This window comes from Micropterus dolomieu, linkage group LG21 (assembly GCF_021292245.1).
Source record: "Micropterus dolomieu isolate WLL.071019.BEF.003 ecotype Adirondacks linkage group LG21, ASM2129224v1, whole genome shotgun sequence".
Classification (NCBI taxonomy): Eukaryota; Metazoa; Chordata; class Actinopteri; order Centrarchiformes; family Centrarchidae; genus Micropterus; species Micropterus dolomieu.
This window is the reverse complement of record NC_060170.1, coordinates 22,990,998-23,061,838: the sequence shown is the minus strand read 5'-3', so window position 1 is coordinate 23,061,838 and position 70,841 is coordinate 22,990,998. Positions and strand designations below refer to the sequence as shown.

Below are 70,841 nucleotides of genomic sequence, written 5' to 3'. Positions count from 1 at the left end.
TCTTCTATCCACTGTAACCCTAAAATAATAGCAACCATTTCTGCTGTATATACAGCTAATTTATCATTAATTCTTTTACATATAACTACATCAGACTCAGGTATGTATGCTCCTGATCCTACATGTTCAGTCCCTGAATCTTTTGATCCGTCAGTAAATAGTGGCATATAATAATTCCTCTTCACATAATCTTGAACCAAATATCCAATATTATCCACATTACTTTCACTCCATTCTTTCTTCTTCTCTAGAAGCTTCAAGTCCACATTGGGCACAGGAAATATCCACGGAGGAACATTTCCCCATATAGTAATTGGTCCATATTCTATGTTATTTAATCCGTATTCTTCTGCTACTGCATTAATATTCCAGCCAAATCCTTTACCTTTCAGTTGTTGTGTATATTCCCAACAGTCACACAGAACCTTTGTTGCAGGTTGTTCCTCCTCAGATCCTTTTAACTTGACCCAATATGCTAAAGACAACTTAGAACGTCTCAAATATAATGGCAATTCATCAGCTTCTACCAGCAGTGCATTAGTAAGGGTTGTTTTCACTGCACCTATACTGAGTCTTAGAGCTCTGAACTGTATTCTGTCTAGTTTTTCTAAAATACTCTTGGCTGCTGCTCCATATACCATACATCCATAATCAATACACGATCGTATTAAGGCCCTATAAATATCTAGTAGTGATTGTTTATCTGCTCCCCACTGGTAACCAGAAACTGACCTCATGAGATTCAGAACCTTTTTACATTTTGTTTCAACCTGTTTAACATGATTCCTCCATACACATTTCTCATCAAACCACAATCCTAGATACTTGAACTCTTTTACTCTTTCCATATTTTGTCCATACAATTTAAGCTGTGTGTCATTAATATTTCTCTTTCTGGTAAAGAACATATAGCATGACTTTACAACTGACATCTTAAATCCCCAATCATATGACCATCTTTCAACTTTTAATATAGCACTCTGGATGCTATTAGTCACACGTCTAATGTTTTTCCCTCTTTTCCATATAGCCCCATCATCTGCATAAAGTGATGACCCAATATCTCTATCAACATTTACAAAAATGTAATTTATCATGATGTTAAACAAAATAGGGCTTATAGCGCTCCCTTGAGGAATACCATTTTCAATTTCAAAATCCTCCGACACAGCATCTCCAACTTTAACACAGAAAGTTCGGTTAGACAGGAAGTCTAAAACCCAGTTGTATAGTCTTCCGCCAATACCCATTTCATGCATTTTTATCAGTAGTCCTTCTCTCCACATTGAATCATAAGCTTTCTCAATATCAAAATATACTATTGCCGTGACCTCTTTCATACTAACCGCCTTTTCTGCCTCATTGCTAACTTTAACTAAAGCGTCTACCGTAGATCTTCCTTTACGAAATCCACTTTGGTATTTGTTAAGCAGTCCTCTTTGCTCTAAATAATATGACAATCTACAGACAATTATCTTTTCCATCCATTTACACAAGTGCGATGTTAAGGCTATAGGTCTGTAGTTTCCTGCATTAGTTGTGTCTTTACCAGGTTTACCAAAAGGTAGTCAGAGCACTTTGTCAACTATCAGGCATTACACCTTCTCTCCATATCTTATTGAACAGTTCCCTCTAGGACCATTTTTAACTCACGTAATGAGAAGTCCATGTCAAGTGCCGATTCATCACAATCTTTTTTCTTAGTTACATCACTATTTGTTTTTAAAATAATCCTTTTTCCGTTGTTTGTGTATTTCATCTAAATGACTCCCACTATGTACACTTGCAAACTTCTTACCTAGTAGCTCAGCTTTCTCCTTATTTGTAATTGCCAGGTGTTCTCCATCTATCAGCACTGGGATTTTAACTGATTTTCTTTTCCCACTCATCTTTTTGATCATTGCCCAAATGTCACCCAATTTAACTTCTCTACCAATGGAGGATCAGAATTGCCTCCATGCATTCTTCTTGGATGACTTAATTATTTTCCGTGCCATAGCCCTCTTTCTTTGATAGTCAATCAGATTGTCTTGGCTCAAATGCTTTCTTAAATTTCTGAATCCATGATTTCTGTCTTTTATAGCATTTTTACATTCATTGTTCCACCATGGAACTATTTTCTTTTTCTCATTCACTGTGCTCTTAGGGATGCAGGTTGTTGCAGCATTAATAATCATGGAAGTCACTGCTGCTGCGCAGCTATTTACATCACCTTTCCATCGATATTCTTTCAGAATACTCAGTACAAAGTTCTCTGAATTTTTCCCAGTTAGTTTTATGAAAACACCATTTCTCTATTACATAACCTTCCTGAACATACATATCAAAGTTCATGGGACACAATATTGGAAAGTGATCACTCCTTATGTTGCTATCATTCTTTACATTCCATTCACATAAATTACTCATATTTACTGAGACTAAAGTAAGATCTATACAAGAAATTGAATTTCTTGTAACATTAACCCTGGTACCTCTTCCATCATTAAGGCAAGAAATTGATTTTTCCTCGATTAGTTCTTCAACTACTTCTCCATTAGTGTCTGTATGGTCACTTCCCCACTTCCCCAGAGTATTGTGAGCATTAAAGTCTCCACAACATATTTCTCTTCTATCAACACTTTCTGATATCTCATGGAATGTTTGCATTGATAATTTCTTGCACGGATTATAAAAATTGACTACTTTGATATTTCCTCTGGGACTACACATTTCTACTACTACACATTCATACTCATTTGGAACAGTTACCCTTCTATATGCTAAAGTATCCTTAATAAATGTGACACATCCTCCACCTTGTTTTCCAATTCTGTCACATCTAACTGAGTTGTAGGCTGGTAGGACAAAATCCAAATGTGGTCTTAACCAAGTTTCTTGTATAACATCAGGTCTAACTTCCAGATCAGTTACAACCTTCTTGAACTCTTGTCCATTTGCAATTAAACTTCTGGCATTCCAGTGGAGGATATGAAATACCATATTGAGGCTAACCACCTTGAGACACTCCATCATAATTAGTCGGGTTCAACATCTCATGAATCAGTTCAGCTGTAACTTCCATGATCCCCAGTATCTCTATGGCTGCTTCTACAATTGTCTTGATTCTATCACTTTTTTTCTTCTGCTGTACTGCCACATTTACAGTCTTACAGATGAAAGCAACAAAGTTGGTTTTACCCACAATCAGTGTATCTTCATTAATATCCTTTATCCATGGATTTATTTCTGTTTGCCTCTGACTTGGTGTTGGAGATGAAACCTCAATTACTTGTCTGTTCTCAGACTCTTGGTCTCTATTTACTACTTGTGTAACACTGGATCTGAATAGTTCACTTTCCTTCACTTTTTTTGCTGCATCAGCATAAGATACCTGATTAGTTACTTTATATTTCTGTACCTCTCTAGCTTGCCTTTGAACAGGGCATCCTCCAAAAGCAGCGCTATGCTCACCGCCGCAATTACAACATTTCACTTTTGTATCCTGGCCACATTTTCCATATTCATGTTCACCTCCACACCTAGCACATCTTTGTTTTCCTTTACATTGTCCAGCAGTGTGTCCCATTCTTTGACACTTGCTGGGATAAACTCTCTTGCATCATAACTCAGATGTCCCATTCTTACTCTCTTTGGCATAACTTTTTCAAACTCCAGGACTACTGACAGGCTATCAGTTTTCACCCCTTTTCTTTGTGTTTGCAGTCTTGTGGCTTTCACCACTTTCCCTCCTTTCACTTCCTGAATTATCTCCTCCATTGTCATTGCCAAAGGAACATCATAAATAACACCTCTAAGCTTTGCTGCATTCCCGGGGATATGAGTACTGATCCTTTCCCCATTAAGTGTTTCTGCTCTGAGAAACCTTTCTCTTTGCAGTTGGTCTGTAGCAAAGACCAGCAGCCTCCTATTACTCAAATATTTGGCAAACTTGATCTTACCCATTTCTTTCTCAATTGCTTTTGTTAGTTTTAGTGGGTGAAAATGCCCCCCTTCTTTTTTGAATGTTATCATCACTTTCCATTCAGTTTGTTCATCCTCCTTTCTCACATTTATCATTGTAGACTTCACTTTTTTGGACATGTCGCCCACCTCCACATCATAGATTGAAAATCCAGAACTATCGCACCTTCCTTTCCTCTTATTATTTACATCCTGCCATGGCATACTATCACTATCTCCATCTGTACTTTTACCCATGATAATTACATTCACAGCACAGTTGTTGCTTAATTCGCCAAATACCAACTCTCGTTCTCAGTAGCACGCTCAAACCCAATTCCGACCTTCTCCCCCAGATCCAGCCTACAGGACTTAACAGATTTAATACTGGTGAGTGCTGCCCAGCTATCTGATGCAATGACCACCTTGCCTTCATTATTTTCTTCTACCCACTGCAACGTTATCAAAATGTCTATAAGCTCAACTGACAGATGATCTGGGGTTCTCTTTTTAATGCCTATTTTCTATGCTGGGATGTACACGGCACTACAAAAAAAAATGTACATGGCACTAGTCACATCTTCTTCTCTGTGTTTTGGCGAATTATAGCAAAGGTGCATTCCCGCCACCTACTGGACATACTGCCGGTAGATTTTCATAAAAAACTACCACATTCATACTGCAAAACATTGACTGCCTGTCTTTTGAAATGTTAATATATGACTATGAGTTCTTATAATTCATAGGTTTATGAACAGATAATGAATTGCCAACCATTTTGATAACGGCTTGATTGTTTAAGTCAATTGTCAAAACATTCCACATGTTCCCTGGATCCAGCTTCTCAAATGCGAGAATGTACTCTTTGTGTTTGTTCTATATGATAGTAAACTGAATATTTTTGGCTTTAGGACTGTTGGTCAGGCAAAACAGGCAATAAATCTGAAGACGTTACTATAGACTTCTGGTACCTGGGCATTTTCCCTTATTTTCCAGTGGTGAAAGTATTCAGATTAAAAAGTAAGAGCATTCATACCACACTATCAAAATACTCCATTGCAAGCAAACGTTATGCATTCAAAACCAAGCTAAAGCAAAAGCACAGAAAGCTGATGTAAAATTATTTATTCTGCAGATTTCTATTAGGCTACTTACTATTTTTGCTGTCGTAGCTTGTCACAGTGGAGCTACTTTTTTTTACTATTCTAAACAATATATTGTCCGGTGGTTTCAAACTTAGGGGTCAGTGGGTCTCAAGATAAATCTGAGGGGTGGTTAGATGATTGATGAATTGATGAATAAAAAAAAGTTCTGCTCACAGTCACCGGTTCTGCTACACAAATCTGTATTAATATTATTATTATTATTTTGAAATGTCTCTAATATTTGCTTTTTGTAAAAACATTTGATAGGTTGACATGTTAAGGTTATTTAATTTAAAGATACTCTGTAATAAGATAACAACGTGAAATGATTATTTAGATCTGATTTGGTTGTTGTGAATATGATATTATGATGCTCATGGATAAATATCACATCCATTGTAGTAAGTGGAGATATTCTAAGCCTTCCTTTTCATGGTTCGTGGACGATTTTAAAATGTTTTTTCCTCACTAAAAAAGTAAAGTCTGGTTAAACTGCAAGAAAGATGTGCAGATATATATCCAGGCAATTGCTGTTTTAATAAATGCCCCCCTGTATGCTGCGCCTAAATGAGGTTTTCTTGTTTTCCGTTTTTGCTTAATGTCTGATCGCTGAAGGTCTTGTGATTTCCTTATTTTTATTAAATCTCTTTTTTACTTTATTGTTCGGTTATTAATTTATAGGCTACCCCTAGCTATATGTACGTCTGTATCCCTTATATGTTACATATCCTTTACAGTGTTACGGTTCTTGTTACATGTTGCTTAGAAATCACTTTTCTACTAACAGAAGTCAGAAAGTCCAAGACTTTCAGCATGCCTGACCTTCGGAAAGAAAAGAAAAAAACCGCTCCAGCGAGAGGGCGTATATCTCGCGAGATGTTGTGGTTCTTGCGTAGAGTTCTCCAGCAGCCAGCTCCGTTCAGTCGTCTCACACAGGCACACTAAAATGGCGTCGGCTCCGGGTGAGTGCAGAAATGGGATGTTTTGTACTGATTTTGAAGAAATTGTGTTGCCTAATTTAAATGTTTTAGTGGTAGGAATTGGTTTAAAAGAGATTACGTCGGCACTATCCGTGTTTTTGGTTTGTATCGTTTCAAAGGTCATTTTCCGTTAGCTAGCACTAAATCAGGCCGAGGCCTAGTCACGTTAGCTTCTCTAACGCTGTCGTAGTGGTAAAATCCGCCGGGTGGTTTTTTTGTTTTTTTGTATTTCTGCCTACAGAGATTGATAATGGACGCCAGATTACCAGTTTTGCCAAGTAATTGTTTGAATACACGTGCCGATAATTCCTACCTACCGTAGTTAGTTTTGAAACATTGTTGTGTTTAATGAATGGTGCCCTAACGACCGGGCTGTAACGTGCTGCTAGCATTAGCAGCGCTGCTGGCGCGCAAACAATGTTTTGTTCGCTCAGTCCTCAGCTAACCACCTCGTAACCTTCTTTTCTTTAGCAGATTACAGCTCCTACAGTCAGACCAGTGCTCAACAGGGGTAAGAGTATTCACCAAACTTACTAAAATAACTTAATGAAGTTTTTTGTGCGTACGAAAGTTCATGACCTCAATTCAATGTTGACGGTAACTGTTGATAAAAAGAACGTAAGATACTTCATTTAACTTGGCAAATGTTTGAATCACATTGTTTAATATATGCGACACATGGAAGCTAAAACAAACCCATCTGTGTTTTTATAGGTATGCCTCTTATGCAGCCCAGCCCTCACAAAGTTATGGACAGTCTGCACAGGTGAGACTTAACATGGCGCGGTAACGTTGGTTACTGCGCCAAGCCGTGGGAAAACACAGGGCCTATTGCTTTGTGCCGGGCCAGTGATTTATTAAGGCTCTATACGCTGCTATTAAAGCCCCTTGAGACTGAATTGTCTGTGAAACTTCACTGATAATGTATAAGTCGGAATATGTTAATTATACAGTCGGGAAACACAAATTGTACTTTAAACATTTTCAATGAGGGTAAGGAACCCACTACTGGAAATCTTTTGATGTTGGTGTTATTAAGACAGTTCAGTACATACAGGTAACATCTAATAAAGCACAAAATAAATTATTTTGACGTTGGTGTTAAATCTACTTGGCAGCTAAAGCATGCTCTCGTTTTTCAGCAGAGTTATGGTCAACAAAATTATGGCTCATATGCCCAACCTGCTGCTGCAGACGGAAGTTACACGCAGACAACACCTGCAGCTGGCAGCTACCCCCAGCAGCAACAACAGTATGGATCCTCCTATGCTCAGCCTGCAGCAGGTCAGTTATTAAAATAGGAGCATTTTACTAATTTTGACATAGTTCTGCATGAAATGGGCTGGGATGGACAAATTTGTTGCCCACGTTCGGGTGTTTTGTTTTTTTTCAAAGTCCAGACAACAACAAAAAAAATCATTAAGTCATATTTATAAGCCTTTCAGTCTGTTTTGGCAAATCAGGTTTCAAACAGTCGTGTACTTGCGACATGTCTGTTAATTATAGTGTATGTTGGCAATGATGCTTGAAAATGTATTCTGACCTGTTCACTGGTAAGTGACTATGGACATGGATTCTAAAGATTGCAATTCAGTATTTAGCTTAAACAATATTTTATTTTGCTATTGATCTGTTTCACACAGCTGGCTATCCTGCTGCCCAGTCTACCACTCATAGCTACTCCCAGTCAACCCAGGGTTATGGAGCCAGTGGTTATGACAGTACTCCTGCTGCTGCTGCTCCAGCTGCCTCCCAGTCTTATGGCTCTCAGCCAGGGTATACTGCCCAGTCTGCCTACCCTGGTTATGGTCAGCAGGCTGCTCCCACTGCACCACAGAGGTATGTTGCCCTCTGCTAGGAAACAAACAGGTGAATTCCATGAACGTATTTATTTATTAACTTAATGAGCTGTCTTGCTTTGTCTCTTAGTTATAATGCTAACAGCCAGCCGGCTAGTTACAATCAAAGCAGCTACTCGCAACCAGCAACATATGCCCAACAACAACCTGGCTACCAAGCCCAGCAGGCGAGCTATGGCCAACAGCAGGGGTACCAGCAGCCGGCCCAGCAGCAACAACAGGCTCCCCCTGCTTACCCTCCTCAGGCTGCTGGTTCCTATGGGCAGGCTTCAACCAACCAGTACAGCCAGCAAGGTGGACCTCCCAGTTACAACCAGTCCAACCATTACAGTAAGCTTTTCACCTTACCTAACTGCTGCTTTTTCCCGTCACTGATGCAGGGAAGTTTAATATACTTTGACTGTATGTTTTGATTGGTTGATGTTTTGTGATCCTCTTTTTAGATAATTACAGACAGGATGGCCAGGGTGGAGGTTCTGGTTATTCTGGCTCTGATTCTGCAAGGTACCCTGGGGCAGGGGAGAGCAGGGGTCCTGGCAGGGACGGCTTTGATCGAGGTGGAATGATGCACCGAGGGCGTGGAGGCATGGGCCGCGGCATGGGGTAAGTGTCTTTCCTTAGTACTTAACCTCATGTATTTTGACTCTACAGGTGCAGCGGCCGCTTGGCAGGGCTAAGACAAGTCCCCATTAGAAATGGGGAATAATTCAAAGTAATATACAGCAGTTACAGTTTATGAAACTGTATTTTCTTATCATTGCCTACGGCCCATGATGGCAAAAATTATAGCTTTTCTCATCCAGTTTCTCTCAGCCCTGCCTCTCATTTGGCCAAAGGTAAGAGATTTTGATCCGATACCTGTGCGTAAACATTTAGGTTTTAGCAGCTTATATCCTAGAACATCACTTGATTATAAACATTTTAGGATAACTGAATAGTTGCATATTTCATGATAGGTCAGGGACTATGATAGAATCCTATTGCAAGAATATCTTAGGACATACCAAAACTATAATGGGTTTCCTTGAGGAAGGTTCAAACACTCACTATCGAAGCATCCTTTTTAAATCAGTTTCTCACTGTGGTGCATCATTCCCTGTAGGGTTTACAGACTTACAGTTGTTACAATAATGCAATTAGATGTTGCCCCCTAACCCCCCAGTATTTTGATCCTGGAGTCCTTAACTAAAATTGCGTGTCCTGCAAGACCATACAACAAAACAATATTTTAATATAGGCTGGCCTCGTGCAGTACATTCTGTTTTTCACATACACATTTATGCGTAATAAGTGCAATATTTGGGTCCATTTCCTCTTCATGTGGTATTTTCCTCTCCCTTTTTGAAAATTACAAAAACATTCACTGGTATTTTCAGTTTGTGGTTTGTTTTTGCAAGGCTGTCACTGACAAGAAGTATTTGTGCATTTGATTGTCCTGGCAAAGTACTATCAAACACAAAATGGCCCCAGAAAAATAGATCTCAGTAAAAAATTGCATTGACTACAGAGGAAAAAGACAATGCGCAATTTTTTTTCCCCCCCCTCAGTTTTCTGCAGGTAGCTCCAGCATTGGTCGTAAAAGATCTGAATTTATCACTTGCATCTGTTGTACTAAAAGAAGCCAGGTCTCCTAACTGGGTTTTTGTGGTCAATATCCATTCAAGTTAAAATTCATCAGTAAAAACTAAACTTGTGGTCAAAACATATTCAGAGCAAATTTGATAGAAGCTACACTTAATTTTGAACCCACTCACTAGTTTTCTGGTGTCTAAAATCCTTGACAGAGTTAAAAGGGGTAAAACTGGTCTAGTGTTTTGAAGCCGTGGGAAAACACAGGGCTTAATAAGACTGTACACAGGCATACTATATCTGTTCACTGGAACAGCGTTTTAGGTGGTGGTGTGATCCAGTCTAATCTCAGCCTGGCTCCAAAAACTTCATTTTCTTTTAAATTCTATGTTTAATATAGTTGTGTGTCCCTCATCACAGTGAAATTGGAACTGAATTGAGCTGGTCTTGACACATTTAATCTGCTACCCTCCTTGAAATGGCAGATCCAGATTGGGCTTTTGATCAGTTTGTTCCCTGTACATTGTGTACTGTTCTCTGTACCCGGAAAAGGTTTGACCCCATCCCCAAATTAAATTAACTGACTTTAGCGCCCCTGAAGTGAAAGGGTTACTAAAATAAAAGCCCGGGGTATTAAGGTGAGCAGAGGTTGTACTGTGCATTTTTGTTTTATGTCAGTTATCACTGATGTAAAAGATGAGAACATTTTTGAATCAGTGTATTTGGTTTCTCAAATACTACAGAGGCACTCCAATATATAAATCTTGATAGCATGAAAGGTTTTCATTTTTAGGATTTGGTTTTGGTAAAGAGCTTTTTTTTTTTTTTTTCCCTTCCTTTTTCCTCCTCAAACTCTAATGGTCTGTTTTGGGTCAGAAATGGCAGAAGAATCAGCTGTTATTTCAGGTGTTTGACAGTTTTCCTTGTACACCAGTGTAAACCTCTTTCTATTTATTTTTTATTTAAAGTAGGTCTGCATAACTTGTTTGTTCTGGTGTTTGGTGACACACACACACACACACACACACACACAGGGCATTTCGGTGAATTTTATACAATACAGGACTCTCTAATCAAGCAACTCTGCAATATTACCTTTGTAGTGGTAAATAAGAATGCATAAAATCAAATAGGAATACACCCTGAATACATTTAGACTCAGATGTAGCATAGATGTGGTAAGTTAAAATTTAATTTTAGCTTTGCACAGGTACATTGTGTGTTCTGGGGGAGGTGGGGGGGGGTTACACATGTCATTTTGAAATGTTTGAAGTTGTTTTTGTGGTTTTGGAATACAAATGTTTGTTCACATTCTTTTGAGCACTTTTTAACATGCTTTGTCACATTTATACCGTACAGGTAACAGTGAGAGCCATTTAAAACCATCTTTTCTCTAAAAGGTATCTGTACTCAGTACAGAGCCGCCAACTTAAGCAGCAGGAGGGAGCTTAAACAAAGATTCGGGGGTCTGCCTTTTTTTCAAGAACTGAGGATGGTGGTGTTTATAAGCATGATGGGTATTTTAATTGACCAAGTGTTTGTTTATAATTTAACTTAACTGGTAAACACTGTAAAGTCAATTTTTTTTTTTTTCTTTGTTTTTTTTCTTTTTACGATGTATAATTGTAGTTTTTTATTTGTGTTACTACCTGGTGAATGTGATCACCTGACTATTTTTACACTTGATTCAGCTGTAACTTTTGTTAGAACTAATGTTATTGGGGTTTCTGGGTAAAACTATCAATGCATCTAAAGTCTCTTCTACCTGTGTACAAATGTGTGGGTTTTGTCACATTTTAAAAGGCAGTCAATGTGTTAGTCATTCATATTTTTTGCACAAATGTATCCACTACTGAAAACTGTCACTGAAGTTGTACTCAGCTAAGGAATGGCACATAGTTAATACTCTGATCCCCTCGATTAGATTGTGTAATTATAGTTTTGGGGAGTTTGTAGTTGCTGTTCGGCTAGTTGGAATGTTTTGATTACTCCCTCAATCAAGCCACTTTGCTCGAGCCATGGAAGTGGCTGTAAAAGGGAAATCGCCTTCATATCTCCATTTATTCCCCCATAGCAGCGCTGGAGAGAGAGGTGGCTTCAGTAAGCCTGGTGGTAAGTTAACGAGTATTACACTGGTTAGTCCTTTCAAAGCCTTAAACTTAAACAAATTAGCTTCGAATATTGATGTGTCTTACATTGTGGTATGCAAAATTTATTTACATGAACACATCTGAAAATATTGGGAACTTTTTTTCATTGCCTGAGACCATATTCTCTGGGGTACTTGGTATAATTCAGTCTCTGCTTATGGTTTTACAAGGAGTTTTTAACAGGTTAATGACAAAATTCCACTCAAATGTGTGTTACGGCGTTAAACAATTCTGAATGCTGAATTCATGTTTGGTTTTTTGAGGATTTCTTACTGGTCTTAGAGGCTTTAACACAATTATTTGCCTAAGGGTCTGAGGTGTTCTATTTTCAATTCAATATATCACTCGTGGGAATTGTGGTGTACCATAAGGTGCCATTTTCAACTTCCCCAATATGGCTGACAGCGATTTATAAAGGAGTGTCTGGATTATCTGTTGTAGTACTCCTCAGGTGTTGTACACTGAACTTCAGTTGCACACACTGACTTTTCTCAATCTGTCTCTCTCCCTCCTCGGCTGATTGACTACAGGACCTATGGGCGGTGACGAGCGTGAAATGGGTGAGTAGTGTCACACTAGACCCTTTAATAGTCCTTCACATTGGTGGTTCATCTACAGAATACTTTTCGTAGAAATATTGTATTTTTACTGAATATTTACAGCTTTTATGTACTTGTTTCAGGACGTCCTGAGGAGCAGGATGACTCTGAGAACAGCACGATCTACATCACAGGGTTGACTGAGAAGGCTAACCTGGAGGAGATGGCTGAATTCTTTAAACATGTTGGCCCAATCAGGGTAAGAATAGCGCTTCACTCTACAGGTTCGTGTACGCGGGACTGATGTGAAAACTAAACGCCGTTCATTCTCTTGTGTGTCCAGATTAACCGCCGACTTGGCCAACCTGCCATTAACATATACACAGACAAGGACTCTGGGAAGCCCAAGGGAGATGCCACCCTGTCCTATGAGGAGCCAATCTGTGCCAAAGCAGCTGTGGAGCATTTTGATGGTACAATTTATTGACTGTGCCCCCCAGACCTCAACAGAATCGCAGAAATAAATGCATGAATCTAAATGCATCTGTTGAAATTCATCCCAATGAATGTAACTTGTGAATGGATGTTATATTTGTCTTTATTTTTAATTGTAGGAAAGGAGTTCCAAGGCCGAAGGCTTAAGGTATCCATGGCACGCCGCAAGCCCATGATGGGTGGAATGAGAGGTGGCATGCCTATGCGAGATGGCATGATGGGTCGTGGAGGTAAATGTCAGCAGTATTAATTAGACTGTTTAATGGCATGTTCACACTATTCTTCACTGTCAGGTGCTTATGTGAGTTGAAACCCTCCCCATGCTTTTGGCTCCGCACAAAAAACTTGACTAAAAAGTTGAAATATTGGCTGCCCGGCCTCTCGCTTAAGATGACTGTTGCTAGACACAGCTGAAAATGTGTGAATACAATCATGTGATTTCAAGTGCTATGATTTCCTTGTCTCATCAGGTATGATGGGCCGTGGAGGAGACCGTGGCGGGTTTGGTCCAAGAGGTGGTCCACGCGGTATGGGCAGAGGTGGACCCACAGGAGGCAACATGCAGCAGAGAGCTGGCGACTGGGAGTGTCCTAACCCGTATGTTTTACTTAATAGTGCCGTTTGTTCTTGGATGCCTTTTTGTTGTATCAAAGATTAGTTTAATTTATTTAATGTTGTTTGTTCCCAGTGGTTGTGGCAACCAGAACTTTGCCTGGAGGATGGAGTGTAACCAGTGCAAAGCCCCCAAACCAGAAGGGTTAGGTGGTGGCCCTCCCTTTCCCCCCGGAGGTGACCGTGGCAGAGGTGGAATGGGAATGCGTGGAGGTAGAGGTATGGACCGTGGTGGGCCGGCGGGAGCTGGAGGCCCAGGTGGCCCTGGAGGTTTCCGTGGAGGCTGGGGAGGCGACCGCGGTGGATTCAGAGGGCGTGGTGGAATGGATAGGGGAGGTTTCCGGGGGGCTGGACGTGGAGGACCACCCATGGACCGAATGGGTGGCAGAGGTGGAAGAGGAATGGGCCCACCAGGTGGCAAGATGGACATGAGGTATGATTCCTCTTAACCAAATAGATGTGTGTTTGAAAGTCATTGATAAAAGTAAATAGTGTGTCACTTAGTACTTTTCTCTTCTGCTCTTTTTAGGGACCATCGCCAGGAGCGCAGAGAGCGACCCTACTGAAGGAGAACTTGACTGTTCCTCTTGTGGAATTTTTTTTTAGACAACAATTTTTAATTTATGATTCCATACTTCAGTGGTTATAGAACTGCTTTCAAACATCCTGTGCAGTGTCAATTCGTGTATTTTTTTTTTGTTTTTTTTTTTGTTTTTTTTATTTACCCTCGTTTATGCTACATCTTGTATTTTGCATGTTTTTGTTTATTTGTTTTTTAAATATGCAGATTAGGTTTGACGTTGTATTGTAAAATGCGTCCCCCCCCCCCCCCCCCCCCCCCCCCCCCCCCCCCCCCCCCCATTCGTTAACATACTTGCTTCCCCTTTCCCATAATGACAATTGTAATGAAGACAAATTTGGGAAATAAAATTTTACTGATTTGATGTTTGAGTTTGAGAGCTTTACTCAACTTTACAAAATGAAGTCATACAAGAAATATATAACGGATAATGGTCTCTTTGCAGTTGTTTGGGGGGGGGGGTATTTTTTGGTCTATTTGTGTCCAGTGGCAGGCAGCATGTGTGATTATGTTGCTGTTCAAGACATATCTGGTAGGTGGTTCTTAAAGGATATAGTCATTACGTGTACAGGTAGTATCAAAGTCAAATGGAATTTAAAAAAAATAAAACTTGTTAACCAAAGTTAAGTGAGTAATGAGTTTGAGTGTTTGATCATGCTAAAGCAGTGTGAAGCTCCTTGTTGCATATAAAGTGACTCCGTGTTGCTCCAACAAATTAGGGAAAGTTTCCGGGCTGCAAAACCTTTTTATAGATGTTGAAGAGTTGCACAGTTTCATAAGTCTGCAGTGGGTTTTTTAGTTTTTTTTTTTTAATGTCTGCAGAGATGATAAACAGGCACCTCCTTGTCACATGACTTGGTCAGTTGGATCCTTGTCCCACTACAGATCATAATAGTTATATTAAAGCCACATTTTCCTGTGATCTGTGATGAATTCACATGCATGCCATTGCTCTCCCTGGAGGCCAAAGTGTAGGACAAATTAAGGTGCCTTTTATAATGTTCAAAAAAAATAACCCTTGTGCCGCAGCCTTCCTTTAACTGCTGCTATGGACATGAAATGTTTTGTGTTCCTATTACTGTATCGTAAAGAGCTCCTCAGTGTGTTAATATTTTGAGTGGATCTGCCACTTTTAGACCCACTTTTAGACCTTTTTTTTTTGTTGTTGTTTCTGCTGTTCACTTCTTGTCTATAGGTGCAGTACATCTGCAGGTCGAATCCTGCAGCTGCTGTTACGTTTCTTGCCAATAGGTGGCGCAGGTTGGACAGAAGCTTTCAGTGCTGCAGTTCTGACTCACAGGACACTGGCTGGACCTGATTTCTGGTGCTTTGCGTGTTTCCATTTTTACACAAAACAGTAGCATACAGGACAAAGCTTTTCTTATTAATGACTGACTTTAATTTTACTCTTCAGATGTAAGTAAAGTCTTAACAAATTGCCAGTAACTTATTTTCTGCCTTAACTGTTGCCTTGCACAGCTCTAGAATTGTAACTTGTCCTAACCAGAGGCACGTAGGCTACCTGTGTATGTTTAGATATCACAAATACCACAGACATTTTTCTATTTTTGTTCCTCATAGCTTCCTATTGTAACTGCATTCTCACATTCTCCTTATTGTGTTTTTTAAAATGGAGCAGTATTCCCTGTTAGGCAGTCCAGTTGAATTAAGCACGCTTATTAATCGCAGATGTCAATCGTTGGCACAATTTATTTTCACATCTGGCAAACATACGACTGTTCAGAACATCCTACAGCTCTTTGAAGTTTTCTTTTCGTACACCTTTTGAAATACCACTGGGAAAAATCCTGCTTGTAGGAGTCTGTCAAAAGCATTTGGTGACACTGTATGGCACATCCTTTGCAGTATTTTCTGTTTAGAAGTTAGCTTGTCTACAAATTTGCCTGAGTTGAACACTTTGCTGTGGCTTAAACACGCAGGCTTATATCTGTATGTTTCTATACCTGTCATTTTGAATACAGCAGCTGGCTTTCATTCAGACCACCTAAGGTTTTAGTGGGACACAAAACCTCTTCCATCTCCAGGACTGCTGTCGTTTCTGATCCTGACCTGTGACTTTGGTGTGGAGAGGAAAGAAAAACAAGTTTTTCATGATTATAAATAGCCAACAGGTCGTTCTGTCTTCACTCTTAGCAGCTCACATCTTTATACATGAGAAGTGGTCTGACCTCACCATCCTGTTACTGTGAGATACAGTAATCAAGGCTCATGTCTGCAAGTTTCCCTCAGGGGAAACCCTGTCCCAGCTGACATCTTGAAGTGCTTCTCATTCGCTGTGGCCAGTTGTTCACGTGGATTAATAGAGTGCTGAATTCTCTCCCTCGCGCTCTCTACTGACAGAAAAGCTGATTCATCCAGGCCCAGAAAATGATCTCATCAACCCCCACCTTCTCCCTCCTTGCTCTCTAGCTCTGTCCCCTCTCTCTCTCTCTTAAACACATACACATCCCTCTTTTTAAATGAAAACAAGCCCTCCTCCTTGGCAGTGGGCTTTCTTTAAATTCAAACAATCACACATTAGGAGAGCACATGAGCAGCTCCAATAGATTGTTAAACGGGGGAATAAGATAGTGGAAAGGTTTTCTAAAGGCTCAGTCAGACGCTTTCAAACAAAACATCCAGGTATGTTTACATACAAGTGAAAAGATAAACATTTTTATGAAAAATAAGGGGTTCTGTGTATGTCAACAGCGATCAGATTAAGTGTCCAAATGCATAACTGACAAGTGTTCAACAGCATCAGAAAACATTAAAAACTTTAGTTGTGTTTGTATGAAGAGACTGCTTCCATAGCAGTTTGTAATCATGTACTTCAAATGTTGGTGGTAATGCTACCCTTCAGTTCGCAGTCAGATCACAGACTGTGTCTTTAAAGCTCCAAGAAAGTATCCATGATGATTTCAAAATTTTAACATACCATTAATGAAACCTGAAAATCAGGTCACACTTGACCCAAGTTTCAAACCGTATGTTGAGCCTCCAGTCAAGAACTGTCTGTTGTTTTTGTCACTTGTTGGTCTTGCATTCTCATATCTGCATATTGTTTAGAAATCTAAAATGTTTTTCTATGTTAACATAACACTAAAGTTGACCTAACTTACTAAGGGCTCCCAAAACGTAGTCCACTATCCTGCACCAACAGCAGCCTTGTGATCTTGTGCAGTATACTACTTTGCCTGTTTACATCCTGCTTGACTGGACTTGATAACACTGTCCACCCACAGGATCTCTCTCACTGTCTCCCTTCATAATCCCAAATCTCCTGCTGTCTCAGGGGTTTACAGGCTCTCTGCTCCCAGGTGTGACATCTTTGATTCGGGCAGTGCCTCCTACACATCCAACAAACCACACATTCATTACAAAAGGTACAAGGCTGTAAAAGCTCAGCTAACATAGCATAGAGTCTTCATCACATCCTTTTAACCACCGGTGAGACTGTACAGTTGGAATTTCTTGTGCTAAGCAGAGTTGGTGTCTCATGATGCTGAGATGCAAGCGTTTATCACTTGAGGCTACTGGGTAAAGAGACCACACAAAGACTTCATTATTGAGGGACTAAGAAGCATGGTTATGTGTTCACCCAAAGGGGAGGGAAATCATAAGAAGTATATTTCTCATTTTCTCAGAGAGGGAAGAAAACTGCATACAATGCAACACCAAGGAGTTCAATCAATGCCCCTCACAGTCTCTACAGAAACGGACTAAAATAAGCTTTACAAGTATATGCCTGGCTTTTGCAGTATCCTACAATAAGGGAGATATTTTGCTTTTCACTCTGCTACATTTATTGTCAGCTGTAATAAATGAGTGCTTAGCAGATTGTTCAACAGGCAATGCTGTGTTATAAATGAAACCAGCAGTATGTGAAGTAGCTGCTATTGACAAAGAGTGTGTGCTGAGTTGGTGATCATGGGGTTAAGTTTTCCTCCTCTGCCGGGCGTTGATCCCTCATAATGGGATGTGCCACCGAGTCGCTCTGCTGGTCTAAGCTACAGCAGGTCAACATATTCAGCGCGAGAGGCGGGCCTATCTGCAGGGAAGATGAACTGTGGACTCGGCGCTGTTCTGTGGTAGTGATTTCATCGGCGGAGAGCTGAGGAGCCTCGGACAACACTTTTGGACATGGTGACACGTGGGTTTTTATGGGTGAGAGGACCCGCCGGCCACCCGTTGGATTAACCGGTCGTCGCATGTGTCCCGGACTGCTCCTCTCTCACCTCGGGGACCCGGCGATGCGCTCTTTAAAGGAAACGGGTTTCGCAGAAACATCCGGAAAACGCATCCCGGCGCCACGGCCACTCCGCATCCCGATATGCCTCTGACAACACAAAGCCTGGTTTCAGGGAGCCCCGATGAGAAACCTCACATGCAAATCGGCATGGGCGCGTCAACACGTTTATTTCGCTATATGTTTATGCGGATGAGGCTTCGGAGCGCAGATGTACAATGAGACAATCGGGATTTATCAAGTAGACTTTATTAATAGGCTACATAATCAGACAATATGGCTGATCAGAGCAACATCCAGTCCGCCGCCTCCAAGAGTATCCGGCCTTTTAAATCCAGCGAAGAATACCTGTATGCCATGAAGGAGGATCTGGCTGAATGGTTGAATACCCTGTACGACCTAGATATTACTGCGGACACCTTTATGGATGGGCTTGGGACGGGCTGTGCCCTCTGTCGGCACGCCAACAACGTGAACCGCGCCGCGCAGGACTTCCAGCTGGAGTACCCGGAGGCTGCACAGTCCATGAAGGTACCATCTAAAGATGTTGGCTTTCAGTCGCGCAACGTCGTCCCGGGCTCGTTCGTGGCGCGGGATAACGTGTCCAATTTCATCACCTGGTGCAGGCAGGAGCTCTGGATCAAGGACGTCCTCATGTTTGAGACCAACGACTTGGTGGAGAGATGCAACGAGAAGAATTTTGTTCTGTGCCTCCTTGAGGTGGCGCGACGTGGGTCCAAGTTTGGCATGTTGGCCCCCATGTTGATCCAGCTGGAGGAGGAGATCGAGGAGGAGATTCGGGACCAGGAGAGCCTGCGGATCGATGCAGGGGAGCCGGCTGAGCAAAGCCCGCCCAGCAGGTGTTTCAGTCGCAAGGAGAGCAGTCACAGTGTGGAGGATGAAGATGAACCTGAACCGGAGCCGTTCGTCTGGCAGCAGAAGAGGGTTTTATGTGACATGCGAAATTTGGATGAGTTGGTGAGTTGAAAAGATAAAAACACAAGCAGTATATATTAGTAGGCTATCCTGGTTCATAGTAGCATCCAGGTTTAACTCTGAATCACCCTAGAGAACACCATAAAACCCCCAAATGTGTCATAACTGCATCATTATTCATGTAAGTCGTCATACTATGATCATTACACTGTCTATGACGTTCATAGACGGTCATAGACGATAGAAGTAAATATCTAGTGTGTTTTGTCTGGTACTAAACAGTTTGTAGTGGGTGATAGAAGACCAATTTCTCCCAAAGTATAAAAACACAGAAATGTGTCAAAAGTGAAGCACCCATCCTGAAAGTATCATGTCGGTGCTATGAAGAAGGCAGGCCCCTACAGATTCCCTGTGGTGTGGGTGTGTGAGTAGCCTACATATATGCATAACTTTGTTTTAAGTTTTTGTTTTTTAAATTCTGGCTCACCTGAAGAGGGTCAGTTTGTGTTTGTCAGAAAAGTCACAGGTCAACTCAGTGACATTTCTCCTGCATTACCCAATAATAAATAATAATAATAACCCAATACAGCATCCTGAAGGCCAAGAAGATTCTTAATGTGTGCTATTTTTTTTTCCCTTTTGGCCATTTCCTGTCCTGTGGAATTCCAACCATTCACTTTTTTCACTTGTCCAGTTGAACTGGTTGGCCTTTGCCATGGCCTGCACACATGAGCACATAACAGAGGCAACGATCTTGTTAGGGCAGAGCTAATGAGCAGACAGGCCAGCTTGGGCTGTCAGTCGTGGGGGGGGGGGTTAATGTTTTCACTTTGATGAGAAGAACAATGTCCGTCTTTGGCACCAAGAGGTGTGAGGGACAGCAGAGGGGGAGGAGGGCAGACAGTCACACTCATGCTTGTCAGGCAGCAGAGCAGAGCGCCTCTAATGTGACATCCACAGATAGAAATAGGAGAGCGAGAGGATGTGCGCTGTTCGTATTCCAGACTGTCTGAGTCCGCACATATGACTGCGTGCTGAGGATTATAAAAGCTGACTACATTTTGGGATGGAAAGATTGCAGGAAAGCTACAAGAGTGTATATGTGTCTTTCCTTTTCTGTCATCTGACTGACACATCCATCAGCGCACACACACACACACACACACACACACACACACACACACACACTGTACACAGTCTCATCTGTCGGACATTGACATTTGACTGATTTGGGAAGTGGCATTCCCAGTCATCTGTTCCAGCCTCCCTGTCAGCCTTAGAAACCTGCTTGCATGTAAGCTGTACAGAACAGCCCACATCAGTAACATGAGGCTCTTCAAAGGAGAGACCACAGTGGCACAATGATGAGATGCCACAATATTAAAATAGTAGCCTACAGTATTATGAAGGGTACTTTACTGTGTTTCCTTACACATCCTTTCTAACGGCTGCATCTGCTTGTGGTCAGTTTGTCATTTTGAGGCCCAGACTTTGTGTGAGACACGTTACCAACAAATAGTCTCTTCATTTCCTGCACTGTAGTATTTTTTACCAGGAAACTATCAAAATGAAATCCACATTTTTCTTTAAATAGTTCGATCAATATCTGCAAATTCAGCTACCCACTCAGTTCTTGCCTCAAGGCATCAGGCTTCTCTGTCCTCTATAACATCAGTGACAAGTTTATCCTGCAGAGAACTGGAGCACTTTTCTTTGTATTTCTGTCAGATTTAGTGGCCTTGCTAGAGATTAGTGTCTTGTTATTACTGGAAACCTCATTGCTAGTAGGCATGAGTATCTAACAGGGAGGATGAGGAAGAAAGTTAAAGGGCTTAGTTTCATTGGTCCACAGCTGTGACACCAGACTGTGTGTCTGCTACCCTCTTTCATGAGAGCAGGCAGAGGCGACTCCACTGCACCATCCAAGATGGCTTGTATTTAATGGGAGGATCTGGCTCGTTTTTTAATGAATGAATATTTTTTATTTACTGATTTTTTCTCTGTGAATTTGATCTTTTTTTCATGATGTGTTCATTTTGAAGCTCCTTTTTAAAAAAATACATAATTTATTAACCTATTCATATCCAATAACATTATGGCTGAAATGTTATCAATTAATTACCAGGCCATTAACTCCCACAGAGACGTGCACAGCAGCCTCACATGTTCAAACTGAAATGCTACAAATGCTCAGCTTCCACCTAGTTATCATAGTTTCTTTACAAAAACCTTTATGTGAGCCAACAAATGTTGAGGGGGAACATCTACCTACGGTCACTGTTTGTACACGAACCCAGGATGTTGTCATTACATGTATGCGCCGCCATGATGCCTCAATCCAATTAAATCTCAAACAGAAAACGAGTGTATGCATGACCACCAAGCATTTTATACCTGTATTTATAGTAGAGTAGGTATGCAGGATCATATTTATTTATTATTCCATTATAAAAAAAGTCATATATCAAGACCAACTTTAAATTCTGGTGCACTATTTTATAGAAGTTCTGTCTTTGTTTCTTGTGCGTCTCACAGCATCTCAGTGAGATTTGTACATTTAGCAGCTGTTTATCCTTCTATGTGTTGTGTGGTAGTTGGATGATCAAACTAATCTTCTTGTTGAGTTCAACACGACAATGCAAGTGTGGTGATAATAGGATTACAGGTCATTATTCTAATGAGTGTAACAGTGTGCATACAAACAGCAGGATCATTTTAAGTATAAGTCCCTTTAAGGACATCTGGTTATTCAATATTAACAGTAAAAATGTATCACCAAGTATTGTAAGTTATGATTTGTCCTCAGTACATTCAGCTTATGTAACAGTAAAGTGACTCAGTAAACTTGTGACTCACAAACAAACATGCATTCACACCAGCTACCTGAGGATACAATAGTTATTTAATCTTAGGAAAGCTGCTGTCTGTCCAGTTAACTTTCCTGGTTACAACACACCTCCATGTAAATACTGTGTCTCCCACTGATCTGCCAATATGTACGTCATTACTCATCTCACTGTAGACAGCTTTCCAGTCTCAAGTTGAGGAAGTGACCGGCGTCTCATTTCCTTCGTCAGTTAGTCAGTAGAGTCAGTGATACTTGTGAGTCTAAATGTGCCACCTGGAAGCCTCCAGCTGGTTTACATCGCTATATGTCCACAAACATTTTATCTTTTGCATTAAGGGATTTTCTCTTCTACATAGGGATTACAAAGAATGATCTAATTCTTAGTTTTGAGATGCAAACTGACATTCATTTCATAATTGAAATTACACCTACTGACCCTTTAATGTACCATGTAATTGTTCACATGTTTACTGCATGCATAGGCATATATACAGTAACATATTTCAGCTTATGAACAAGAGACCATAGGATTGGCACAACCTTTGTCGTTGTCCTTCATCTTTCCTTCTTCTTGCTCACTAAACTGGTTCATGTGTCGTCTCACCCCAGGCTTCAACATTCAGCCCATGTTTAGTTCATATATGTGCAACCCCCCCCCCCCCCCCCCCCCCCCCCCCCCCCCCCCCCCCCCCCCCCCCCCCCCCCCCCCCCTCCTTCCCATCCCCCACCCGTCTCCTCTAGAGATGATAAAGCAAAGAGCACAACAGTATGTCTTATTGGCGGTATTGAAGAGGAGTAGACAGGCGCTGCTGTTGACAGCAAGGTAATCAAAGGCTGACATCTCAATCAAAGACTTTTGGATTGAGACACCAGCAGAGCAAAGGGGAAGGGCAATAAATAGAGGCAATGCCTGCATGGACAGCCTGATCCATTAACCTTATGGTCCAATTGGTGCATTCAGGGAATAAAAAAGGGGGCGTAGACAACAGATAGTGTGCCTAGAGTGACTTTACTGTATACTCTGTTAAACCTGACTGGAATGGATGTACTCTGGGAGGGAGAGCTACAGTAGAGAGGGAGTCAGAGTGAAAGAGAAAAGTAGGTCATCATGCTCTTCATTGGGTCACACTCATACGCTTTGCTGAGAGAGCGTGGCATCCTTCAGTGTTTCTCCCTCCTGTGTCACATGCACTCATGTTTTTAGGGCTTTCATTTTTTAAAGGTTTTATTTTTACCCTCTAGACTCTGCACAGCAACAATTCAGACCAGAACTCACTCTTCAGCCCTATTTTCCATGCAGCAGGGTGCATGTGGAAACAGCTGATTCTGCACTTTGCATATTGCCCGCTTCATACCTTCATTGCAGCGTTTGATGCATCACCTGAGGGTTTGCATGATTATCATTTAATTGGGTGTTCAGCTGAATAAGCTTTTATCTGTGTGAGTAGTCTGGATATTTTCCTCACCTGCCTGCAGCCTCCTCAAGCTGGTTTCAGGTGGAGACTGTCCTCAGTAGGACATCAATCCCTCTAATTTCTGCTGACACAAGGAGATGTGCTGAGTGTTCTTGAGCCTCATCAAAACAAACCGGCAAATGACTTAGACACTGGCCTGGTATTTAACTTCCTGCACTGGGCGATTACACTGCTATTTGACTGAAGCAGATGAACAACAGAGTTATTCACCTTGCAGTACTTGATGTCCATTAGATTGCTCTATCCTCCCACCCCCCAGTGAGCAGTTTGTCATGTGGCCAGAAGATAGGCATCGATTTTCAGAGAATGGTTTCCTTGAAGCAGTGGATGACGCCTACCTTAGAACAAGTATGATTACATTTTTCACCCTGTTCAAACACACAACACAGGTTATAGAATGGAGGCATGTTTATTATTATTGTAACTGCTAAAGGAATAGTTTGACATTTTGTGAAATATTGTTATTGGCTTTCTTGTTGGGAGTTAGATGAGAAGCTTGATATCTCTCACAGTAGATATGAAGCTACAGCCATGAGGTTAGCTTAGCATTAAGACTTGAAATGTCTAGCCTGGCTCTGGCCAAAGAACAAACAAAATCTAAAACTCACTAATTGACATGTTATATCTCAGTAAAAAAAAAGACAAAACAGTGTTTTATTAGAGTCTGGGAGCGGTACATTCCCGGAGTCTGAGTCTGAGTTTGTTCCTGGAAAATAAATAGTCTGCCACTTAACCCCCCATATGATGGCAAATATTTGTTTTCAAACAAGCTGTTTGTGTTAAAAATGGATCTGAAGATTTGCTGGTATAGGCTGGCTAAGCTAGCTGTTTACCCTTTATCCAGTCTTTGTGCTAAGCTAAGCTAACTGGCTAACTGTAAGAGTGATATCAATCTTCTAACTCTTAGCCAGGTAGAAAATACGACTATTTCCCAAAATGTTATTGCTTTAATCCATTCTTTGTTTAGATTCAATGCCAAACATATAACCATAACTTACTATATTATTCTGTTTATTGTACCTGTCAGACGTTACCAACATTCAGTGATATACCTGACCCTAGGGCATTTATCCAAGTGTTTTTCTGTCTCATCTCTAGACACCTTTCTTTTGGTCTTGCCTGTTGGACCAGCATGCTAATAATCTCTAAATACACAAGTTATCTCTGCAGTTTGTCCTCTCAGGCTACATGTCTGACATTATTATCGCGAATGTAGTCATTTGTGACCTCCCAGCACCCCCGCCTCCCAGGTTGTGAAAAGAGATCATTTTGTGCGAAGGAGGCTGTTTCATTTTTATGAGATTTTGCATGGTTGTCCAGAGAGGAGTCATTTATACGGGCTGTCAGGCCAGTTGTTTGATAGAGGATATACTCTGATATGTAGCTGTTTTCTGTGTGCGTTCACAGGCTTTAGGAATGCTTACTGTGGGTGGTGGAGCAATAATCCCAATCAAGTTTCAAAAAATCTCCCTACTGCTAAACAGGCACCCCCAGTGGCAGAGTCTTTGTGTCTATCTGATGGTGAAGTTTCTAGTCTTGACAGGAGATCCTCAAGGCAATAAGATGAGCTAAGAGAAGAGTCTTGTTGTCATTTTTTTAATTCACCTTGAAAGTTCTGTATGTGCTGTACCATATATCCTATCTTGAATATATATTTAACCCAATTTTCTTTACCTTTTGAAAGTACCATGTATTTTGTCATAAACCACCCAATGTACGTTTGTCTCTCTGGCGGCACAGATGTCAGATCCTGGAAACACCCTTGTAAATTCCTGCTCAGTGAGTTGTTGTAATGTTCAGTTTGTATAGTTGGTGTTTGGCAGTAATGATCTTTTTGCATAGCAATCACAAAAGGATCTAGTTACAGCAGGCCAGCACTCCCATGTTTAATGACTGCACTAGTACAAACTGTGTGGTCATACATTGCTTGTTGACTCACGAGGATAACTGACAAATATTCAAATGGATTTGTAGCTTCTCAGTGTACAGTAATGACATTTGGATCTCCGTCGGAAAACCTGAACCACAAAATCAGAAAACCAAAACTATATTTTGTGTCTACACATAACAACAACTAATAAATTCAAATAACAAGAAAGCAAATGTATATTAAAAGTAAAACAATATTGGCAACCCTTATACATTCCTTTGTTATGATACCATTATGTTAAGCTAGGGCATTAGTATAGCATGTTGGTCCACATTTCAAATCAGTAAAGTGTAAGGAACATCTTTATCTCTCCCCCACCCATTTCCTCTCGTCATCCCCAGGGTTTGCTCAGCTCTCCGTCTCTGCCTATATCTCCCATGAATGGCCCTTCAGATGTTTGCAGGTCAGGAAGGAAAGGAATGAGGTTGTTGACTCACACTGAGCAGATATGACTCGATCTGAGCAGTGAGGAATATGTACTGTAGATGTTCTTTACACGAAACTGCTTGGAGACAAACCCGGCTGCTCAATTCAAATGGCATGCCCTCAGCAGTCTCTTAATAATGGAAGTGGTTCTCTTTCTGTTCATGCCAAAACATCTCTGCATTCCTATCCTAAGATTGATACAGCAGATTCCCAGTATAGGGGCGTGCTGTGGATTGTTCAGTCGCTGTTCGTTTTTCTCTCTTTTCCTTCTCAAACATCTGCAGCTCTTGCTGAAAGCGTCTCTCGCGACCCACATGCATCCATAATTCATCCTTCAATTTTTTAGTAGTGTCTCAGCTCCACTTCCGCATGTTTCCTGCGTGACCTTGTGTCTCTCCTCCCCTTCCATCTCACTGTGTGTGTGTGTGTGTGATAATAGCATGTGACGGCGTGCGAGTTTTGGTTTCAGTGTGTGAGTGTACACATTGTTGACAGAGCAAAGACATGGGAAGCGCACACATTTCATGCCAGAGGTTCCACAGAATAAATATTTCAACTGTCAGTCCTGCTATTGATTAGGTTGTTATTAAAACACTTCATGGTTGGGCTATGTATCCTGCTCAGTGTTTTATCTGGGACACAGTGTGCGAGTCCTTCACCTTCCCTCTGGAGCAAAACGTATGACCTCAGCTGAACAGCATTGGGGGAGGTTTTGGTGTGAGAGAAAGGCTTTACTATAGCAAGAATGAAAAAAAAGAAGGCAAACTGTACAGTAATAAAAGGGAAGTGTAAGGCTATGTGTGTGTCTGTTGCCATAGTGATCTTTCCATTAACTCACTGGCTAGGGTTTTTCCAAGCAGGGCTCGTCCACCTACTGACTGAACGAAAGACGAAGTGGAGAGAAAGAGAGGGAGAGAGCAGATGTAGAAATGTAAGCAAAACAAAGAAAGCAAAGATAAATATAGGCCGGGTCAGCTAGTGCACAGGCTGAAAATAAAGGCTGATGGACAACAAAGCAGATGAGAGAGAAAAGAAGAAATGACAGGAGCAGGTGAGAGGGAGGGGTCGGGGGAGAAGATGAGATGCTAAGGCTTAGTACTGATTCCACCCTCTTTAATTAGCATGGGAAAGAAAGAAGGGTGCTGTTTCAAGAAAATAACAAGGTGCCTCCTTAATCTTCTGAATACCCCATAATGTAGGTGTTAAAGGCCAACCCTCTCACACACACGCAAGCCATATCCCTTCTGCCCTATACACAGCATGAAAGGTACTGTAAACAGCCAAAGGGTGGGAGCTCACAACCTGACATTTTCCTCCAACACGTCATTTGATCAATCAAATATCAATATAAGACACCCCTCCCCTTTGTAATAGCTGCCCTTGCAAGCAGAATTATGGGGCACTCATTCTTCTTTTCTTCTTGTGCTTTTCTCCGTCCACTTTACTTTCTCTCCCTCGTGGTCGACAAGTGCGCACACGCCTTTTGTCTGAGAGGGACGCCAAGGAAAACATCAAAGTTGGCCAATCCTGAGAGAGCCCAGGCCTGTGCAACACAGGCGGATCTCGCTCCACCCTGCAGTTGTGTCTGACTCCAGTTGCCTAATAAGCACCCCCAACCACAGCAAGGGCACGGGCTCTGACTCTCTCGATTCAAAACCCAGCTGGCAGCACAGGCCTGCTGACATCATCACCGGTCTGGTTTCCCAGCCCGTTCCCTCCTCAGTTTGTGATGTCACAACAAGCAACACAGTCACGTTCGTTAACAGCCGAGAGAGGGAGAGTACTCATTAGCGTGTCCACATATGTATTTGTGTTTTTGTGTTGCTTTGCGATGGTCTAAATGTTCTCGAGAGATGAGATGAGCCAGGGCTTCTTAATGTAATAAAGTAAGAGAGCAGGGCGGGGCACCCAGTAGGTGCTCAGAGGGAACGGTTGGCAGGAAGATCCTCGCACACACTCTCAACACCCTCATATCCTCAGGCAGGCCAAGACTGCTCATTCCTCACACCATAAAACAGAGTTGTTGTGTTGTTGACACAGCACTCAGGACCAGCAGCATTTTGGTTGGTTACAGATTACTGGTTACAGATATATGACTAAACATGAGCTCATGTTTGAGCACTGACCTGACGAACAGGAAGGGATCACTGTGAGCTTCCTCACGGATTGTGTGTGTCATGTTTTTCTGCTGTGGGTGTTGAACTGCTCTGTTTTGTTCTCCTCAGGTGCGTGAGATCCTGGGCCGGTGTTCCTGTCCAGCTCAGTTTCCCATGATTAAGGTGTCGGAGGGGAAGTACAAAGTGGGAGACTCCAGTGCATTGATCTTCATAAGGGTAGGCCCGCGCCACAATACACAGAGCTATCTGTCACTGTGGACAATGAGACATGTCTTTGTGTCTGAGTTTTTGGGATTAAGGTACACAGATAAACAGTAAAAAATAATTGTGCATCATATTGTCAATGAAAATGTTGCATTCAGGATGTTTTGATCACCTGCATGGTGGCTTTGAATGTGGCATAAATAATTGCAGATTAAAGAATAAAGGTTTCTGCACACTGTTAGGTAACTTGCACTTAATGGATAACTCTAGTTTATTCCAACTTGGGTCTTATTTGAGTATTTCTTTCCGCCATTCCTATCGGTAATTGTAACATTATACTAACCATGTAAATTGCTGAGGTCTGGGAACAAGGAATCATCACAACAAACAAGTAAGATAGGGCAAGAAAGACAACTATCAGACAGGTTTTAAACAAACCCACTAAGTTGGTTTGAAAGAAAGAAAAATTATTGGTACAATTATTAACTTTCTGTGGTAAACATCCTTCACAGTTTACAGAGCTCCTGGTTTAACTTTGACAAAAAAAAATCCCACCCACTGCGATTTTGCTCAAAATTTTACCACCTTTGTGTTTGAATCATTGTCATGTGCATTGTCATCTTTTTCTGCATATTATTGTTATTAATGTATTCGCATGAGCATCTTGGTGGTTACCTGGTGTTATGAGGGATTCTTACCAACATTTCTGGTGTTTTCACTTTCAATTTTACTTACAGATAAAGCGGTTTATCTGAATAAACAGTCTAATTTATCTGACCACTTGTGTTTATAGAAACGGCTGCCAAAACTACAAGAAAAGTCGACCTAAGTCGTAATAAATTATCCTTTCAGTCAGTTTTACACTACATGTTTAGCTGGATATATATAAGCTACTTTGGCACATAGCACAGAACAGAAGACAGTGAGGCCGGCAGTAATTGCATGGAACCATACGGTGCTGGCATATGGCATCATATGTTGCTTCAAGGACAATAAGGCTATGTAGCAACAGATAAACCACTCTCTCCCGTGTGAGTGTTTACAAGCTGCCTTCATCTGGCCCACTCCCAGAACTGTACTTTTTTCCACCGAGACACAATTAGAGCTTTAGGTCATTTCCTGAGTCGGCCCTTATCTTGGCTGTGGCCTGTTTCTGCTGGACTTTTTGTCTCAGTTTCAGTTTAAGAGCTTTAGCCACACCAGGCCTCACAGGACTGGGCAGGAAGGCTGGTGGATACCAAGGATTGATTTGGTCTCACTTACCTAAAATGTACACCGACCAGGTTAATGGTGTCTTTGGATGGCATTCCAAGTTGTATTAATTTACATTATAGGTCTATGTGACGGTCAGTAATGTCAATATTTCTTCACTGTGAGCGGCACCACTTGGTCCAGACAGGGACATGTGATATACACTTTTTGGCACACCCCTGTCTGGGAATGAACTTTTTCTACGTTCATGGTGGGCTGTACATTTATGCAAGAGGCTACGTCTTCAAATGTATCGTGTTTTGAATTTACCAACTGTAATGGGCTGAATAAAATTATGGGATTGCGAAGATGAGTTGAATTTTATATTTGACTTTTTTAAAAAGCGAGACCTGTCCCTTACTTTGGACCGTTCACTTGTAGAAAAAAAATGCCCTCCACTTAATAGTGTAAAATATTGTACTGGGTTGGTACAAAAAGAATTAAAGTTTAAATTTTAAACTTATAACATGACTTACAGTAACAGAGTGATCATTTTCACACTAGTGTGTAGCCACCAATGCATACATTAGAAGTGGAATCAATTTCCAAATTTATGAAAACATAACTAAAGGGTTAATATTCCAGCCACTCTCTGTTGTCCAGGACTTTACAAAAGGCCAACTTTATATGACACAATTAACACAATTATTTCTATTGTATGTGATAAATGAAGTCCTGAAACAGAGACAGGATTGTTCTCATTTACTGTGTGTGTCATAAACACACTTTTGTGATACATTATACATCAATCCTGCAAGGGAGGGCTGAAGTGTAAATTTAGGGGGAGAGAAAATTAAGACCCTTTGCTGCTCTCCCCCCTAAAAATTAGACCTCCCTCCCTTCAGCAAAAATAAAAATACACAACCCTCCCCCTTTTCTGACCTTTCCTCCCTCCTGATCATTTTCTTACAGTCCCTAAGATGTAGTGTGAAGTCTGTGGTCTATGGATGCTCATGTCCACCTGCTGGAACAGCTATTTTAATATGACAGGCATATTTAAATGTGCCTGTTTGCAACGTGTGTGAGCCATGTCAGATTATCCCTTGTCAGCCACTGTCTCCGCCCACTCCTGATTCCTCACAGGGGATGACAGTGATTATGCATATGCCCAAGCAGCTACAAGTGCGGCCAACACACTTCCCTTGTTCTTCAGAGGGGAGGAAGCAAGCAGCCGCTTTGAAAGACAACAAACCCCTATTCATCTGACAAAGCTCTGACAAGGATCTCGTGCTGAACGAGGGGATGGAGTGGAGAAAGCAGCATATGAACACATGGGGGGAGTTAATAAGGCATCCTTGTCCCCGGGGAGGTCGCTCCCTAGAGGGTGGAGATGCCTTCAGTCATGGGCCACAACAGCTGAAATGAACCATGGGCTTAATTTTTTAACTCACTTGAAAGACATAACAAGAAATTGGTTCAACACACCCCCACAACGATGACAAGAAGACTCTCTATACGCTGTTGCCATAGAAACAGAGACCGGTGAAGACTGTGATACCCCTTCAGTGGTTGGGAAATCAGGCAGCTAAGCCACAGATCTGAAGTGGCACATGGTCCCAAAACATCTATTTAGCCTCAGCACACTCCTCAGTATTGCTGCAGCATTATCTTTAAAATATGTAATGCACAATAAGCTTGCTGGATATGGTGTTTGTATTGCAATTTTGATCATTTACCTTCTGATTGTGCTGCAAGTTTAGACCCACAAATAAGTAGGATGTGTTAGCTGTATGGTGTATCACTGATCTGCTGTTGTTTTTTTGTCACCTTTGTGAACAATGTTTAAAATATACAACGCTTTCTTCTGTCTCTGTGATCGCATTCTGTTGTTACATGACTACAAGACTATGAAGAAAGTAATTTTATGAGCTGACAGTCTGGAAATTAGTACTGTACAATTAGCATTTTAAGACCCTCAGTAACTCTCTTTATAGTCATGCAATTATCCCTCTCGAGTTACACAAAGATATTTGTTTATTTGGATTCCCAGTAGCTGTTACCACCATGACGGCTACTCCTCCTCCACAGTTTAAAAACAATACCAGATTTATTATATAGAGATATGGAGCCGTCTAAATAAATCACAACAACACCTCTATTATAGTGTACTGTACACTGTGCAAAAACTAAAATAGGTCATCACAAAGAGAGTCAGATTTGACAGCAGATCTATTATGTAAACTGCTAAGACAAAGCAAAAGTATGTCTGTTGTGTTGAAAAAGGTCTATTCCTCCTGTTCCTGTTACAGCGTCATACCTCTACAGTATGTGGATCTCTCTTTGTGGATCTTTGTGATCTTTTGTGATGTGTATGTTTATACCAGGGGTGATGAAAATATGATATGAAACTCGTGCAGCCTGGCTTCTTACTGCTGGCGCATGATGGTCACACAGCATCACACAAACAGTAAACCTGTTACTGACATAAGGCCAGAGCAGTGGAGAGTAAGCAGTTTATACTCTCAGGTCTGATAGAGATAAGCAGATCAGCTGTTTTGAAGGATTTGATGTAGTAGCGGAGCAAGGCAGATGAAAAGACTTGTAGTGGATTGGCCGGGGTTGTGTTAGAGAGAAGGTGGGGTCAGACTTTGGTTCACATGCCATGTCTGTGGCCTCGCTCTGACCATGGTCAAGGGGCTGGTAATGAGGCGCTGTGCCACGTGTGATTTGGAGGAAATAAACTCTGTGCCAGCCCACACAGATGCACCATTATGGCTTTGCCCTGCCTGCCCTCTGAGACACGGGTACAACCTTTAAAACATGTGGCTGGCAGACACTGTTACACAACCCAAGGCAGGGGGATGCATCCACGGGGCTCTCGCATCAGTCAAATTGTGTTGCTTCAGTGAAGGCAGCTTCTGCCTGGAGGGAGTGAGGCTCTTTGGTCTGATCTTGTGGCTGTGTGTGCCTCAAAGAGCAGAGGAGAGTAGGAAGTGACATATCCACCAACCCCCCTCTGTTATGGCTGTCCAGGCCCCTTCTCCTGTCTACTCCTCTCCTCGATAACTGAAATCTCAGCTGAGGAGCAGGGAGGACAGCAGGGGGGTGAGTTGTTACCATGCTAATTCACCCTGCTAACCCTCTGAAAACACGGTGAAGCCAGCTGAGAGGCAAGAGAGAGAGGGAGAGAGAGAGGGAGAGAGAGATAAAAAAAATGTGTCTTTCACAGCACTTAGGCTGTTTATTGTGCTGCCATACTCTGTCTAATTGTGAGTTGGCATGGCAATGAACAGCCCTCATAATGGCAGCATCTGGGGGTGATGGGGGAGAAAGAGGAGGTGTGGGGGAGGGAGAGGCAGGAGCATAGGCAGGGGTGCATCTAGATGTTATGTAACACTGGAGGCCTGGCCAGCCTTCAGCAAGCTGCCCCACTTGTGGAATTTGCATATCTACTGACTTGTGCAGTGTGTGTGGTATTGCAGTAAAGGTTTAATCATTTCAGTAGTGCATGAATGTGTATGTTACTTTCTGCTCATCTATTCAAGCTTGCTTTTGTCTCTTCCTCCCTCAGGTCCTTCGTACTCATGTGATGGTGCGTGTTGGAGGGGGCTGGGATACATTGGAGCACTATTTGGACAAGCATGACCCATGTCGCTGTGCTGCTTTTGGTGAGGTCACTTCCTATTCCCCTCCCTCACTCCATAATTCCTCTACTGGTAACTGATTCCACAAATCATCTGTGTAACAACATTTTTATATACAGTCTATGGTAGCAACTCATCTCAACACAAAACCTTTTTTGGTCGCACCTGTCCTAACCATTCAATTGTTTGCACTCCCCTTGATGAGAAGCACAAGTGATACATGCCCATAACTATGTTGGGTGAGACCCTCCTTATCCGTGGGTCCAAACTGCTGCTGAAGTGGTGATGTCAAGGGCCAAGCGTCTGGCCTGGACAGCTGACACTAGCTGAAATCATAATTGCTGTTACATTTCTAACCACAAGAGAGACCATTTTGGGGATCATAGAGTATTAAGTGAATACAGAAATAGGCGTGTTCTCCCTAAATGGTTGGATCATCAGCATTTGTCTGGTCGGCTAGTACTGTTACTTTCACAAGTAAGGGCCCATCTCTCTGGCTCAGGGAAGCATTACAATATGTTATCTACTGCTGCTATCTAAGAGTTTGATGACATAGATGTGGTTAGGTATGATATATTTCTGCATCTCTAAATGCCTCATATCCCTGGTGGTTGTGCAGGCTATCTAACAATGCTGGTTAGAGGTCTGTCTTAAACACTTGTTATCGATCTGTCTCCCCAGCCCACCGCTACCACCAGGCTAAAGCCAGTGGCCAAGGTCAGGGAGCCCATAGCAAGTCCTCGAGTGCCCACTCCTCCCGCTCCACTAGCCCAGGTCCACACTGGCGAAATGATGGCATCGCACCTTACAAACCTCCTGACAGGCGCTCGCTGGAGCCTCCCCCTGCTCCATGTTCCGTCTCCTCCTCCTCCTCTTCCTCCACACGGCCCGGCCGCTCTCAGAACCCTTCTGGTTCCATGGAGCTCGACTCCGGTGCAGCACGTACTCTAGTCCCACGGCCGCCACGAGACCGCTCAGAACCCCGCCACTTAAATCCTCTCAGGTGAGTGTGTGTGTGTCTACGCAAGTGTGCGGATAAGTGTTGGGATAAGTGTGTTACGGTGATAAGAAATTAATCTCTCTCAAGTAGCCTGGCAGGCATCACTCTGCTTTTGATACTTGCTCTTTTGTGACCCACAGACAAGCACGCAGACAGAAAGACACACAAAGAACTGGGAATATACACAACAAATACACATACCCCCACACCACAGATTAGACCAGAGCAGATTTGTCTAATCTCAGGTGACATTGGTCAGATAAATCTCTCACACAACCACACTACAGCACCTCCTAGTGGCTACACGGTAGACACCAAGCTTATTCACAACACTCTCCTTTTTCCACACTCTTCTCTCTTCTACTCTCATTGAGTTAATTAGACCATCGACTGCCTAAAAATGGCTGTGATTCTGCGAGCTGTTGCTTAAGTCTTTCTTCTCCTGCCATGGCAAACAGATGGTCTGAATTAGTATGAAGCCAGTGACAAATGAAACCACACATCAGTTTGATATGCGTCTGAAGTGGAATATCAGTGATAAAGTAGTGAACAGGTTGGTGGCATCAGAGCCAGAGTATTGGCATCTTAAGGCCGTTATATGTGGCGCTTTCTATGGGCAATAGAGACAATAAGATCCGCTTATGCTCTGTGAAAAGGTTTAGTTGGGCATGTACCTTCCCAAGCGTGAAGGCTCCATTGTTTAACACAATTTGTCGCTAAATGGTATTTACTTTGGCTTCTAGCCAATGTGTGGCTCATTTCTGTACTGAGCGATTGCTCAGACCAGACGTCAAGGCAACAGCTCATTGGAATTAACCCTGTGTGGGTGGGGCTTCCCCTTTCAAGTGCGCCAGACTAGATAAAGACTAATCTGACAACCATCCCTAGACAACTGGTCACAGCTAACTGGGGAAGTAGGTCAACAGGTGGTCTTCACGCAGGCAAATTACCATGCCTGAATATTTACAAATCTAATTTCTGAGGATAACTTTAGTCTAGTGTAATAAAACACCAATTAAAGGCAAAACCTGGAGAGTTGCTGTCATTCCTAAATTGATTGACGGGTCATTTAATGCATTGACTCTAATACAACAACTTAAATACACTGTTTTCTGATGCTTTCAACGTTTTAGTTACAGCAGAAATATTTGTTAAACCTCGGGCCTGTCATGATAAGTTGAAAAACAGACCAAATGCTATTTTCTTACCTGCATAAAAAAGTATATATATGTTAGATTTCAGGTGTAATCTTCATAGTCAAACAAATTATCTCTGTACTCATCAAATCTATCAAGGTTTTTTCTTCCTGTAAGGGAGTTCACTCCAGGAGCTGATACAGTTAAACCTAATGCTACTGGTGTTTCACAGTGGAGAGGTGTCTGGTTGAGAAATGGCAGTGCTATGTCTTGGGTTAGAAAATCTACAAGACAAATTGATAGTGATATAATTATAAAAATGAATTACTCTTTGTCTCCTCCCTACATTGTAGGAATAAGGAGACAAAGTTGCCAGTGACAAGACGTTTGTCTGGAGACAGTGACTCCTCTACAGCCTCCTCTAAGGGTGGAGGAGGAGGAGGAGGAGGAGGGGGAGGGGGACGGTACTCTCTTGGAGGTGGCTCACGGCGCTCTGGTGATGAGGTAGTCCTGCTTGTCAATCGCAAGGAGGGGAAGCATATGATTGAGAGGCCTGGAGCTGGAAATCAGACCCCATCCCTGCGCCCCTCACTGCCCCGTGCACGCAGCCAGTCTCGGGAACGTCCTGCACTCGCTCCAATACTGAAACCCAACCCACCGCAAGGATCCTCTGATGGATATCGCACAGAAAGGGGCCGCTCTCTTGGAAACGAGGGCCCGAGGAGGCTCCACGCGCCACGTTCCCACAGCCAGAGTAAGTTACAGAGCCGTACGTGGTCAAGTGATGCAAGCCCGGGACCCGCTTCCTGCTACAGAGACCCTCAGCCCCCACCCCCAGACAGACGAGATGACCTTAGGGCCAAACAAGTGCCCCCATCTTCTCCTAGATTAGGTGTTGGGTTCACCAAGAGGCAGTCCTCCTCATGCTCTAACTCCCCTGTAAAAGGGGTCCAGAACAACAACAGCAGCCCCAGCAAGAAGACTATAACTACTCCCAGACCTCCTGCCCCTCGCTCACCCTCCATTGGAAAAGGCAGACTACTGCCACCAGTCACCTCAGGAGGTCGACGTTCACCGCACTCATCTCCCCGTAACTCTCACCAACATGCTGCCCGCTCCCCACGGACGTTACAGGGCCCTCGCTCTGCTGGGCGAGGCCACCATCGGAACTGGTCTGGCCTGGAGCGCCAGGAGCCCGAGGAGGAAGGACTGGGCCTTGGCTTCCAGATGCTGCCAACGCTAGACCCCCAGAGGGAACAGGACCTGTATCGCAGCTTTGAGGCTGAATTTCTAGCCAACACGCAGCAGGTCAGAGGAGTTTCTAGTAGAGCCCCAGGAGGAGTGACCGTACAGGGAGCTGGGACACATTCAGTGCCAGCACTCACTGATCCTAATGTCACTGACTCTGCCTATTCCTCTTCTAACTCCTCCACCTCCTCCCTGAATGTGGGGGCAAAGATAGGAACTCTGCCTGACCTCAGGGAATCCAAGAGAACTAATCCCCGTCACTTCCCACTGGACGACCCAATAAATTTACTTTATGGACACAATTTTGGAGGACCACACAACTTTGGTCAAGGAGAGCCTGAACACTGGGGGGAGCGTGGAGGGGGTCTCAAGAAGCTCCCAGCCATCTCTAGCTCCATAGAGGAGAGAGAGCTTCCATCTTCCCTGCCTGGTCTTGGAGACACAGAGTCAGACAGATTAATGAATCAGGTCCTGTCACAACCTTCTTTCCACTGTAGGAATATGAATGGTGACCATGTAGGTTTTCCTCCTACAGGGGGGGTGACAGGTCAGCAGGGTCAGCTTGGCTGGGGCACAGGGCCTGAAGGAGATGTTCCTCTGGAGAACCACCAGCCAAACTTACCTTATGACCTAGAAAATGGTGAGGGCAGTGATGACCTCCCGCCCCCAGAGGCTTGTCCGTCACCTGTGCCCCTTCCCCCCTCTGAGGACTGCTCCTTCCAGGATTCCTCCAGTGAAAACTCTTCCATGTGCTTCAGCCTGAGCGAATCCCGCTCTGAATCCCCCCCACCTTCTTCACTGCTGGCCAACGGGGACGGCGATGGAGAAGTGCAGCAGACTAAGAAAGGGCAAAAGAAGTCAGACAGGGTAGCCCCTATCTCAAAGCACAAACTGAGAGGCAGGATCAGGCCTCGCATTGACAACAGGCCAGAAAACAGTCCCTCGCGGATCCCCACCCCAGTCAGCTACAGAGATCTACAGGCTCACGACACACTTTCCCCATGCCACACCCCACCACTGTCGCCTCAGAGCTCACACTCTACTGGTCGTCCAGCCACATGCAAGAGCCTGCACCAGGCCTTCGCAGATATGATCCATCCTCAACCACGTTCCCCAGCGATGGGAAACAAAGAATGCTCCTACCCTGGACAGTCAGGGAGCCTGGACACTGAAGCTTGGATGTAGCACAAATGACACATGGGGTTGTTTTCATAAACTTTGACTACTGTGTAAAAAAAGACTTAAGACTGGGCTATAGACTGTTTTCATTGCATGTCTAACACTCCTTCTTTTTCACTTAGTTTCTCCCCTGAATAACTGCAGGGGGTCCACATTGCTTTTATTTTGCACTCAAGCCAAATTATTTATTACCAAAGGAATGGTCTTTAATATTACTTTAACTGTAATGTTTAATGTGTGCATGGGGATGCTTTTGCCAATCATAAGACACTTGATACAGAGAGATAGAGAGAGAGAGAGCATATGTGCTGCCATGTTCCCCTCTGAGGGACATGGTAAAATGCCAGGGGTTTCAAGCTACAACTCTATAAACAAGCATTAACAATAAACCTTTAGTCAGATGGATCGGCTCCATCTTGTGGTTTGCCACAGCATCTCTGCTTGCCTTGATAGTCAAAATACTGGTATGACTGTGATATTTTCAGTCCTTCCACATTAGTGGTCTTCATATATGACTCATTATACTCATATTCACAATATACTAATAGGTAACATTGACAGAAGTACCCCCATCATTCTTCTGACTTTATGAACACTACATGCACTACCAATCTCTGTACAGTTGTCTGCTGTTATTAATGTCTGATGTCACCTTTTCACAACAGTTGATGTAGTCAAGATAGATAATATTTGTTTTTAAATGCTTTATGTGTTACAGGTTTTCAAGCTTATGTTTAATGCAGTAAAACATTTCAGTTATATTTCAACTTTTAAGTGGATTACATGTAAAAATATGAGGAGCAGTGAAGGTTGTATCACCTTGTGTCATTGTCACTGAAACAGAAATGTTGAGAGCTCTTCCTCTGACCAAACTGTACTCTGGAATACAGTGCTACATATATACATGTGCAAAAGTCAAATTCTTTGGAGAATGAATGCGTAAATACATGTTGATGTGCTCACTATGAGATGTGGGTATTTTGAATATAAAAAGGATATACAGTTTAATGTACATATTCACGGTAATCAGTTCTGTGCTGCCTTAGCTATGCAATGTTGGTATTGGAAATGCCTTGACAATTCCCTTTGCCTTAAAATTTATTCGCAGGTTAGTTTTTGAATGTTTTTGCTCAACATCACTTTTTGGTAACACTACATTGCCATCATTAACTGTTTTATGATAATAGAAATTGGAGAGTTTGAGTATGAATGTGGAAAGTATAAATTATACTTGATGTAAGTGTACTATTCATGATAAAGATATGTAATTTATTGTCTCTGAATTCTATTAGTTGTTTTGAAACACAAGAAGCCGGTTAACCTACTTAACAGATGGATTTCAAAGACATGGCACAATCTATGGTGACATCTAGTGGCTAAAGAAAGACATGTTTTATTAACAGTAAAAACAGATATTGTTTTCCTGACAATGTGTCCTTTCTTCCATACATGTGGAATAACATATTCTAGTGCAGAGCCGATAATAATAATATGGTATTATGAGGTGAAGTTTGATGGATGGAGAATTATTTTGACTTGTCTACATGTGTGCAACAGTGCATGAATAATAGATACTGTAATTGGATATTAGGGTTCTCTTGTGAAGCTCTTGCACAGTTGTCAGGTGTTAGGGAGGCCAGAGCCCAGCTACAGTACTTCTGTTTTTGGTATTTAACCTGTGTAGACTTTGTAAAATAGATTTTGAAAGTGGGAATTGTTGTGTCAGTGCTATGCAGAAACCTCATAACCTCCAAAAACATCTGCCAATGAAGAGAATTTGGTGGACATGTGTTGTTGATATGTTTACAATGGGTTTGATCAATCTCTCCTACAGAGACTGTGTGTAAACAGAAAAGAAAGACACAACATTTGTGAATAACCTCTTTTTTCATGGCACTGACACAGTGAATAGGGTTGAAAAAATAGAACTGTATGAGAATATGTACAGAGTTGGAGTGATGTTGGTCTAATTTATTTATTTATGAAATGTAAGTCTCATTGGGCTCAAGTGACATCTGTGTCCCAGGTAAGTGAGCTGTAAGTGTTTAGAAAAGTCCAAATGAGTTGGGGCCCAACATGTAGAAGGATATTGCATTTTGAATACACTATAAAGATACATAATCTGTTAGAAATGTTGCCAGTTTGAAAACTGGCACAGACAGACAAAACATATTTGGGCTGTTTTGCAATATTCAGAGATAAAGTAATTTGATTTTATGCTTACCCTCACTGCTACAAATCATTTATGATGTGTCAGTATTGTTAGAGCTGCATTGATCCAATATGCAGCTGGTTATCAGTTTCCCCTGTATAAACAGATTTTTTTTTTTACATGTATGCTAATTTAAATTTGGTTATTTGAAGACATTTGCATTTTGATCAACTGGTGTTTAAAATCTACCAGTTATGTCAACTGTGACTTCATACAAACATGCCATTACATTTGGTCACAAAAAGTGTGATTGTTGTTATATGACATAATCTGTTCTTTGTCCTGCACAACTTTCATGAAACTCTCTCTCCCTCTCTCTATCCTTAATCAGCGAAATCTGAATGTTCATGATCAGACAATTTCTTGTTTGCTAATGTTATTTTCACTAAAACTTCAGTTAAATGTACAGATTGCTTGACATTGTGGAGTCTGTATGTATGAAATAGCAATACTTTCAACGTTTCACTGTTTTTGAAGCTGTCAAGTTCTTGTAATAAATATTTTCCTCTGAAGTTAATGAATTATCTGTTATCAGTCTGTTGGTCACATCTTTGTGCAGTACAGATTGGGTTTAGGTTGTAGGGGAAGGCCTGCAGCGCCTGCTTGAGAACTGCCAAAATGTGAAGGTGGATAAATACAATATTGTTCTTCAAATGAGTGATTTAATAACTGTTTGTACTTCAAACAAAATGTCTTTGTTACATGGTGTAAAACAATGTGTAATGATCATATTTGTCCAGCTCAATGATACCTGATGATCTCTTGGTGGAGATTTTGCACGCTGAAGTTTGCAACAAAACTGAATGCCATATAGCCTGCCCAATCTTTGAGTGGAAATACAAACGTTTCCCTTCAAAATATCTACCCATCAACTGGGAAGAAATGTCAGTTTTTGCGATCTAACACACACTTAACCATTTCATTCGGTAAAATAAAGCTAGCTAAAACTAATGTAGTGTAATACAATGGTCCTACTATAAATCCTACCTTACTGAAGGTTACAGTGTTCAATTTGTGAACTGTTTTAGAGGGGTGTTGATTTAACTTTATAGTCATTTTAGAGGCTGTAGTTTGTAGTGCTGTTTATTATTGTCTTACTGTGCTGTAGATTATGGTCTTATACTCAGAAGTGTTGTTTAATGTTTATATTACCCTTTTTAAACGGATGACAAAACACCTACAATTTCGACACACTGTAAATTGATATTCAATGCATATTAGAAACACCTCTCAGTATAACAATTAATTTGCAGAGTGTAGTCTGCTTGGTGTAACTGCATCGGATAGCTCTTTCATACCCATTCAAATGACTCCCATAATTATGATCAAGCCTCTCTGAATGAAAGCTGACGTTGCTTGTCTGTTTGCAAACGTTATTTTGTGGAAAGACGGAAGTAAATCAAGTGGGAGGGGACGAAGGCCATCACAGCCCCTACTACGCCTGTCACGGTAAGGTGTTTTTGGAGATTTCTCTCCGTTTGTCTCGTTGTGCGGCTACTCTAATTTTAACTCCAGAAGGTACACTGATTCGCTGGGTAAGGTTTAAACCAGGCCGATAGATTAAGAGCTTAACTATCCCGGCAAAGACTTCCTTAAGCCTGTACTTAGAAGGTCATGTCTCAGCTGTGCAAGCTAGAAAAGTGGCCAGCAGCTAGCTGACACTGACAGGCACACTGCACCAGACAGCTAGCCTTTAGCACCAGTTTCATTCAGCTAACTACTGCAAACATGCAGGAATGGGCGAACCAATTATGCGTGAGTAATTGATCGATCGTTAACTGCAGAACTGTCTGCACTAATTTAACTAACTTTAAGTTTCTGCTTCGTGTTTTCTTCCACAGTCGAGCCTGCTATGCTAACGTTAACGTCATGATAGCCTGATGCTAGCGAACCAACCTTTCCTCTACTTTTTGGCTAAGCTAGCAGAAAAACTTAAAGTCAGCTAGGGTGAAGTACTCATATTGTTTGTCTGGACACGATTTTAGAGTTATACCTCGAGTTCAGTGTCAGTATGGCCTGGTAGCAGCATTAATTATCGTACAAACGTAACCGTAATCAGCTAAGTTAAATCTTCCTGCTAGCTAACTAACGTCGTCAGCTGTGATAACGCATGGTATTTAGTTAACTTGTGACAAACAGCCCGACTGATGTTGACAGCTACCCGAAGCTCAATGAATTAACGTTAAACAACTGTTAACTTACGTTACGATAAATTAAACTAGTCTTCATTATCACTAAGTTAAGGGTAATAACTGAAAGACATCTGCCATTCATTTTGACTTGTTATCAAATGACCGTTAACATCACTTTCTGCTAACGTAGCATCATTGTGAAGTTTTATTAACGAAAGTTAGTAGCTGCATTAACTTACTGTTATATCCAGACTGATAAAGGCAGTGTTCACTGATATTATTCTTAAAATACTGTTCTTGTTATATACGGGTATGGATTTTGGTCAAGGAAAGTTCTTCTTCAAAGGGCTATCAATAATAATTATAATAATAATATCAGATTGAATGAGAAGTTAGTCGAATTAATAAAGGGCTTATTACATTATTAGCCTTAATAATGTTTATTGATGTCATTTGTTTCATTCAGTGTAGGCAACAGCCAGTGATATCATCAATATTTGTATTATGGTAATTCAAAAGTATCATATAACGTTAGGCTATATTCATGACAATATTAGGGCTTCAACTAGCTATTAATTTCATTGTCGATTAATCTGTCGATGAATAATCGAGTAGTTGTTTGGTCTATAAAATGTCAGAAAATGGTAAAAGAAAAAAAAGAAAAGGGTCTCCCAAAGCTCAAGTTCACCTCCTCAAATGTTTTGTTTTGTCCACAGCCCAAAGATATTCAGTTTACTGTCATACAGGAGGAAAGAAACCAGAAAATATTCACATTTAAGAAGCGAAATCAGATAATTTTCTACTCAAACTAATTAATTGATTATCAAAACAGTAGGTAATTAATTTTAATAGTTGACAACTAATTGATTAATTGTTGCAGCTTTACAATACATGATGGCCCTCAGTAAATAGCATCACAATTCTCAGCAATATCAGTACTAATATTAACCCTGCAACCAGAAAATGTTCACTGTGTATTCAGGGAAACATTAAAAGAGCCGAATGCAACACAATATGAAGTGTAATGGTTGTGTGCACAAGCGCCATGTTCCTTAACAGTACACTAAATGTTCCCTATAGCAGGAGCATGTTTCACTTTCGAATCTGAATTTCTGTTCCTTTCTTTTGGATTAAATCAAGCAGCAGTTCCCTGTAATTTTATAGCAGGAAATACTGTTGTGTGAATGTCTTTCGCAAAGAGGTGCTGGGTCACGAGTGGAAATCAACTACAGGGAATACATGCTGCAGAAAACATTTGAAGTTGAAGACATTGTTGCTGACCAAGACGATTCATGTGTCTTGTTTTCTTGGCACAATCCATTGTTTCCTTTCTGATAGATCACCACCATTTGTTCAGGAGAAGACAGGAATTCCCTTTATTTCCCTGTGCTTGCACTTCTAGAATTTCCTGTTGCTCTTGTGATGCTCCAAGTTTCCACTCAGGAAACGATTACACAATCATCTTTCTCACTCTTTTGCAGGAGAATCGACAATTTGGATCGAAGATGACGGACTCCAAGTACTTCACCACTACCAAGAAAGGTCTGATAGCTTACTATTTATTAATTCATAAGCTGGCATCCATGCATAGCTTTTAAGCAAGTGCTTTTGGGGATTTTGTGGCATAGTCAGCTGTGTGGTGCTGAATTATTATCTTTGTAAAGGGACACCTGAACTTGTTTTTTAGTTTTTTAACATAGTCCAATGAACTTAAAACTGTTCTGTGGTTTCAGAAAAATGTTATTGGATATACTGACAGCATCATCATCATCCATTCATTATTATTCAGTATATGAAGCCAAAGATGCAGTTTAAGATTCAAGACATTAATGCATATTATGCATTATGTTGTTTAGTATATTTGCCTTACTGAAGTAGTTTGACCTTTTAACCAAAAGATATCGCCCTGCTTTGTATTGACGTTGTTGCCAAGAATTGAACATGTCTGGTTATTGTAAATCAGATTAGACATATTGAGCATTAGCTTTCATAGATTTAACTCTTCCTGTTTTAATTGTGTGTCTATTCTCACAAAACCCAGAGCTGTGAATGTCCCCACACACAGGGGGTAGAAAGTGCAAACACATGCTTATGAGTGATAATGTATAGACTCCTTATGTTTGTTGAGATTGCTTGAGATATAAGATCATGTTTCTTTCAGTATCTGCTTTTTTGAGCATCTCCCCGATGTTACTGTGTGCAGTCTGTTGCTAACATCTTGAAGGAGATTGGCAATGATGAGCAGTTTACAGAGCCTGGGAAACTCTTAAGTAGTCAGACTTAAAGTTAAGCCCAAAATTGACAGTGTGCTGCAGTTTTGTACAAAGCAAAAAAGAAACACTCCTTGTCATCCTTCATGAGAGGCTCATGTTACATGCTGCTTTACTCAATATCTACAGTCACATTTAGGAAAAAACAAAGTCTTTTTAAATGTTCCTCTGTAATAAGGTAGGCATAAATATCATTGTGCATTCAGCCAGTAACAATACTCGGAAAATGACTGGCATCATCAGTACTATAGAGAGAAGCGGGTGGTTGGCTCCTTTATCTTTATCGCCTGCTCAACAGTACCCACAAGTTTGGCTTGGCCTTGTTGTAGAAAAAAGTTGTTTAATAAGAATATTTTTTCATATAATCAAACTGATGACAGTGTGTGAGCTGTGTTCCACTGTCACGCACATGTGACAAAGCACACGCACGGACATCAGTACAAAGTTTTTAAAATATCATTTTGAATAATTGCCCAGTCCTACTCATCAAATGTCGGGTAACATATCTTGTGCACTCTCATTCGCTGTATTATTGGAGCTGTATGTCTGCTGCTGTTCAGCCACTAATAATGCCAAATGAACACATCCTGCTGCAGCTTTCAAGTAAAAGCTTTCTATCACCGGACCATAGAAAGCCGTATAGGGTGAATCAGCCATTGGACGTTTCTCATTAGTAGTCAGAGTCGGTAATCTGCTGACTCGTTAAACATCAAAATATGGACAGTTTTTGTATTAGTGCACCCTAACCAATACCACTCACCAGTATCAGAAACTGCTGGGGATGTCACTGTCCCCATTCTGTATATATGAGTGGTTCTGATAGATAAGGGAACACTGCATGTTGCATGCCAATGTATCCACTTTTTAGTTTGCACTTTGTGATTTGTGAAAATGAGGGCAATGCAGTGCTGTCCTCCTTTCCACGGCCTACATCACAAATGGATTACGTGATGTGTGATTCCCCTTTGCTTCTTTTCGCATACAGGGGAGATCTTTGAGCTCAAGGCAGAGCTAAACAGTGATAAGAAAGAGAAGAAGAAGGAGGCTGTGAAGAAGGTCATTGCATCTATGACAGTTGGCAAGGATGTCAGGTGAGCCAGAGGAAATAATGTCAGAAATATCCACACTGGAACAATGCAGTGTAACACATCACCCTCCATTTTGGGTCAGCAGTCACATAATATCTTGTCCCTCCTTCAGCGCTCTGTTCCCAGATGTTGTGAACTGCATGCAGACGGACAACCTGGAGCTGAAAAAGCTGGTCTACCTCTACCTGATGAACTATGCCAAGAGTCAGCCAGACATGGCTATCATGGCTGTTAACACTTTTGTAAAGGTAAAGCGCTATCTGTCATAAATATGTAGAAACTATATTAAAAGAAGTGCAATTAGGGCTAGCTTGGTACAGTGCTATAAAAAGGTGTGTGCAGTATTTGAGTTCTTCAGCTGATCAAAGTATTTAAAAAAACAAAACAAATATTGGAATGCTATTAGATCAAGAAGTTTGTGCTCACATTATATACAGGGGTATATTTTTGCATAGCACTGTGTGACTGGGAATGACACCTCCAATATATACTAATTTAATTCTTTGCAGCAAGCTAATGCAGTACGATATATAAATAAATACAAAGTTGTGGAAAATTATATTATTACCTCTCTAAACCACCCATCTAGGACTGTGAAGACCCGAACCCTCTAATCCGGGCGCTTGCTGTTCGTACAATGGGCTGCATCCGTGTGGACAAGATCACTGAGTACCTCTGTGAGCCACTGAGGAAATGTCTGAAGGACGAAGACCCATATGTGAGGAAGACGGCCGCTGTGTGTGTGGCAAAGCTCCATGATATCAACGCCCAGTTGGTGGAGGACCAAGGCTTCCTGGACACCCTTAAGGACCTCATCTCTGACTCTAACCCCATGGTACGACTCCTTCTGGCAGTTACTAGCTGGCTATTGAGCCAGCCAGATATCTTACTCAGGATAACGCCGCTGGCTACAAGCACCTGTTCTGCCTTTAACTGATAAGCCCCTGTGCTGGCATACAAATGTTCAACATGTGGCCAGAATTGTGTTAGTACAATGATTTCTCTTCTGTGTCTTAATACAGCTGGTGGCTACTGTTTTTCCGTCAGCATTTATCTGTGCTCTTGCCTTCATCTTTAGGTTGTAGCAAACGCAGTGGCAGCGTTGTCTGAGATAGCAGAGTCTCACCCCAACAGTAATCTACTGGACCTGAACCCTCAGACCATCAACAAGTTGCTGACAGCTTTAAATGAGTGTACAGAATGGGGGCAGATATTCATTCTTGACTGCCTGGCAAATTACACACCTCGTGATGACCGCGAGTCCCAAAGGTAAGAGGTGGCACCGCCTTCATTAACACTGCGTGTCAGTGAAATAGAAAGAAAATGTGTAATGTTTGCTCTCTCTCCCCCAATATCATCAACATCTGCTAGCATCTGTGAGCGTGTGACCCCACGGCTCTCCCATGCCAACTCTGCAGTGGTGTTGTCAGCAGTTAAAGTTTTAATGAAGTTCATGGAGATGCTGCCCAAGGACTTGGACTACTATGGCACCCTGCTGAAGAAGCTTGCCCCTCCGCTGGTCACCCTCCTCTCTGCTGAGCCCGAGTTGCAATATGTGGCTCTTAGAAACATCAACCTCATCGTACAGAGACGGTAAATCTGGGGCCATGACCTGGGGAGGTGTCTTTACTATTCTTTACACCCATAGCAGGCCCTAATAAAAGCATTGACTGCAGCACGGTAGATTTTCAGTTGGATTCCCTTTACTTTATTGTATGTGGTGTTACAGCCTAAGTTTATTGCTGCAAATAATGAGAAATGTTGATGTCTTTTCTTTTAGCCCAGAGATTCTGAAACATGAGATGAAGGTTTTCTTTGTAAAGTACAATGACCCAATCTATGTCAAACTGGAGAAACTGGACATCATGATTCGCCTAGCATCTCAAGCCAACATCGCCCAGGTAACACACCCACAGCTATAACACATCCGTGAGTTGGAAAAGCAAAGATATTGTTTACAAGATCATCTTAGTGACACTGATGCTTGCCTGTGTTGCTGTAGGTCTTGGCTGAGCTGAAGGAGTACGCCACTGAGGTGGATGTGGACTTTGTGCGTAAAGCGGTCAGAGCCATTGGCCGCTGTGCCATCAAAGTAGAGGTGGGTGAAGATGATGTCAAACTGTCGGTAGATGCTTTGTTGGCCAAATCCTCGTGACATCTATGTAGTTCAAGGACAAAGCATTTCTTTATATGATTGTTGTTATTTACTTGTAGTAGATCGATCAGATCACAACACCGTAAAAGATTAAAGGCCACCAGTCAGGCATGTGACTGGTGCATGTTGTAGTGCTTTAATAATGAACACAAGAAAAGCTCTTTCAACATGACAGTGCTGTGTGTTAATTCCTTTAACAAATTAATACTGTTTGTTTTGGTGTCCATGAACATGTAAGAGTAATACAGTACGTAACATTTTTCTTATATTTTAATAGAACACGCATAAAAGGATCACAGGACTGTTTACTGTTGAAGCCTAGACCTGAGGGGCTATTTAAGACTCAACTTAAATATATAAAGCCACTCAAGTAATTTACATAGAGGAAACTAAAGAGGAATATTTAATTTTTGATGCACACATTTTATATGCTTTTGTCTATACTGTTTTTAATCTGCAGGTCAATCATGACACAATTTTTCTTCTTCTCTGCATTCATTAGCAATCAGCGGAGCGCTGTGTCAGCACACTGCTAGACCTCATCCAGACCAAGGTCAACTATGTGGTGCAGGAGGCCATTGTGGTCATCAAGGACATCTTCCGCAAGTACCCCAACAAGTAGGTTCATTATTCAGATTCAGCCTTAACGGTTGAGGAATGCAGAGTGAGGAGTCTGTGCTTTACTTTATGTGTGATACATTCATCAGGACTGGGAACTTGGACTGTTTCACTTCACTGACCTTCGGATTATTTTCTCTTGGTCTTTAACCAGGCAGAGTGAAAGCTCATAACACAGCCAAAATGTGTTTTCAGATTGGCATTTATCCCAAAAGACATGCAAGAGAGCTTTCAGACAAAAAAAATGTCCTCAGTAACACAGAGAGTGTTTGTAGTTGGCAGCACTTAACACCTTGGCTTGATTGCATCGGGTCAAAGGTCAGGCAGATTTGGCTGGAGCGCAACTTCACCATGGCGTCATCACCGTGGTGTCGTGGGTCTCTAAGGGAGCAGTTTTGCAAAGCTCCCAGCTCGGCACGGCCCTAGCCTTGAGCTGTATGAGTCACTACCTACTCAAACTTTTCCATTGCCTTTTCTATTAATTAGACATCGACTAACTATTTCTGCCTTGTCATATCTTGTAATGAAATCATTATGCAAATGGGATTGTTTATTATCAAGCATTTTATGCAGATCAGACGTGCCTCAACCACAGGAATTCATTAACTATTTCAGAAAACATTTACTGATTGGGCATTTAGCCAGCGAAAGACCCAAACACAAAATCTAAAAGGATGGTGAAAATTGGATTTAAATTTGTCAGGCTGCCAGAACACATTACTCCAAAGTAATGTTCATGTTGCTCTGTGTGTGTCTGTGTGCAGGGTGTGAAATCAGGTAGTTGTTTGCTACCTTGTTTTATAAGGTGATATGGCGGCTGTTTATCTGTCAGCTTGATTGATCAATGCACTTTTATTTAAATTATAGGACCTTGCCTGTGTTAATTTGTTTTGTCTCTCCTGAAAACATTTGAGTGCATGTAACGTTGTTTTGTGTGACTGTTTCCAGGTATGAGAGTGTGATTGCCACTCTGTGTGAAAACCTGGACTCCCTGGATGAGCCGGAGGCACGTGCTGCCATGATCTGGATTGTGGGAGAGTATGCTGAGCGCATTGACAACGCTGATGAGCTGCTGGAGAGCTTTTTGGAGGGTTTCCATGATGAAAGCACTCAGGTGTGTTTAGGAGAGTGCAGAGAGGTTGTTATTTAAAAAATATGAATTCCATTTGGCACCACTTATTTGTAGTACTGGCACTAAGTAGAATAATTTGGTTTCTATAGTTGGAAATAATTAAAGCTGCAACACAGCACTAAAAATGGAGGTAACATCCCATATGCAAATTGAGAAGTATGACAGAACTGGTCTTTTAACTGACAAAATCTGTGGAAACTGTGAGAGAAATGATTCATCGTGCTTAAGCAAAAATACTACAGTAACGCTTTCTGTATCTGGCTCAGACACATGTTGTAGAGAAGCTAGCCTTCACTCTGAATAGTGTTTGGTAACAACAAATTCAACCAATAGTTGGACTAAATACTGTTTAGCAGGGTGGGTCATCCATGGGAAACTGGAGCCGTGAAAAGTAAAAGAAGTTTAAACATGTTTGTTTGTTATGTGTTTACTGTGCATCAGTACAGGTCATTGTTAGAAGATATTTGTTAAGCTGCACCTTGTTACTGTATGAAAGTTTTACTTTACAGTCGCTGTATTTAAAGTAGTATGTGAGCAGCTGTCACATCCTGTATGTGGTGACTGTCCTCTAGGTGCAGCTGCAGCTACTGACGGCAATTGTCAAGTTGTTCCTGAAAAAGCCCACTGAGACCCAGGAGCTAGTGCAGCAGGTGCTGAGCCTTGCCACACAGGTGAGGAGGGAAACAAAACAACACATAGTTCGACACATACATTTTATGTTCCTGTCGTCATCTCTGTCTACAGATGTCTGACAATCCTCCCTATGCTGTCTACTACTCTGAACTCACAATCCATGTCTTCCTCCTCCTAGTTTGTGTAAATTGTTCTCATCAGACATGGCCTTTGACATTGCTCCAGAACTCTGTTTGTATCTTTTCCAAGGAGTTCTCTGTTACTTTATAATTCTTGGGACACTGGAGAATTGGAGCCTTGCACTTCCCTCAGTAATGACTGCAGCAGTTTGAGCTTACTCTGCTGTGTTTTAATGGTTTTAGGTAGCAAGTTGATTTTAAAATTTAAAACAAACATTCTTAGACATTTCTATGTAATATTATTTAAGCAATCAACATCAGATGTATCAAAATGTACCTAAATAAAGATCCACCTATTTGTAGTATTATCGTAAAACAGATCAGAAGCTAGCTTTAGCATCTGTGCCCATTGTATGTATAAACTGTGCATGTATTTCTATTTATTTATTTTAGAGTAGAAATATTATCATCATGGAAAGAATGAGTTGGTGCATCTTTCTTTTGTCGTTCATCATTTATGAAGTACCAGAAACACCTCATTATGTTGCAGTCTAATGCAACACCACAGATAACTACAATGAGTTGAGTCAATAGACATTGTGTCTTTCTGACACTGAATTTATTACAGGACTACTGTTGTGTTGCATTATTTTCTATAGATTTAACAACAGCAGTAAACTGGTACCTGTATGTGTGTAACAACACATTAGGCAGGCACAAAGCAACAATTTGGAGAAAATGGGCCCCATAACTTTAAAAAAAACAACATTTTTTATTAATTTAATTCAAATTGAGAGCCATGTTTTGTTTGCATTTTGTTTATATATTAATGCATACATTCATTTAGTTGTTTTTAAAGCTTATTTAAACCCTGAGCTTGTTTTTCCACAGTATTAAAATGTCCTAGCACTACTAAGGCTGACTTTTTGATATCTTTGAATCACTGCTCAGTCTCTCATATCGTGGGCCAAGACAGAAAAGAGGCTTAACATTAAGTATTTATTAAACAAGCTCTATGAATAATAATCCTTCCTCCTCATGCTCCCTTCTCTTTCTGCAGGACTCTGATAACCCAGACCTCAGGGACCGCGGTTACATCTACTGGCGTCTGCTCTCCACAGACCCTGTGGCTGCTAAGGAGGTAGTTCTGGCTGAGAAGCCCCTGATCTCTGAGGAGACAGATCTGATTGAGCCCACACTGCTGGAGGAGCTCATCTGCCATATTGGTACTCTGGCCTCTGTCTACCACAAGCCTCCCAGTGCCTTTGTTGAGGGCAGCCGCGGTGTTCAGCACAAGAGACTCCCTGGCAGTGCTGGATCGTGAGTCATGCACTTTTCTTATTTTTTTTTAAACACTGCAGCCAAAGGGGTTTGTTTACCTAAGTGGACCTAGCTTCTTGACTCTGCCATTATGCTTTCCTTTGAATCTACTGAGTAGTGTACTTTCCAGCAGCATCAAGCTATGCAGCTGTTCTTCTTTGTTCCTTCCTGCCTTTTGAATACAGCTCATCACATCTACTTGTTAATTTTCTCAGTGGACTGGGCGTAGTTATATCAGCAGTTTAAAAGACAAATTAGGCTTAGAGTGTATTTTGAGTATTAACAGTAATAGTTATCAAATAAATGACATAACATGCATAACCTAAATTAATGAATTCTTGTTTTATTTCTTATAGTGGGGAGAGTGTTGAGAGCCCAGACACAAGTTCTGCTGCTGGACTTTCTGAGGCACCCCCTGCTGTTATCCCATCTCAGGGAGACCTCCTAGGAGATCTGCTTAATCTGGACCTGACACCTCCCGCCACCACAGGACCAACACCACCCCCGTCCTCTGGCATGCAGTTGGGTGCTATGGACCTTCTTGGAGGAGGACTGGACAGCCTGGTAGGTCTTCTGCACACTGCTGTTTAGTTTTTTAGTGAAGATGCTCTGAAAGGCTTGGATAGCACATCTTAGTTGATTTCAGTAAAAGGCTTAATGTAAGTGGCTTAGTGGCAGTGATGTTTCTTTGTATTTTTCTTCCTTTTGGTGCTTTTTATTTTATTTTGTCTTGACTCCTGTGTGTTTTCCTATTTTGTTCAATGCTGCACCTGCAGATGGGGGATGAGTCTGAGCCGGTAAATACAAGGAGGGAGAGGGCAAAACATTTAAACCATGTCAGGCCTTGTTAGAGAATTCATTTAATCACTGCTGTTTTACTGTAATTCCCATGCATCAGTCTGACATTTTCATTCAGCATCTTGTATAACGGTGATATCTACAGTAAGCATGCTGTTAAATCCTTGAGTCCATTTCTTTTCTTATCTCTGGACTCTATGATGTGTTCCATGTTTCAATCAGCCGCCCATTCCCCTGCGGACGGACACTCCTCAGTCACCTCAGCTCCCTCATCAGTCCCCATCGCCCCCAGATTACAGCCCCACTGAGGTTGGTCCAGGGGACCACGCTGGACCAGTAAAGGCCAGCACCAGCCTAGAACCCCCTCTTGTCCCCTGTTGTACCACTGTGTCCTCTAAATAATCCTCCCCAGCAGTCATCTGTGCTCGTTTGCACTTTATTTAATGTTTATGTTTCCCACTCCATTTTAAGTGAGATTTTAGAAAATCTCATCCATATTTTATGTCTAAGTGTTTCCTTCTATACACAGTAGTTTAGCTTTGTCACAGTGTTGGATCACTATTTATTTATTTATTTATTTTGCACCACCATTTTTGTGCACTATACCCCTAAACTTTTGATCATCCCAATAGACACATTTAGTGAGTAGCATTTGAGCGAAACCTATTGGATGTCAATAGCCACTAGCTGGCCTTGTATGGACAGTAAAAGGTCAGTTAAATAAGAAGAGAAATCCTCCCGTACTGCTCTCCTTCTAGTGTTACTTGTTAATAGTGTAAACCCCATAGCTATCATTATTCACAGAAAGACATGTCTTAGACTCTCACACCCCTCTGTCAATCATTTTCAAACCCTTCCAGAATATTATTTAGTATTGCACCAATAGATAACCTGAATTTTTTGTGTTGCCCCCTCTCCACTCAGCTTGGCGGAGACCTTGGAGGAAGTCCTGCTGTAAGTAGTTTTGTCTGAATTTCTGTTGGGCTCTGATTGCTTAATAAAGGGTGTCACTGAACGTGTTAGGGTAACGTATTCCTTTGTGACCCACAGATGGGCGCTGCTTTTGGTGCTCCGCCAGCTGTAATGCCAGCCTCTTTCAATGCCCCTGTTAGTGGTGGACTGGATGACCTGTTCGATCTCGGAGGTGGCGTTGGTATGACTATGGGAGCATACAGCCCCCCTAAAACTGTGAGTCTTGATAAGCTGGGATGAGACCTACTATAGAATGATGAAAAGCTGTGGCGGGATCCTTAATGATATAACTGATCTTGTCTCTGTTCAGATTTGGCTTCCAGCCATGAAGGCCAAAGGTCTGGAGATATCAGGCACTTTTGCCCGCCGTGCTGGGGTCATCCAAATGGAGATGACTCTCAGTAATAAAGCTATGAGTGTCATGACTGATTTTGCCATCCAGTTTAACAGAAACAGGTAACCATCTAACTTGGTAAGCAATGTGCTGAGATTTGTATATATTTTCACAGTTTGTGACACTGTTCCCACCTTCTGTGTTCCTCTGTAGCTTTGGTCTGGCTCCAGCTGGTCCACTCCAGGTTCTAACCCCTCTTAACCCAAACCAGAGTATTGAAGTGGCTCTTCCCCTCAGTACTGTGGGACCTGTCATGAAGATGGAGCCTCTCAGCAACCTGCAGGTAACACCTTCACTGTATTCATTTCCCCTGAATTGAATGTGTCTGTGGTAGTTTTTGTTTCTGTTGAACTGCTGCAGCAGCAGCAGTAGTAGTAGTTCTTTCCCTCCTCCTTCCATTTTCCACAAATCCTGACTTGGGACTGAATTTCTGAGCATTGAACTCGTGACAGCGCTTGTTAACAAAATGATTGTCAAATATCAAATACAGACTAAAAGCAAAGAATGTTATGGATGCCAACTGTTTTAATTTTTTATCACTGGCCTTATCAGGACACTGATGCCTCTAGTTTACTGTGCTGACGTGGCTTTCAACTGTGCCCAGGGCATCAAACATGGTGACAGCACTCAGAGTAAACAGACATGGCTGCTAACACAGCCAGTAAGAAGAGACTTTACTTTAGTTAAACGTGCGATGTGTAAGATATGGCCAAAATTTTAGTTTAAAATATTCCAAAAATGATCTAACATTATCAACAGAATGTGAAGAAGTAACAATTCTGACGTTGTCAAAGACATCTTGTGTATTTTGCTGCAAGAGATATGTACGGAAGTTAGCTTGCCAACAAAGCTAGCCCCGGCCTGTCCTGTGTCATAATACCACTTTGTAACTCGAAGTGCTTTTTTTAGTTTGATAAATTAAATTAAAGAAGATAAGATAAATTAAACAAAATTAACCCAGAAAATGTCAAAAAAGGAAATATTCTTACACATATATGAATCCAAGTGTCTCTCTTTCACCAAATTAATTGCCATGTTAACCCATGGTTAAACACTCTTCATTCAAAATCGACAGTAACATCATGGTTAGTCTTTCCGCTGTTTTAAAGCCCCCCTCTAGTGTATTTTGACATTTCTATGATATTTCATATTTTCCTTACAATATTGATTACCCACAGAGTTCGCCAAATATTTTTTGAAAAATAGCTTAATTTTGTGCTCAAAGTTGCAAAAGTTGCTTAGTTGTTAAAACGGGATGGTGACGTATGACTATAGTAATTCCATAAGTCATACGTCATTCTCCAAGCTTGCGCAGGCGCACTGTCATGCCTCGTAAAAAAACTGTCACGCCTCATTAAGTCAGAGCATCAAACTGATGAACATCGTTGTGAGCTAGCAAACCAATTTATCATGTCATTTACTTAGAACTTACAGTAGATATGTTCATTATGGCATCTGTGCGTGCAGTGTTGGAGGACAGATGACAGGTCGCACTTTCACCTGCCACCGTCTTATACACAGTCTGCAACATGCATTTTACTGACGGCCGTTTTACCAATGCATCGTCGGAGGCGCCCCCCACTACACCCCCGTGGTAAAGTAAGCGCACCATAAAACGTAGTGGGAGTTATCGTGTGCAGTGCGTGACAGGACCATCGACTGTGTGATTGATAACACCTGATACTCGCACATTAGTTTCTATCATGGGTAAGTAATAGCTACTCCTGCCAGACAGTAAAGTGTACTAAACTTTACAGAGTAGCGATGTTAACACAGCATATCGTTAGCGAACACAGTTTTTGGTTGTCAACAATTAACCACCTCCCCATTCTCTGTTTGAGAAAGAACGTTCACCAAAAACGGCAGTTAAAACTGGCTGGAGGGGCTTTAAACAATCACCAGCTCTGGTTTGGTCGAAGTAATCCCTCAATTCACTGAGTTATATGTGAAAATAATCTGGTTGTACATGCTGTTGCTGCCTCTCTCATGTCTCTCTTGCTTGACACCTCTCCCCCCGCTTTAAATCACCTCAGGCTGTGTTTCTGTGTTTGGTCCCAGTCAGGCCGTGTTCACTGGGAAGCTACTCTGCCTGCTTGCTGCCTGCCTGCTCCGGTTCTGGTGCTCATTGTGGACTCAGTCAGCTAATAGGTCTGCTAAGTTAGCTGCGTAGCTAACTGAGCTAGGTGACGGCAGTTAGCGGCAGTTATGACCTGATTCGTGATATGCTGCCAGCTGTTTTTTGGAGCATATATTTGACAGTTGGAGAGTAGTCTAAATTTTTACACAGTGTACATTTTGAATCTGTATTGAATTAAAGTTTGCCGAATTTCAACTTTGTAGTCATTAATCTTTTTTTGTCCCAAGTTTACAGAACTAAACATCAAAATTCTTCATGGTTGATGTGTTCATGGACTTGACTGTAAGTTTAGTTCTGAAAATATAGCCATGTGTCTTAACCGATTAGTAAAGCGTCCTCACTGTTATTCAGCTATACTATTGAATTCCCGTGCTGTGAATGAAACCGAATTAAAACATAAAACAGCTCTCTGAAGGGAGTGACTAGTGATAAGTTGTAAATAAAAGGAGCGGCAGTGGCTGGCTTGGTTTTGATCAAGGTGGTTCTTTTAACTGAGCAGAATGGTGGACGGGTGCTCTTTGCAGCTGGAGAGAGAAGATAAGAGTGTCGAGGGGGATGATAAAGGTGTGGGCAGTCATTAGTGGTCACACAGCACATGGCTCTTTTGTTTCTCCAGGCATCTGTAGCTCTGCTAACCTTTCTACTCTGCTGCCTCTGGGCGCTGCTTTGATGGGTATTATAGTCTGTTTTGACAGTTTCTCAGATATTTTATTTTAAGAGCCTTTTGAGTTGTTTTTGTCTTGATGGAAGATAATGTCCCGGAAAATTATTTTGGGTGCTCTTTATTCTACTGATGTGTAGTACCAGTAGACGCTTGTACACCGCCACAGTCAATAGAACCCTTTCATCACATATCGGCACACTTCAGGGAGATGCATCAGCAACTTTGGGTGCAAGTTTCATGCCGTTCTGCAATGACAGCAGTTCAATTTAAAGACGTCAAAGTGATTTTGTCAGGTTTGCATGTAGAGGAATGGACATATACAGTATGATTATTCGGTAGTAAAGGAATTCCAAAAAGCAGCCTAGCCTGATGTTACTGTGATGGTCTTGAGTTAAGGCTGGCGCAGCTAAGGATTGTTTTCATTATAGATTCATTTGTCAGTTATTTTCTCGATTGTATATGGTCAAAAGAAGTTAAAAATATCCATGACAATTTTCAGACTAATTCAGAGAGCTTGTTTTGTTAGAAAACAGGCATATAATGCTGAAACCAAAGAATTTTTTAAGTTACAGTTTAGTTAAAAATGACACAAACAATTATCAGTGTTGTTGCCGATTCATTTTCTGTCCATCGGCTTATGTTTTCAGCTTTGGTTCAAAGGGCTTAAATTTCTCCAGTACTGGGCCAAAATTGCGGCAGCATCTTAGATCGACTCCAGGATTGCATTTTATGGAGAGGCTGGGGGCAAATGAAAATGAAATACACTGGAGATCTTTTGATATATATACGTGCACTAATTGATAATACAATCGATATATTTTCACTAACAAGTACAGGACTACAATATTACATTTAATGCGAGATGTCAGTTTTACAGTTCCCCTGGTCTTCCAATCCCAAACATATCAGGAAATAAAATGTAGTTTACTTTTTTTGTTTGCTTTGCACAATTTGTTATTGTTTGTTATTTGTATCAGTCGTGTTAATACACATGTTCATTCAATTAGTAAATGTTTCCATTCTTTCTCCTAACCCCTGAACTCACTTCTGGCACAGAAATGTTTTTTGCTATAAGCCTTGGCTTCAAAGGTCATTGTGGATGTGAACCATTTAAGACACATGCTGTCACTCAGAATGTGAACGGTACTTCAGAAAGGGTATGAAAGTATTGGGGAGCACAAAAATGTCTTTGTGTGTAAAAGAGAGGCCTTTTGGAACCACTAGTCTAGTAGATTAAGTCAGTCCAGCACACAAGACCTGAAGTGATCGTGCAGTAGCGTTGTGGTGTCTGACCTCCTCTTATACTTTGTAAACTATAAGAGCTCTATTATAAACATACAGAATGAAGCTCTGTGTTGTTCGTGTATGACTCGCCGCTTTACTGGCAGTCCTGCATTGCACCCAGGAATAAGATGCCCTAATGAATTATTCACAAGTCCTTCATCTGCTATTCTCTGACCGAACTCACTGTCCTTCTCTCAGCACTTCTTTGTTGAGCAGCCTGATCAATATCACAGGCTACCGCTTGATACTTCGGGTGCTTCCTTTATACCACAGTTGTTCTCGGGTTTCAGTGTCTTGTACATTTGCCACCAGGGCCCATAGACTGTCAACGGGCCCTGCCTGACGGAGCTTAGGAGAGAGCTTAGGCTAACAAATTGATTCTTTGTTTTTGAAAATAAAGACCTGCTCTTATGTGCTATTTTTGTTTTCTCTCACTTCACTGTCTTGTCTTTTATCTTTCTCATCTTTTATTTTTGGTATTTTATTTTCAACCACTGTCTGCTATTCTTATCTCCTTTTTATATTTTCATTAGTATTTCTATCCTTTTGTAAAGCACTTTCTAAAGGCAGTTTATAGAAAAAGTTAGTTTTGATAAATATAGCTGTTGGTAAGATTGTTGCTAATATTTGTTGGCAAAAAGAATAAGCCTCATGCTTGCTGTCAGATACACTATGATGGGAGACTAGTAAAGAACATGGATGGACTATGTGAGAAAGTGAGATGCCCAAAGGACTTCAGCCTCTTGTTCAGTAAACAGCACACAAACCAGCAATGCCTTTCCTTGAAGGGCACTTAGTAATAGAAAAGTAATTACCCATATACTGCTTCTTGTTTCTCCTCCTGTCGTCCTCCTCTGCCCCTTCCCCGGATGTAATCACTCTCGCAGGTGGCTGTTAAGAACAACATTGACGTATTCTACTTCAGCTGCCAGTACCCCATCAGCATGCTGTTTGTAGAGGACGGGAAGATGGGTGAGTGTTTTTCAGCTTAAATCTCTTCACTCAAAAGCTTCAGAACCCTGCTGACGTCAACGACATACCCAGACGTCAGTCTTTCAGTGAGCGCACATTGTGAGCATGTAAAGAAGTGCGTGATGTAGATGTGTGTGAGTCTGTCCGCCTGACTGGACTCGTTCGCCTCTCTGGGCTACACAGTTGCTCCGAGATTGTACCTTTTTTGTGTGTGTTGCTGTTTGGTATGTTTTTCTGTGAAAACGTGTTGGCATTTCTCCTCGAGGAGCCTCCTAACGGGGCTAGCAGCAGGACTGCCGCAAGAGGCTGCAAGCTAATGCTCCGAAGCCGCAGCAGGAAACCTTATATCTAGTGTAGAATCAGTCCACTCACACGCTGCTTTAACTTTTTTTATTCACTGCAGTGTGTACGTTTACTTTTGACCAAAAATCCTGTTGTTATTCTCAAACTGTGTACATTTCAGTCTGTGCTCTGTCTTTGGACTCATCCAGTGATCGTGTCTCTTCATCCACAGAGCGACAGGTCTTCCTCGCCACATGGAAAGACATTCCTAATGACAACGAGTCCCAGTTTCAAATCAAAGACTGCCATCTCAACTCAGGTGAGAAGGATGAAAAGAGAACGGAGTGCATTACCTGAAAAACACTACACTGTGCAGCCAGATACTGCAGCTTCTTTATATTTGAAAATAGCCCGACAGAGCAGTGGCAATCACAAATTCGCTACATCCCCGCTAATGAAGCAAATTGCATTTGATGAGAACTCATCAGCTGCAGTCCCTATTTACGTGTGATAATTTAGTTTTACCTAAGCATGAGAGCAGCTGAACTGGGGAAGAATTTAAAATGACAGCTTAATGGAGATTTCCCCCCACAGATTAAATTTCTTCTCCATGAACAAAGAGAGAGAGTTACGCATCCTACTGGGGCGCAGCAGGAAGACCGAAGCAGAGTAGAAAAGATTATTCCAAATTAGTGACTGTATCTTTGCTGCACAGACAGCCTGGAGTGAAATTTTAGGTGATGATACGGGAAAAAGAAATCCCGTAATGTCTGTTACATTTAATTGACTGAAACTGAAAACTAAAATTGAACAGTAGCTTCTTCAGATAGTAAGGACGGTATAAGTTGAGTTAAAATGTTGACTGTGTTGTGTTAATTTCTGATTTATGTTCCCTCAACAGATGCAGTTTCCAACAAACTGCAGAGTAGCAATGTCTTCACCATAGCCAAACGCACAGTGGAGGGTCAGGACATGCTGTATCAGTCGATGAAACTCACTAATGGCATCTGGGTGCTGGCTGAGCTCAGGGTGCAGACAGGAAACCCAAACTACACAGTGAGTACTATACTAGTTGTAATAGCTGAAATCAAGAGTTTGAGTCATATCACTATATAGCCAAGAAATGGCGGTTAAGAGACAGTTCGGACTTGATTTGGGGGGAAAATCTAATTGCGATTTTTCTGCCAGATGTTGCAATTACGGTTCAATTTTAGATTTTTTTTATTGAAGTTTTGCTAAAGTTCAGTATTCGCTACCAGTTTATTTTTGACGGAAGCCGTCAAGCAGCACAGAGCAGTTGAACCGGGCAGGAAGTCAGACACAGAACTGCATAGGTAATCCGGTCGATTTTCAAAATAAAAACTCCTAATCGTACATCAACAATAAACACAGTTAAAACAGACCAAAAAAAGACACAATTTAACTACATAGCCTACTTAACCTTGGAAGAAGCACAAAAATCAAGGACAACTGAACAAATAAGCAAAATCTGAATAACTCCGCAAAATCAGACGGGCAAAACGCTCCAAATGTGGGTATGTAACGTTAGCCTGCAGAGAAAGGAACGGCACACAGAGAGCTGTTATCTGTAGTTGAAGCACACAAAATGACAAATTAACAACGTGTACGCTAAACGCTCCGCTGCTGAAACACTTCAGTGTGAGTTGACAGTGGACAAAACCGCAGCACAGCCGCTGCCTGTGTATGTTCAGCTGACCCCATTATCCCACACGTTTTCCTCTAGTTTTGTTTGTTGTAAAATGTACACACCCTGAAACTCTAGGTCTGTGAACCTAACCTGCTCGAGAGGAGGTTTACTTCAACTAACGCTGAGTTTCTCTCTGACTCCTCCCCTCCTGCGGAGCCTGAGAGTGTGTGACATTTCCTCATTCAGACTGTCGATATCAAAGCACATATATGAACGCAATTGCGTTTTTAGAAACATTGAAATCACGGTTAAATAAGTTATTAGTTTTTTTTACCCAAACATGATCTTGAACATGACAGCTTTTATGATCAATCTGTCATCGATGTATGGACAGAGTTATCTTTGAACATCGAAAATTTATCCTCGGCATAGAATAAAATCTTTAAGCTACTATCCTTTATAACTCAGTGACTTTGTGGACATTAAGGCAGCTGTCAGGTTGGCAACAGTTGCACAAAAACACTTACCGTGCGCTACAGTGCTGCAGTATACTGTTTAAACTAATGTGTATAAAACTGATCAATGAACAGTAACCTTTCATAATGTGGTCGCACAGATTGAAAATTCCTATTGTAGTTATCAACTGGATATGGTGTGAATATTTCCGAGTGAGGATGACTGCGGTGCAGCTGAAACAAATAAATGTAGTTTAAAAGTGAGTTTTTCATTATCTGCTGATAGTCTGAATGTGTTTTGACAGCATTTCATAAAATACGAAATGAGCAAGATTTTATTTATGTAACATAGACGTCTAAAACTTCAGTCAGTTTGAACCCAGACACATTTTCCGCTGCAAAAAAAAATCATTAATAGCCAATATTAGCCAAAGCCCTACTGAGTCGGACTATCACTTTACAATCATAGGTCCATGAGTAGCCTAAACTGTCTAATCTGTTCGATTTAATATTTTCATTGCCACCGGCATTTAGTCCCGTCAGGTTACAGCTGAATAAACAGGACTGTAGCTATTTAAAAAGAATAACAGGCTGTAGGAGAATTCCAGCACTTTATCTTTCATTAAGGAAATTCCATTCTGGTAAATGATGAATGAGCAACGCTGTATAAAATGTAATATTGTTAACGTATCGATCCTTCCTCCACTCCTGCGTTCTAGAGCCTATCATGGTCCGCGTTGACACGCATTCATATTTCTAGCTCCACCCGATTAAAATGGAGGCTCTGCCTTAATTTACCCGTTGCCATGGTGAATCGTAGTATCGGAGCTCCACTGATGATGGCTTTTTTTTCATCCCTACGTACTTGCTTCCAGCAGGTTCAACATACTCAGAGTTGACTGAACTAATTTTAAACACCTGTTCTGTAACCAGAAACTCTGAGTTTGACAGCTCAGAGTTCGTAAACCCAGAGTTCAGGTTTACACTCAGTTTGTTGAACCTGCTTTCTGAAACAGGGCCCAGGTCTGTCACACAAGGATGACAACGTAATGAATCTGTAACTGCACGACTGTTTTAAAACGGGTCAGATGCGCTGTATAATTCACCTACATCTTCACGATAAGGTAATCGTTCTTTCAAATCACAATTTTTATTAGAAAACGATTAATCAGCCCTAGTAAGGACCTTTTATTATTTTATCAGAGAACACCATTTCAAAGACCTCTTGTAACGTATGGTGTCCAACTTCTTTAATAAAGTCAGGATTATGGGGAATTAAGTTTGACGCACTGATAAGAAGAGGTTTAACAAGGCAACATATGTTCTATGTGTGTGTATGTGGTTTCAATTTGTTAACATTATTATACCTGCAACATATTTAGGAACCGCTTCTTCTGTTGAAGATGTGAAACTTGACTTGGTCAATTATACACGGTAACAACAAATTACCAAACAGTAAACATTTTATTCTCTGAGTGGGGAAAAAAAGTGTAGGCTTAAGCCTAATCTTATTGTGCCTACACTTGATACTTAACTTTTTTTTTTTACCCTTGCTCTACCCAAAGCAGCATTGAAACAAAATAAATAAATAAATATGATAAAGAAACACACAAGCATTAAACAGAAACAGATAAACAAAAGAAACACTAATCATAATTCAGTCATTTCTCTTTGTTGGTATACATATACACATTTTCTTTAACTACATTCATAACACATCTATTTCTCTAATTTGTCGTTACTGTCTGTTTTTTAAACATGTAATGTCCCCATAATGGTTACCTGCTCTCCTTCATTGAAAACAAACTTGGATACTCAGCAAAATACAGAACACTTCCTGTAAACTTTAAAAGTCTACAAGGTGTTTCTAAATTTCATGTAATGAATAAATAAAAAAAAAAAGGAGGAGCAAGCAGATCTTTACATCATTAGTATTACAGGAGAGCAGATACTATTACAAGACATGGGGCTGGAAATAAAGGCAGAATTCTGTGTGTGTGTGTGTGTTTTGTATTTCGATTATGTCAAGAACCATTCATCCAAACGACTTCGTGGTGGGTGTGTTGCTGTGGACCCAAGGTGCAGAGTCGTGTTTGGTGCAATTTGGACACGCGACACGTTAAGAATGAATAAATATACTAGAGAACAGCGCAGAGCAGACTGGTGCGGGCTGCGCTTTAGTTCTGTCACCACGCAGGTTTAATATATGTTAGAAACGAATGTGTTGAAATGGAGTTGTAAGGAAGCACTGACTATCTAGTAATATCTCCACCATTGTCGTGTTGTTTCAGTGTCATTCATGCTGTGTTATTAATAATGTAGGTGAAACCAATGTCAGACGCACATTTTGAACAATCACTGCATTGTACAATCTAAAAAGCGCAGGGAGGCGTCACATCAGCCCCTGTGAACGGGCACTGCACCAGTCTCACTAATGTACGGTCCCATATACAATTTAGGAAAGACCCAAAGTAGAGCCTGATGTGTTGAATTAAGTCAGTACGACGGAGTTAACAAAATACTGTCATCACTGCACATCATGGATAAAGACAAATGATGTAGCCGAGGCTGATCTGAACATGCAGAAACATGGCGGAGATTGATGTGCAGAAATGAATGGTGAGTGCTGAAGGGGGGAGGCTGGTTGATTGTGCAGTGATTGTGTGTCGCTGGTAATGGTGAGTCATTTGTGTGTGTGTGTGTGCGCACGTTTGTGTTCTCTTTTGTTTTTGTAGCCTGTCTTTGTCAGCGCACCACGGTCTCCGCTCTTGATGGATTGTGTTTGGCTTAGAAATTCTGCATGACTAGTCCAGAATGATAACCTTGGTGTGACACCCCCGCCCCCTTAGTCTGCTTTCAGGTCATGTTTTTATTTATAAGGTGGCATTAACTGTCATTTTGTCTCCTGTCACCCAGCTCAGGCGCATCAAATCTTCTGAATTTTAAATTGGTTCCCGCTTCCTCAGTTTAGTGCGCCAACATGTATATGAAAAATATGACTTACGGAGTACTAACTTGAGATTCAGTATGAGACGGAAATGAATGCTGATTTTAACTTAATTACTTGTAGAGTATTTATTTTGTGTCATTTGTTCCTGCTGGAGGTGATGTGCATTTTTCGTTTTCTTGATTAGTTGCATTTTTATTTCCCCTGTGCGCCCATTTGTGGCACAACCTCATTAATTCAGGATGTTTTTCTCGTCCACCTTAAGCAGTTTCTGTTCTGTACTCCTCCTGTCATTTTAATTTCATGTTCATTTTTAAGTTCAAACTGTTCCTCAGTGGGGCTGGAAAGGCTCCCCTACTTTTTGCAGATGGATCATAAATTGTTTAGTGGAGAGAAGACTAGACTTTCAAGTTAACTGTGCTGAATGTACAGTGTGTACTCTGATGCTCGTCTCTCCGAGCTGCTGGCTCCTGCGTGGTCCCTGCACTCTCTTGGCACGGCACATTAAAGCCAAGCTGCTAAAGCCTTTTGTCAGCAGCTATTTTTAGACCTGAAGAAGTAAAGCCCTGCCTCCGCGTATTTTCGGGATATTTATTGTGCTTCTGAAGACGAGACATAAAAACGGTTATTATTCATTGCCATGAGCGGAGACGTATAGTGGCGTGTTAGCTTTTTGCTGCTGCTTACACATGCATTTTTAAGACTTTTCTCGTTTCTCAAAACTTGATTGGCTTCAGCTCTCCCATGATGCCTCACTACTTATAACTCTGTCCCAGTTACACACTCCATACTGATTCTAGCTGGGTTAGCAATCGTGTTAATGGAGACCATTACCACTCAATGCAATGCACAACGAAAATAGCTTACAGTTGGAAAATTAATTTATGGTGGACGGCTCATGAAAGATATTGAGAAAACAAACTATTACATCTGACTCTTTCAGCTGCTAAATGCTTCACTGTGTTCACCAGCTAGTCGCTAACCGTGTCTGTCTGCCGTTTGGTGCTGAGCAGGGAGTGTTCAGGGAGTTTTCTCGCTGAAAACAGCTGCTTGCTGCGGCCAAAAACAGTGGGGTCTCCTTCGTACTGTATCGGGTTCCACTCCTCTTTCGTTTAACTATTTTACTTGTAATGGGACTGTGTACAATATAAAACATATAAATGTTACCATTTGATGCATTAGTTTGCATTTTCATCTGCAGTGCCCCGGCAGGTCTATGAGAGTGATGTAAAAGCTTAAAAAGTCAACGGAGCAGACAGATACAGGGGGAGAAAGAGAGAAAGAGAGAGACCGGTGTAGGTGTGTGTCTGCAGGGAAAAGTAAGGTGAGCAGATTGAAGCAGTTTGGGAGTAAACACTAAAATAAGGTAAGTAGAATAAAAACAGTGAATTGGAATCGGCAGGTCAGACCATTATAAAATCAGAATCGGACAGGAAAATTGCAATCGGTGCATCTTTGTTCTGTAACCGCTTTAAGACATTCAGCATCTCTCTCCCTTAACTGCTCTCAAGTGACAAAGAGCCAAACACATGGTGACCTCATGCAAATGTTGATTAAATTCTGGCATTTAGCAGACAGTCCTATATGCGATCCTGAGCTCAGTCATGTTAATGTACTTAAAAAAAAAAGAAAAAAAAAGATGTTGTTACTGCCCCCTTTTAAATAATGACACGTTGATCTTGACTGTTAACACACTTAAAAGAAACTTATTTCTAGAGTTAAAGACAAAGAGTCCTAATCATCTAAAATATTCATTTCTCACAAGCTCTTTTAATTTCACTGACTTCCGTCAGAGCTCATGTATACTTTTAGTAGAGATTTGGGACACTACTTAACTTTTTAACGTGAAGCATGGTGTTCTCCGCCATTTCTTGTCCCCATGGCAACTGTGCAGCCAGTGATGTTGGATGATTTTCTCTCCCCACCTCTTGAGCTGGTAATTCGAGGGGTTTTTGGTTAAAGTGAGTTTCAACACGGAAATAGATGTGCTGCCCTACACACAAACATATCTGCCGTTCCTCTACACAAGCATAGAGCGAGTGTTTTCTCACAAGTCTGTTTTGGGGTCAAAAGTAGGAACATCTATATACCATAATACTATGTAAAGAGAGATTTTGCAACATCATCATACTGTTGTATCCATCCCTTTAATATCTCAGAATTAGACCTTTGTGGGTAGTGTTACAAATCAATGAGAAGGACTGCTGTGTGCTATTATTGGGTTTTTATAGATTTTTTTTTTTGCCCAGTATGATGAAGTGCCTTTATTTCTCAGCTGTTAAATTAACTGAATTAACCAGAAACAGACACGGCCATCAGCTTATTTCATCCATTAATTGATTTTCCAGAAAATGCTGTATGACAATGTAAAGTGACTTACACCATGGCAGAGGATTTTATACATATTGCCCACCTTAAGTGTACATATACAATTGACATGTTAAAAGGATCAATTTAATGATACAGGACAAGATCTAAACAATTCATTGTCATGCATTCTGATTTATTGAACAACTTTTGCCCAGTACTATATATCAAATGTTAGCATCACAATACACATCATTTCATCAAATAATGCATTGACCGGTCACCTTTTTTGTCCGATTGCGGTGTTTCATCAGAGAACCAGAGCACTTCCAGTTCCCAATTTATGCAGGTTTTTACAGACTCCTGCAGTGTTTTCAGGCTGTCAGGAGATTTTGGTTGAAAAGAAAAACCTGCATCACACATGATTGCGCCATTGTTTTTGTAACTAAGCATTAGACACACAGAGTTACGTAACCATCTTGATTCTTGAAGTTCATTATCTTGATGATGATGAAACAAAGCTGGATTAAAAATAAGAATTCTCAATCCACGTACCCTGCTTCATCATTACTGTAGCTCCCTGTTGCTTTTTTTGTCCATTTCATTGCCCTTGTACTTGTATTACATTCCCCCATAGGTGAATGTGTCACTGCTGATATAATACTAATATTTTAGCAGCAAGCCAGCAAGCCTTGACTGAACACACGTGTGCCGCAGTTTCTAGCTCTCTTAATAGCAGGCCCTACACAGTGGCTAGAGGATCTGCATTTCCTCACCCCCCCCACCCCCTCCCGCTGACAGGAGAGCAGCTGTCTAAATGTGGCCAGCAGTAGCATGCAATGGTAAAGAGCCCTGAGTGCACAGAGGTAACTCTTAAGGTGCTGTACATTGTTATTCCTTTTTTTCCACTGCAGCTCTGTGGCACCCATCACAACTCACTCCATCCCCTTTGTGTGGTCTAAACATTGAGTCGAGGAGCGGCCTGGTGTGAATTTCACACCAGTCACTCACCAAATCTCGATCACTGTGATTATACTAATGGTGCTAGTCTCAAAGAGTAAACATTAAAGTGTTGTCAGAATATGGGATATTTTAACTTAGACACTGTATGTTGAAAAATATTGATATTATATCCCATTTTCCCACAGACATGTGAGGGCTTAAATACTGAAAGCAGTACTTTGTAATTGTCATGAGGTTGTACTGAGGAGGACCTCATCACTCTCTCCCTGCCAGCTCTCTGCTGTCACTGTCAGCAAAAATAAATATTTATTTAAATCAAAGAAATAAAAGATAAGTAACTCAGTAACGAAATGCAGATATTTAAAACTCAGCAGGACGTTCCCTGGACATTGTATTGTTGTTTTTAGGTTCTCGTCTTTCTGCGTTATTTGTATTTAATGCTCAGAACCAGTCGCAGAGCGCCCGTTCTTGCTATCTTCAGCAAAGCTTTCGCTGTGACCCCCCCGAACTATTTTCCACTGGAACAAATGTGATTCTAAGAAATGACAGTGATGAAAGCTGAAAGAACAACAGCGAGCGCGAGGCAGAGCTGCTCCTTGTGGACAGAGATGGATGGGGGGGGGACTTTTCCCACATCAGACACGTGGGTTATTAAGGCTTCCATTTCATAAGAGGAAACAGCTGGTTTTGATTGTGCAGCAATTAATTTGTGAAACATTTTGAAATATTCTTTTTGCTTTTAAGTGTTTACTGCAACACCATGACAATTTCTGTCCTGATAGAATTATTCCAAAGCTCCAGCTGCCTTGTGTTTCCTGTCTCCTTGTGTGTGTTTCTGGGTCTGACGAAATAACATCTGCAGTATGATTGCTGATGGCAGTGGGGGGGTGGGGGGTATCAAATCCTAAAGCTGCTCCCAGCTGAGCCTAACATCAAAGAGTGGAGAGGCTGCCTCTTATTTTCTCTAGCGTGTCTACGTATCTATATTTCTCTCTGTATGTCTATCTGCGAAATGACGCGAGTTTCAATCCAAAACTCCTTTTTTCCCCTCATCTGAATGAATTAGTCTCCTGGAAATATCATTCTCTAATTAACTTGATTCTGCTTGACATTTCTCTCAATTTTGGAATATGGCTTGTCATTGAATAAGCTACTGTGTCTCCACATGATTAGGTATATCATCATATATTAGCTTCTTTGGTGTATTTTGTTGTTAAAGGTTTATGTGACTTGTTTCCTGTGGTAACTTCCATACTGTACGTCCCACAGCGGGCGTTCCTGAAACACGTCTCTTTCAAAACATTGTAACATACCAGCTTCTAAGTCAAATCATATTCATTCCCTGCCCGACTCTTCTCTCTATCAGGTCTCTCTGAAGTGCAGAGCTCCAGAGGTTTCCCAGTGTGTGTTCCAGAGCTACGAGGCAATACTGAAGAACTGAAAACACCCCAACATGGACCCGGCCGCTGCCCTCACAGAATCCTGGCACCTTCTCCCTCACCTGACCGATGAACCATGTTACAAGCTCACGCAGTGCGAGAGCCACTTCGTGCTGTGTGGGGCCTGGAGGCTGCACTCTGTATGTCATCCAGCAGTTTAATTAGGATGGTTAATAATGACTTCTGTCCCATTTTGACCCATGATAGTTTTTTATTATTATTCTTAAGACTGCAGAAAAGTCTGGTTCACTGTCTTGGCTATCTTGTCCCCTCTTGTATGTTCAACACACATTTCAGTTTCTTCCCTACCTGAGCCATCATGTCATGACCTTCATTCTTTTGGAGGCAGACAGCTGTATGACTTGCATTCCTGTGACTGTTTTCTCTGCTAGAGGCTCTTTAATCATTATCTGGCCCCACTTCTCTGCAAATTAGTGTCTATTTTTAGCGTCTCCAATCAGCAGGTGAATCATCACTGTCGGCGCATTTATTTGGGGTACTTTCAAATGCGGCAGAAAAAGGCTTTAACTCTCCTTACCCCTTGTCCGCTTGTGGGAAGTGGAAGGTGGCTGTCTGCGCCTTTTTAGAAGAGACTCATAAAAAACTACATTATTGTTGTCTTTGTCATTTTGTAGAGTTTTCTTGAGTGTCTGTGGTTAGCAGTGGGATCAGATCCTCTGCTGTCTCTGAAAGCAGAATGTCTGATGTGTGCGCGTGGAAACTGTTTGTGTGTGTGTTTCTTTTGTTTTGACAGAATTTCTGGAGTAGCAGCGGTTGTCCACTGCCTGCTCTCTTATGAAGTCATTCCAAGGTTTAATTTGTGTTGTAGTCTTGTTTGGTGTACATGTGGCACACTGAGAGAGAGCCTCAGGTGTTGAGGATTTTGTATTTGCTGCTTCCACCTGCGTCAGTGACGGCCGCCTGGGCTCTCTCTCTTTCTCTCTCTGTGCCACTTTGCTCTCTCTGTATCCTCATTGCAGCTTTCAGAGTACCGTGGCCACCTGAGATGAAGGCTCAGGTGAGATTACTCTTGTGTTGTCATGGTTTGTAACACTTCTAAGTAATAAGTGTACATGTAGGTACCACACGGTCTTAGCTTACAGAAGGCTAGAACAACATCCAGTGTCCCTGTTTTACCTGCAGACTCGACTAGTTTAATTGTTCACCCTCCCCGAGTTAGTACACTGAAGCCCTTTTTATCGGCTCTACAGGATGTTTGCATCTCTTTTAACACCTTGTAAAGAGAGGTGGCTGTGTATTCTGAGTGTGTCTTTGTATGTGGTGACGGCTGATTCTTGTGAAATGCTGTAAAACAAACAAAACAAATCAGATGTTTAATCAGATGATTTAGATTAACATGATTTTTGTTTGTCGTGTGTGCATCGTTTGAAAAAGAACTATTAAAAGTCTTGATAAATTCACATGTTCGGTCTTTTCTTCAGACAGAATGGGGGGGGGGGAAGTAAAATATGCAGTGAACAGTCAGTTTGTTTCTGCCAGTGCCAAAGTCCCAGTGTCAGAGGATGCAAAACGTTATTTTGGTTGTATTTGCCTGGCAAAGTTCACATCCCCAAAGTCTCTGAAAGCCAGCGTTCACTGCTTTCACGCTCCGTACTTTCTAATCGTTGATGACCTTTGAGGCGCCTCTTCTCATGGGCCTCTCAGCACTGCTCCAGTTAACAGAATTGGGCAGCCCATCACAGATTTGCATGCAAAGTCTCTGTTGTTCAACCTTGAGCAATGAGTGAAGGTTTATCCACAGCCGAGTGCATCGTCAAGGCGGAGCAGCTCCTCTGAAGCTTTGACAGGGTCTTTTAAAAGGCGAGCTGCTTAGGAAACCTCAACTGACTGCATCTCCTAATTGGGAAGACAAGCTCCCCTCAGCTCAGATCTGTTCCTCTGTGAATGTTAAAGGTCGGCTGGATTCAAGGATGCAGACTTACTGGCCAGAGAGGAGTCAGAAGGCCAAAGCTGTGACGAGTCTCTTCTATTAATGAATGATCTGTAATATCGATCCTATGTGATGAATGCATTCCAATAGGGGGCACCACTGAACTGCAATTTGGTAAAGGCTCAGTTCGTATAAATGAACCATTTTTGACTTCTAAACCACTGACAACAGTTAATACCACGAAAGTGATTTTTGTGTTTCTACACTGTAAAATAGATTTACAATAGTGTAACCAGGGCTCAAGCCAGGATTTAGGAAATTCAGAGGCCGAAAAGACAACAAATTGTATTTCATGTTATTCAATCATATGTGCAGTTTATTTCCCAACAGGGCTAAATACTGTTTTATTTATTTGTTTATCAGCCTAAAATGAGCCAATTTACAGTACCACTTACAGCCCCCTGCCTAATATTAGTATATAAGCAGTATTCAAACTAATAAATGGGTTATAACCAGTGGTGAAAGAAGTGTTCAGATCTTTTATTTATGTTAAAG

General features: G+C 41.5%; 3 protein-coding genes and 1 long non-coding RNA gene across 16 annotated transcripts; 3 read left to right on the top strand and 1 right to left on the bottom strand.

Moving 5' to 3' along the window:
* The first annotated feature begins 5,950 nt into the window (after nucleotides 1-5,950).
* ewsr1b (EWS RNA-binding protein 1b) lies at nucleotides 5,951-14,116 on the top strand. Of its 8 annotated transcripts, none has more exons than XM_046035485.1 (15): nucleotides 5,951-6,049; nucleotides 6,539-6,578; nucleotides 6,782-6,833; nucleotides 7,213-7,351; nucleotides 7,711-7,906; nucleotides 7,997-8,256; nucleotides 8,370-8,529; nucleotides 11,570-11,607; nucleotides 12,176-12,205; nucleotides 12,328-12,443; nucleotides 12,528-12,657; nucleotides 12,799-12,909; nucleotides 13,150-13,276; nucleotides 13,368-13,724; nucleotides 13,821-14,116. In XM_046035485.1, exons 1-15 carry the CDS (start codon nucleotides 6,034-6,036, stop codon nucleotides 13,855-13,857), a joined length of 1,809 nt encoding a protein of 602 aa, XP_045891441.1. In that variant the 5' UTR covers nucleotides 5,951-6,033; the 3' UTR covers nucleotides 13,858-14,116. The 8 variants fall into 8 exon arrangements, with proteins under 8 accessions (XP_045891441.1, XP_045891438.1, XP_045891440.1 ...); XM_046035482.1 differs by having other exon boundaries at nucleotides 5,952-6,049; nucleotides 7,210-7,351; XM_046035484.1 differs by having other exon boundaries at nucleotides 6,002-6,049; nucleotides 6,542-6,578; nucleotides 7,210-7,351.
* A 1,131-nt stretch (nucleotides 14,117-15,247) lies between these two features.
* Nucleotides 15,248-16,399, bottom strand: LOC123960629. 2 transcript variants are annotated; one of them, XR_006822557.1, is made up of 3 exons: nucleotides 16,061-16,399; nucleotides 15,836-15,947; nucleotides 15,248-15,693 (listed from the first exon to the last, which is right to left on the bottom strand). It is a non-coding gene; the product is annotated as an uncharacterized LOC123960629 (long non-coding RNA). The 2 variants fall into 2 exon arrangements; XR_006822558.1 differs by having other exon boundaries at nucleotides 16,066-16,395.
* A 1,174-nt stretch (nucleotides 16,400-17,573) lies between these two features.
* On the top strand, nucleotides 17,574-40,183 carry gas2l1 (growth arrest-specific 2 like 1). Its single transcript, XM_046035478.1, has 5 exons — nucleotides 17,574-19,098; nucleotides 27,961-28,068; nucleotides 32,819-32,915; nucleotides 33,573-33,894; nucleotides 35,381-40,183. Exons 1-5 carry the CDS (start codon nucleotides 18,397-18,399, stop codon nucleotides 37,458-37,460), a joined length of 3,309 nt encoding a protein of 1,102 aa, XP_045891434.1. The 5' UTR covers nucleotides 17,574-18,396; the 3' UTR covers nucleotides 37,461-40,183.
* An 859-nt stretch (nucleotides 40,184-41,042) lies between these two features.
* Nucleotides 41,043-69,816, top strand: ap1b1 (adaptor related protein complex 1 subunit beta 1). Of its 5 annotated transcripts, none has more exons than XM_046034633.1 (23): nucleotides 41,043-41,115; nucleotides 43,280-43,340; nucleotides 45,054-45,159; nucleotides 45,269-45,404; nucleotides 45,746-45,991; nucleotides 46,235-46,425; nucleotides 46,528-46,749; nucleotides 46,937-47,057; nucleotides 47,159-47,254; nucleotides 47,814-47,929; nucleotides 48,878-49,043; nucleotides 49,634-49,732; nucleotides 50,874-51,133; nucleotides 51,490-51,697; nucleotides 52,154-52,240; nucleotides 52,856-52,885; nucleotides 52,982-53,119; nucleotides 53,214-53,359; nucleotides 53,451-53,580; nucleotides 58,270-58,354; nucleotides 58,869-58,955; nucleotides 59,538-59,692; nucleotides 68,323-69,816. In XM_046034633.1, the coding sequence occupies exons 2-23, from the start codon at nucleotides 43,304-43,306 to the stop codon at nucleotides 68,395-68,397; spliced, it is 2,937 nt and encodes a 978-aa protein (XP_045890589.1). In that variant the 5' UTR covers nucleotides 41,043-41,115; nucleotides 43,280-43,303; the 3' UTR covers nucleotides 68,398-69,816. The 5 variants fall into 5 exon arrangements, with proteins under 5 accessions (XP_045890589.1, XP_045890590.1, XP_045890592.1 ...); XM_046034634.1 differs by lacking the exon at nucleotides 41,043-41,115 and adding an exon at nucleotides 41,135-41,201; XM_046034632.1 differs by lacking the exon at nucleotides 41,043-41,115 and adding an exon at nucleotides 41,269-41,421.
* Nucleotides 69,817-70,841: the final 1,025 nt, after the last annotated feature.

Excerpts from the sequence above, each read along its gene's own strand:
- ap1b1 (XM_046034632.1), top strand. The coding sequence starts at position 41,395 with ATGCAGGAATGGGCGAACCAATTATGC. Across the intron at positions 49,733-50,873 it reads TGCTGAGCCTTGCCACACAG|GACTCTGATAACCCAGACCT; the intron begins GTGAGGAGGGAA and ends CTCTTTCTGCAG. Across the intron at positions 53,581-58,269 it reads AGCCTCTCAGCAACCTGCAG|GTGGCTGTTAAGAACAACAT; the intron begins GTAACACCTTCA and ends TCACTCTCGCAG.
- ewsr1b (XM_046035479.1), top strand. The coding sequence starts at position 6,318 with ATGGACGCCAGATTACCAGTTTTGCCAA. Across the intron at positions 7,352-7,710 it reads CTATGCTCAGCCTGCAGCAG|CTGGCTATCCTGCTGCCCAG; the intron begins GTCAGTTATTAA and ends TGTTTCACACAG. Across the intron at positions 11,608-12,175 it reads TGGCTTCAGTAAGCCTGGTG|GACCTATGGGCGGTGACGAG; the intron begins GTAAGTTAACGA and ends GATTGACTACAG.
- gas2l1 (XM_046035478.1), top strand. The coding sequence starts at position 18,397 with ATGGCTGATCAGAGCAACATCCAGTCCGCCGCCTCCAAGAGTATCCGG. Across the intron at positions 32,916-33,572 it reads ATGTCGCTGTGCTGCTTTTG|CCCACCGCTACCACCAGGCT; the intron begins GTGAGGTCACTT and ends CTGTCTCCCCAG. Across the intron at positions 33,895-35,380 it reads CGCCACTTAAATCCTCTCAG|GAATAAGGAGACAAAGTTGC; the intron begins GTGAGTGTGTGT and ends CCTACATTGTAG.